This window comes from Abramis brama (genome assembly GCF_963993115.1).
Source record: "Abramis brama genome assembly, chromosome: 4".
In the NCBI taxonomy this organism is placed as follows: domain Eukaryota; kingdom Metazoa; phylum Chordata; class Actinopteri; order Cypriniformes; family Leuciscidae; genus Abramis; species Abramis brama.
The window spans coordinates 25,331,338-25,403,426 of NC_139966.1; the positions used below are offsets into that span (position 1 = coordinate 25,331,338).

A 72,089-nucleotide genomic window follows, 5' to 3' on the forward strand; every position below is an offset into this window, starting at 1 on the left:
ATGAGAATAATAGAGGAGATAATATAGTTCTCTGAGGCACTCCTGTGTTTAAAACAATTGTTTTTGAAACTTTACCATTAACGATAACTCTTTGTGGACGATTTAAAAGAAAGTCTCTAATCCACCAGATAAGGCCACCATTCACCTCTAAATTAAGTAATCTCTGTAAAAGAACATATCTTAATTGAATTAAACGCTGAACTAAAATCTATCAATTAAATTCTAGCATAATTTGTGGTCTGTTGAATATGTTTGGACACTAAATTGCATAGGGTTAAAGTGGTGTCATCAGTGCCCCAGCTCTCTTATAAGCAAACTGCAGGGGTCTAAATATTGATTAATGTCAGTCTTAATATGTGTAGTTAAAGTGTAAATTGCAGGTTACATTTTTCACAAAGATAATGCAATGTGCTTATTAAACATAAAGATAAGAACTGCCCACCATTGTTTTGTATGTTTTTTATACCAAAATGCTGTATATAATATGAAAAGTTGGTACTTTTTACAGTGGTTTTAAGCACTCCCTCTCCCTTCCACTAGGCTGGGCTTGACGTCATAAGAGGGACTCCAAGCCTAGAGTTACCGTTAACTTAGTCTAACGGCAAGTAGGCTAGCAGTTATATTGGAGACCTCACCTAGCTAGCAAAAATGGTTAACTATTGTGTTTGTGTGGGATGTACGAATACATCAAAATTCACCTCCACGGCATTCAGAGTTCGGTTGCTCCGAACTTGGTGGTTTTTGTTCATCTTTCGCTAACTGGACCCCGCCGCAGAAACACACTTGCCCTCCCGCGGGCTGCGCTCATCCGCCTTGAGCTCGGTCCGTCCAAAACGGCTATTCTCGGCTTAATCCAGTTAAAGGCGCGTATATCGTGACAGCTCCGTGTCGTTGCGTTTTAGCACTGACAATATTGCGTTCTGTCAGCAGATGATTGTAAAGCGCTTTGGGTGTACAGTAGTACATATGAAAGCGCTATATAAATGCCTCATTCTATTCTATTCTATTCTAATTGATTTTCATTTCCTTACAAAAAATTCTTGCTGACAAATGTTATGGTTTAAAGGATATTGGCGAAGTATAATATATTATATAAATGTCAATCGGTGGCGTTAGTGTACATTTTTTTCTTTTTAGTTATATATTTTTTATTTTAAACAAATTTCGTTTTCTTTTTTCATAGTTGTTAATTATTTGGATCATAAAACTGACAGAGTGAGTAAAGGGTCAAACGAACGCTCATCAGAAGAATTCTGCATGCATTATATTTTTTTAAAAAGAAGTGGATTTACTGGGTGTCGATAAAAATCATGAATGAAACTGTACATTTAATACCGAATTATAAGTTTTAGGCGGCCAGACGTCATCGCAAGTTTATGAACTGCTCGATATATTAACTGTTAGCCCATTTTTTCCCCTCCCGCCTCTTCTGCATGCAGTACACATTGATAAAATGCGTATTATATGCTTATTTAAAATACAGACAATACAGACAAAACATGAGATAATAAGCTAACTTACTTGCTCAATGAAAAAATGCAGGTTAGCAAAAAGGCAAAAAAAAAGCAAAAAGGCAACAACAACAAAAACACAGCAAAAAGGCAAAAAATAATCAGTGTACAGAAAATTGTGGCGTTTTAAAAAAAAAAAACGTTTGTGTTTAATGTTGTGTTAAATCGAGTAAAACAGGAAGGGAGCATTATTTCGGGGTAATTCGTGATTCTGACAAGAGTGAATGACGTCCGAAGCGACAGCTGTGCTGGCGCCCAGGCCTCAGCCAATGGGAGCCGAGGCGGGCTCTCGGCCAATGGAAGCAACGAGCGCCTCTGAAACAATTCGTCGGCCGGCCAATGAGGCGAGGGGAGCAGATGCGGGGCGTGGTGAAACAATTCGTCCGTCGGCCAATCCGTGATATATATGTACTTATCTGTATCTAAACGTCAGACAGAAACATAAGATAAACTATATGGTTGAAAACACTGAAAAGTTATGATATATGATGAGCGCTGAGCTTGTCACGTGCCCCCTCGGTTTGAATGGGCAATGACGCCTCTGGCTGTAGTGAAAACTGGACATCCACCTGCAGCGCTAGCATTTTTTTTTTTTATGCTAATAGCAATACCACATATTGTCGGATATATGCAAACTATAAATAAGTGTAGTACAGTGTCTTACCCTGGACAACATAGTGATGAGCACGTCGCCGAATGACATACTTTTCTGCTTTCGATAATTTCTCGGGGTATTTTCCACTAATTTGGTAGTTTACTATTTCTTCGTATTGTGTCGGATCCATTCTGAAAAATAAAAAAGGTCTAAATTTAATCTTACTTAAAGTGTTTAGTCTTCTTGTAATGTAGAATTATTAAAGTTAGCTACACATTCTGAATAGTTAGTATAGGAAACAATCACTATAACACGTTACTTTAAAATAATGGTAGTAATGTCATTAATCATGACAGAAAATTCATCGTATTATTTAATACAAATATTATTTGGTATTGTATAAAAATACAACAGCAAAACGTACCTCTTAAATATGGGGTGCCGTTTGTAAAGCGGCTCTCACTGAAAATAACAGCAACATTTTGTCACATTAAGCTTCAAACAATGTTTAAAAAAACTGGTATGAATTTTTGACGGTCACTTTTTAGCACATTTACAACAATATTTGTCAACTTAGAGATATTTTAAATAGTTAAATCTAAATATTAAATGTTACACCTAAATGTTAAATCTAAATCTAAATGTTAAATCTAAATATTAAATCTAAATGTTAAATCTAAATCTAAATGTTAAATCTAAATGTTAAATCTAAATCTAGAACAATTAAGTTTTATTCGCCTTTATATTTTTGTTTATTATAAAAAGAAAAGTAACCAATTAAAAGAAATTTAATTGATTACAAAATCTGCCTACTGAGACTTAGATTTATGATGCTGGAAGACTTTTAATGAGAACATACCACAGGGGAGTCTTTGAATGCTTATGGTTTAGGTCAGATTTGACTTTCTTTACCTTACCTGAGAATAATTATTAAATAGGTAAAAGGTGTTAAGAGTAAAGTACACACCGTAAAACAAAAGGTAATATACAGGGGGGAACCACTTTTTCTTGGCCTCCAGGTAGACGAGTATCATAAAATATCGTAAATGAAAATAACAACACAGAGTACTGATTGTGCAGTGCAATATAGTTTATTTATGTGTGCAGCAAAACTGACAAAAACAACACACACACACAGTAATAATAATAATAATAATAACTTAGAACTAGAATTAGCAAATACGATGTACATCTGATTGAGGAATTAAAACTTTTGAAAACAATACATTCTATACTTTAAAACCTGTATAATTGCAAATTATCTTACAAACAACATAAAATGTACATTACTGTGATGGAGAGTAGGTAAATGTACATAACTGCGATGGAGAGCAAGTGACACCATGTAAGTAAATAATGTCTTCATGACGGCAAGATTTTGAAAAGACTTTGGCTTGTTCCCTAATGTTATCCGGGTTAGCACCAGGCTAACCTAGGCTAGCTCTAGCACCTGGCCAACCCTCCACTCATTTTCCTCACACCAAACATTTATAACTCTTTGAGGGCCATGATTTCTGGCAATTTCCTCCCCTCTCTCACGCCTGACTGGTTCAAAATTGTAGGGCTGTGGTCCATCAAGAATTTGATGGTTTCCCACCTCCTCAGTCTCCCAATCGTTCTCCATAGTCAAGCCACAAACAGTAGGAATCTAGCAGTTACATCACCCTGTTACTGTAAAAAACATGCTACCTTTGAAGAAACCCCAATAAATGTTATTTTAACGTATTTTAAGACAAATATGTTTAAATATATACATATTGAGCACTTTAATTTACACATTAATTGGTTGTGGTGGTTAACCTGCAATTTACACTTTAATACTCTTTCCATACATTTACCCAAAATAGATGTAAGAGCTATAGGGCTCAAATCCTTTAACTGAGTAGCATTAAGGCGAGCATACACTGTGCGATTTTCGTCCGATTTTGAGCCGAATTCTGACTCTTTTTCGGGTCGGGCCGATTTTCAGCTTTGTCGTGCATCGCTTGTCGTGCAGTGTTCGTGCAGTGTACAGGGGGAAAGGAGAGGTGATTAACCTCTCCCGACCGGCAATCGGATGGTCGGATGAATTTCTGGCATGTTAGAAATTTTGGTCGCTCCTCGTGACTATATCGTACAGTTGAAGCAGAGATATGAACCGATTGCTCTAAACTCAGTGTTTTTTCCCTTACTGCGCCTGCGCGAAAACAGAAGTTTCATCTGTAGCAAAAAAAAAAAAAAAAGAACGAAAAAGGGGAGATCTTTAAGTTCTGTAGTTCAGACTAGCTACAAATTACTGTTGCTTACCTCCAGTTCCTGTTGCAAAATGGATTAAACATTACCACGTCTTCCAAGGCACCTGCGATGTACACTTTGCCTCTTTTATTCATTTGTTAAACGATGTTTTTGAAATAAAGTTGTTTTTAATTTTCATTGATGAATTATTAGTGTTTGGACATATTATAGACTGTTGATAATTAATTATATGCCTATAATTCATTGTAATCTACCTAAATGTTTTAGACAATTTTTAATGAGGAGGAGTAGCTAAGCTTCTATGTAATATTTTTTGTTATCCTCAAAGCGCGTTGGTTATGCGGTGATGCGCTATTAAATTATCGCGTGGCAATTTAATTTTAATAGCCTATCAGTTTAATAATAAAAGTAGCCTAGGCCTTCCCTAATGATAATTACAATAATACAATAATACTAATAAAAATTGAATACATAAATTGGAAATGCTAAATCATCTTGATATTGATAGCTGATGCTTGTTTTGACAATATCTCTTGATACATGATATCTTCTATAGGCGCTACCTGGCACTGATTCGCGCATATTTCACACGTATAGTGTGAGCAGTGAAGTCGCAGCTCGACGTTCAGACCGTATAGTGTGAGCACATAAATCCTGAGCTTTGGCTTTACATCGCATGCGATCTACTCGTTCTGTGTGAGTAGATACCTTGCTGAAATCGCACAGACATCGCACAGTGTATGCCCGCCTTTAGATATTTTCGGCACCGGAACAATATTTGATAATTTACGTGAACTAGGAACCACCTTATTATTTAACAAAAGCTGAATCAGTTGTGTAAAAACACCAGTCAATTGAAATGCACAATCCTTTAGCACTCTACCCTTTAATCCATCTGAACCAGGTGCTTTATTTGGCTTAGCCGCAATTTCATACTCTTTAAGTATAATAGGCTCATATTTAGGAATGTTAAGACATATTCTATCACAATCAATATAACACGTTCCACTATCAAAACTACAAAGATAAACATTGTGAAGAATACATTGGTTTTCTTGTTTCTTATTTAAAGGAGCCGTATGTAAGATTGTGGCCAAAACTGGTACTGCAATCACTTTCAAATTACTGTAGAGCGGTGTACTTTATTATTACTATTACATCTAGTTAATCTACCCCACTACATCATAAAGCTAATCTATTCTAAATAGGGTTTAACTGCCTACAATGAACACCACATGTGTAAAGAAAAGTTATGTTTAGTTTATGTAAATTACAGGCAACAAGCATTAATTGTAGGATTATTTGAATAATTAATTTTAATTTTTAAACCATTAATTAATGAACCATTTTTAATGAACACCGTTAATTCTAGTTAATTGTACACGGTTGATTACACACACACACACGTATAAATAATTAATTACAAACAGATTTCCAGGCTTTCTTTTCTTTAATTCCATAGCTGATGGGTGTCTGTCTGATCTGTCTGATAGTGAGGGCATGAAGCAGATCATATATGCATATTCAAAGAACAGAGAAGTCAGTGCTCAGGAGGCAGTCGCTCGCACATGCAGTCTATAATTAAAATCATCATCACGTGCTGTCATATTCATACCTACTGATGACAACACTGTAAAGATGAGTTTACCAATGAGGTGCTTGCAGACCATGGATGATAACAGTAGGCGCGTTTCTATCACAGATTTGCTCAAAACTTGTGTGATTTTTTTTCTAAATGTCGACAAAAAACTATTGCGAAATGACGGCATTTCCATTAACCGGATGTTATGCGACTACGTCATTTTTTCCTCTCGTTAGAAGATCATTCCAAAAATCATAGCAATGGACGTTGGTAGGTTTATGTATATCTCAGCTACTGCACTGGCCATTATTATTAATCAAAGGAGACGTATGTGTGTTATCCAATCATTAATGGCAAGGAAAGACCCTTATACTTGTGAGCGGCACATATGAGATTTTTCTGGGCATTTCTCACTCATATCTGCTTCAAGGTCTTGATTGTGGCATTTATTTCATTATTCCTGTAATTCTTCTGTCTTTTATGAATTTAATAAAGAACTCTGTCTCGTATTCTATCCAAACACGCCGCGTCATCTATGTCAGGTGACCTGTAAATGCCCAAAAACTGTTTCCATTGCAGTTTTGCGAAATATTTTTTTTTTTCGAATTGCTTTAAAAACCACCTCATGCGAGCGTAAAAACTTTTTTGCAATAAATGGGATTTTTTTTTTAATTGACGCGTTTCCATTGGGCGTATTTTCAATTCGCAATTTTAATTTGCGCAATTTGAAGGGTAATGGAAACACGGCTATAGAGGACATGTGGATGACAGGATTGCCAGACAAGTACAAGGCCAGACCAAACAGACCTGAATTTGAGAACATGTGCATGGCTGAATTTGCAAGTGAATACTGCATTGTTCATGCAGGACAGACAAAAGATAATGTTTTACCACTCATGGGACACATACAGAAAAGAACAAGGGGAAAACCTGCTGTCCTCAGATTTGGCAGTTTCTCACATCAAAAACATCCAGAAAAATTCTATGGAACTTTTTTAAAGGGGTCATAGAATGATCATTCAAAAATGTTCCTTGATCCTTTGACAGTTACTATAAAAATACCCTGCAAGTTTCAAAACTCAAAACTTTTTTTGTTATTCCAAAAACTGCTTTTATTGAAACCAAGGCCAGCAAACGACAGGATCTAAAATGTGCAGACTTGTGATGTCACACTTCAGCTTTGGCCCCGCCCACAGGAGTGTTAGTGAACAGTGACATGAGAACGAGAAAAGATCGATACAGGTTCAATACCATTATCTTCCAAACGATCCTAATGCTAGGATAGTGGGGTTTATTCAAGCAATATGAATATAATTTTTGGACATTTATAGAGCTTTTTAAAATACGCAACAATAAAAAGAAGTGTCCCAGCTAGAAATGTTACGTTCCCAGGATGTTCTCAGAACGTCCCCACTGGTGTCAAGGACGTCGCCTAGTAACGTTCCGGGAACGTTAGGAGATGGTCATGATGTGGAGTTCTTTAAAGGGTCGGGGACGTTATTTTGCGGACCTTCACAGAGCGTTCGTGACATTATCGGAACTTTTAGGGGACCATGTTTTATTTGGAAATGTGATGTTCCCAGAACGTTCTCAGAACGTCCCACTGGTGTCAAGGACCTGTAGGGAACCAAACTAGAATGTTACTGCAGAAACTCTTTCACACTTGTTCTTGCAGAACCTTAATCAGGAATAAGCATGCACGTTTAACACATTCAAAGATAAAATACAAAGCAGGGATCTGTCATTTATTTATTTATTTTGTGTGAACAAAAACAGATTATAAATTAATATTAATGTGGTCATGCAAGTTTTTCCAAATATTAGGAAACAGTAATAACAACAAGAACAAAGATTTATATTCATTTTATGTTCAGTAAATGCTGAACAACAAGTAACAATAACAATTAATTAAATATATACTGTGTGTGTGTGTGTGTGTGTGTGTGTGTGTGTGTGTGTGTGTGTGTGTCAGTCACTGTCTCCATCCTCAGGAGGTGCCCGAAGTTCTTCTTCCGCTGCCTGAAAAAATCAAACATTATATTTACCAATCACTTCAACGACTTTTTAATTACTTTTAACTTCACTTTGGTGTATAAGTACTAAGTAAATAAATCAAAAGTTATGTTATTCTAGAGAATATATGTGTCTATATATATATATATATATATATATAGAGAGAGAGAGGGAGAGAGAGAGAGAGAGAGAGAGAGAGAGAGAGAGAGAGATCTCATTGAATAAAATTGGCGCAGTGAGGTGCATATGTTTGAGGGTTTCCCCTATACATGTATAAATTTCCTTTTCCGTGTGTTTCGTGGACCACATACATAGGCTCCATAGATCATTGAGTCCCATGGCTCGTAAAGGTATGACGTTAAGTGCGAGAAGACTCTACATAAGAGCTTTCCGGAGTTGGTCCTCTCCAGAACTTCACAGCAGGATGTTGGGCTAACAATGTAAACGTTATTTGGATGTTTCAATTGTATTGGTCTCTCTTCACTTGTTTGTATAGGAATCTGTGAACGTTCTTGGAGCCGTTTTGCTGCTTGGACTAGAACATGGTTTCCTGATCTAACCATCTTCTTCAGCTGGAGCAGGTATAGCTCTCAAACGCAAAGGCACTGCATTTGTCTAATGATCCATATGTGGTGGCATCAGCAGTAAGATGAAGCAGTGAGTGAACATTTTGTACACTAGGAATTCTTTCCCATATATGTGCCGGCCTTGTTCTACATAATATGTGAGGAGCTCATGGGCATACACATTGTGGGTTTGTGTTAAATGTGGAGACACTAGTATACACAAAGCCACACTAAAGGCCATGAAATGACTGCAAAAATATGGGGTATGTCACTTCTCAAATTCCTTAGCCTCTGATTGACCTCCCTCGGCTGAGCCGGCGATAGCTGATGCCCCGACTTGCACCAGTGCTGCCTGGGAGTGATGAGAAAAATGCTCCTACTATGGTCACGGGGCATGTCAGCAGGGAAAGACTTGATCATGTCAATTTGGAGATTGCTGAAAGGGGACACAGCATTTTCATGATGATGTTCTGGCTGGTGTTGCTCTCTAAATGAGTCATCATCTCTCAAAGTGAGGTCATGCACTTGTTGGTACGTGATGCGCCCCTCCCAGTTGCCTTTTTGGGTGCATTTGTCACAGCCATAGTAACCTGAGAGCTGTTTGATGCTTTTCAGCATGGCTTTTGCTGGTACATCACAGGTAATGCATCTCAATCTTACATTGAGTGTTGTTTCTCCACCATGCAAAGCCATTCATTAGAATCATGTTCAGTTCATCTGATATGACTTTAATGAAGTCCAGTGATTTGGGCTTGGCCTCAGTAAGGGCAATGGTCAAAGGAAATGTGCTTGCTGGTTTTAGATGTACTGTGCAGAGTACAGGCCAGAAAGATTCACCAGTGCTCTTAAAGAGTGGCAGTCCATCTACATTGAGGGAAGTCTCAAGCTCATTGATGTCTTTTGCATTCAAGCACATGATTAACTGTTCAGTCACTCCTAATGTAATGCATTCCACACCAGACACCATTTGGCTTTCAACAGGATCTGTTTTTAATAATGTTTTAGTAGTAGATGGCAGGTGTTTATGCCCTTGATTTTTGAGCAGTTTGTCTGCAGCATTGTGCTTGATATTATATTCATTGATCCACTTCTTTAACTCCTCTGCTAAATTTTCAGTGGGCATATCAATGTTGGCAGTATTCTCAAAAAACTCTCCATCCATTTCACTGCCGGAATATTCAAGAACCATATTCTCTGTGTCTTCAGCCATTGTATGTTGTAGCGATGTGACTGCATTGATGTCAGTATTGACAAACGACATTTCATCGCTGTCACTATTAGATTCTCCAGTCATTGCATTTTTTAGGCCTGGGTTCCAGATTGGCATAGTGTCCCTGGGATTGTGTGTTTCACTGTCTGGCACAGTACGAGGACCAGCTGCGTTAATGTGCACATTTCTCAGTTTCCTTTGCACCCTCTGCCATAGTCGTTTGTATTCTCTTTTCCTAGCTTCTGCAGGCATCCAGTTGTGTGACACAGCCAGGGGCGTAGTTTGTGGGGGGGTTGGGGGGGAGATAACCCCCCCAATATTTATACCATGATCACATAAAAAATATGCAGACCCAAACTTCAACCCCCCCAATGTTCAAACCAAATCTACGCCCTTGGACACAGCTATGTGTTTTTTCCTCTGCAAATGGGTACACACATGTAATTTAAGTAGAAAACCTAAAGATAATTAATTTTGAGGCAAATACAGCGATCTTTCACGCCACATTATAAGGTGAAAAACATCTTGTTATAACAATAAACTTATCACATTGCTGTGAAATCTATCCCTTTTTCTGGCATGTCAGCAAGGGTCTGGAAAGCACAGAAAAGAGGCATAAAGTGAATGGAAATCACATATACGTTGACGTGGAAGAATTTTATTTACACTGTTACTTAAAAGGATATAGATGATACTAGATCCATGCCTGAATTGCGACTTGCCTACCCTGTTGTGCATTAAAGTGTAATTTCTATAATAATAATAATTATTATTATTTATTTATTTAATTAGTTTTTATTTTATTTTGTTTGTGTGTTTTGTATACAGTGTATTTATGTATTTATTGTTTGTTCTGGTTTTGTTATGTAGGTTATAGAAAAAAAACAATAACAATTTAATTTCATAAACATTATTAAACATGGACCTTTATTTTCACCAAAAAGGCTTATTTCTGCTATTGTAGGCTCATTTTTTTAATGTAAGCGCAAAATGGGTGCTGGCTGTTCGGCCAGAATAAGCTCGAGGTCGTGCACCTCTGGAAGCGGAGTTTCGCGCAAAGTTACAAAAACTGCCGTGCACACATCCACGTGAAATGGGGTCTCGCGCCCACACTGTGATGACGGCACCGTCGCGCTCGTGCGGACGCTGCAAGAGGGGCGCACGTGCGTACGTTAATTTTCAAATAAAGTATAACTTAAAATATTGATAATAATTGCATTCATAATTTATTTTAAAGTTGCTAATGTTAACATGACAGACATAACCCTAAAAAATGAATGCGCTTATCTGAAAAGGATAGATAGGCTACTCCTTTAGACCAAATGACGTCACGTAAACATAACGGTATTTAACGACAATTATAGCCTATAACGGCGTTTAACAGTGCGGACGAGTGGCATAAAGTTAAAGAAAAAGACGGAAAAGCAGTTTGTGTGAGTACATGTGGTACATTTACTACTGGAAAAGACAGTCCGTCAATTTTATGACAGTTTAAACAAGTTAAAAGACAATATTCTAAAGATAGCGGCGGCCTCGTTTCTCTGGCGCATAAGGTCTATAGGTGAGTTAGGTGTGAGTCATGTCAAGTCAAAGAGTTGGGCTGTGTGTGTTCTGTAAAGGTTCGGAACTTTCGTTACCTTTAGAGAACTTTTAGGGAACGTTGCACAAGGTCGCAAGAACGTCCCCTCCTACGTGGGAGTTAACTACAGTTTTACTATAGTAAAACCATGGTTCATTTTCGTAAGGGTAGCTTGCAATGCTTTGCCAGTGATAAACACAGCTAAACGTATTACGAAAATGTCTTACCTTCTCATGGTCCACTGAATGTTTCCTGACCTAAATGTGACATATCTATCTTTCCCTAGAACCAAGATATTGCCTTCCCACCCATCAACGCATGCCAGTTAACTGCACTGGTACGTCTGGTCACATCTTTCTCTTGATGTTGGTAAACTGCTCTTTTTAGGATAAGTTTAATAATGGAATTTTTTGCTGTATTTCTAACAGCAGTTGAAAGGATTGTCCTAGAACAACTAGGGGAACTTCACCTCAAGCTGGACCATTTGACAACAATTGTGCAGTCCCTCAGTCAAAACAGGGCTTCACAACAAGAAAGCCATGATGACTATCAAAACGTACTTCTAATTTCCACATTGGAAGAACTAAACAGTTTTGATGAAAGGCTTCGGCAAGATGCTGATTTTAAGAAATGCATGGTATGTCCTCTAATACTTTGAAGTGAATATACAGTGGGCAACATCAAAATGGGGAGTTGATTAGTTGAGTTAGTTGTTTGTTGGCCTGCACAAATCCAAGCTGGAGGGTTGAACTAACAAGACAAGTGACAGAAAATAGGATTTTGATTGCCTGTAGTAACAATTGCTTTAATTCTGTATTTTATTACAGATCACAAAGCTGTCCATAGCTGGAGGAATCAACATAAAAAAACAGTGTGGCGAGTCTGCAGGAAAGTGTTCACTCCTGAACTTGCCACCCAACTAAATTGGTGTGGGAGAGGACAGAAGACTGGCATCAAGTCACGACCAGTGCGTGAAATTCTACTGCGTAAGTTTTACTAGGTTAGCAGTAACAATCCCATCAAGGGAGACTTCATCAATATTCCTGTTGCATATACAACTGCTTAAAAGCTTGCATACAACGGCAGCAGATGTTGTTAAATACTGCCATTTATTTGCAAAATATAACTGATCTTGCAAAATACTTTTAAGGATATTGGTCACATAATTTGTAATTTTCCCGTTGTCTCTTAGCGCGCTACGAAAAGGAAACTTAACTAAAGGTATACCATTTCATACCTTCTTACGTACGACGTAACCTGTCCGTGCCTCCGTGGCGATGGTGCTGAATTGGTTGATATCGAGCTATAGATTCGATAATTCACTCATGCAGGGGCTGCAAAATAAACTGACCCGGTCCTTAAACTGGTAAACACAAATTGCTACGCTTCACGGATGACCGGGGCGAGCAGTGCTGCATATACTACAGCGTACGATGCAGACATCAAAAGACTAAAGCCCATGATCTGGCTAAAGAAAAACAGTTAAAACTTATTTATTGATGTAGTAGGCTACAAGTTCTAACTGCTTTTCCCTATGTTTTTTTCACTCTGTTACAGACTGCCAGGAAGAACCTGTTTATATCGAGGGGCTACATTGTTCCTGTTCCTTTTTAATCCCTTCTCCTGGAGTTATTTTTTGTTTTATTAAAGCGTCTTAACTTTGAATCGTGTCTGTTCATTATACTAGAGACAGTTACACACACAAAAATAAGAAGATAATTTTTTCGATGTCACTATAGCCTAACCTACTTTTTTTCATATTGATTTTCATGTTGGATAGTCAAGTAGCCCCAGGGCTGTATACCATATAGGCTACATTGAGGGGGACAAGTCTTGTATGTAAATAATAATAACAATAATAAGTCAACAATTAGAAATGGCCAAATTGGAAATGCCCAAATGAATTTTTTCAAATGAATATGGCCATTTTGAGGGATGAAAGTTAATAGGGAAATTTGTACTGGACTCCATAGCCAGCATTTCGCCAAAACCTGATAGCCTACATTCAAAAATAACACAAGATATTCACATCATACACATAAAAATAAATAAACTTCACTAATTCATGTTCAGCAGTCTAATTGATACCGCTACAAAGAGTTTTTGAACCTGTTCCGTATACCGGAACAGGTTTATAACGGAGGGTTCTGAGTTCATAAGTGCGGTAGAGTACATGAGATGGGTCGCTTAAAATCCTTTTTGCCTCATTTAATGTGTATTGTTCATATAGAGTCTGAATACTAGGATAGACTTTCAGTCCAATCATTTTCATCGAAGTTCGAATAATATGTGACCCTAGATCACAAAACCAGTCACAAGTCGCACGGGTATATTTGTGGCAATAGCCAACAAAATATTGTATGGGTCAAAATTATCGATTTTTCTTTTATACCAAAAATCATTAGGATATTAAGTAAAGATCACTTTCCAATGAAGATATTTTGTACATTTCCTACCATAAATATATAAAACATTTATTTATGTGAGTGAATGCAGCACAATCGCGAACATATATGGACAACTTTAAAGGCGATTTTCTCAATGTTTCGATTTTTTTGCACCCTCAGATTCCAGATTTTTTCAAATAGTTGTATTTTGACCTTAATATTCTCCTATCAAACCATACATATTTATTCTTTCCAGCTTATTTATTCAGCTTTCATATTATGTATAAATCTCAATTTAAAAAAATTGAACCATGTGACTGGTTTTGTGGTTCAGGGTCACATATATAGTATCTTTGATTTTGAGTTTACAGAAAGATCACCGTACCATGGCTACGTTTCCCGATAACATTGTCTCTTAGCGCGCTACGAAGACTCTTAAGGTTTAACTTAATGGTGAACTATGCAGTTTTCTGAACAGCTTCGTAGTCATTGGAATGGTTATATGACTTTTTTCATGTTGAATGGTGGTCTTCTCGCACCCCCCTGGTGCCTGTGAGCGGAAAAACCACCCTTGCAACTTTGGGCTGGCGAGTATCGTGTGATATCAGGTCTCGCGATGTAACGAATTGCTTTACGGCACTGCACACATACACTATCTAAACATTTATATGCTGGCCTTCTGTGTATCATACATACCTCAGTGGACATGGCTCTGTGCGTTCACCGGCTTCTTTGAAAACAAATACACATGACCAGCGGGAGGAGATGGGAGGGAGGAGAGTCGCCAACGAGTTTTGACGACAGTGTTGTCAAATATCTATTCCGAAGCTGTAGGGGGAGCTCTATAGAGAAACCCGCGAGCAAAAAGCGAGAAAACAGCAAAGAAATTGCCAAAACTGCATAGCGCTGCTTTAACTAAAAGTTATACCATTTCTAGGCGTGTTCCCCGAACCATACCATAGAAAGTTGCTTAAGATACACCTTCTTACGTGCGACGTTTCCCAATGCTGTCCGTGGCGATGGTGCTGAATTGGTTGATATCGACGGCTCGAGAATCAATTATTCTCTTGTGCAAGGGCTGCTTCACTGCATTATGTGAGAAAGCGGTGTTCTTGTAAATACTTTCCAGCATTTCAGTATTAAAAGTGTAGGCTATATCTTACGCACGGTGCTCGGCAGTGATCAAAAAGGATTTAAACAGTGAATTTTTAATCTCTTGTTGTAAACTCAGAGATGTGGATTCAAACGGCAATTAAATCACCACACGACCTGTTTGTCAAAAAACAGTAGGTAATTTGGCCAGGGATTTTTACGCGGGTGGATTCGGACGGCAATAAAATCACCGACTTACCCCTGTAAATGTTTAAAATACTATAGCCATGAGAAACAATTAACGTCCGAATAGGACTTAACTGACAGTATGCTTTCACTGGCCTTTGAAAGCGCTCCACGGACGGCGCCGTCTTTTAGAACAACTATTCGCTGTTTTGCTGCCATAGTTTGAGCAAACTCCCCACCACAATCATTCCCTTTAAATAGACTATTAAGTCTTTAATGGTTTGCTAGCTGATGTACCTTTGGATAATATAATTAAAAATCTAACAAAAATCAGTGTAATGACAATTTTATTCTTTGCATGTAAACACTTGAATTCGCCTCATTGAACACTGTCTGGTGTATTAAAACTTCAATTATATTTGGATAGAGCTGCAACAGTGATATGATAAAGTTAAGAGTAATCCAGACCAACCTTCCAAACGTTTGATTTACAGAAGGTATACTTAAAGGTGCTCTAAGCGATGTCACGCATTTTTTAGGGCAATTTTTTTTTTGTCACATACAGCAAACATCTCACCATCCACTAGCTGCCTGGCACGTCCTGATTTTGCCAAGTGGGAGTTGACCTGAGACCAATACCTGTATGATGACCCTGGGACAACAACTGCCTCAGCCAATCAACGTTTATGATGTCATCACCGTGTGCCCCCGTCGAGTCCGCCAAATTTAAAAAAAAAAAAAAAAAAAAAAAAACACACACACACACCTCTTCCAATAACAAGCGCACAATTTACATGGTAAGACCAACGGCTTTTTACATTCTATTAATTCTATTAATTAACATGTGCCTTCTACCATGGCTGATGATGTTAAAATTCATATTTGTTTTTAGATTATGATTTGTCCACCATCGAAGTATAATTATTAGCTTGGATTGGCGAGTTAAGTTAATTGGCAGTTGCCAGCCAAAATTGATCAGCATCGCTTGACTCAAAAAAGAAGATGAAAATACTGTTTATATGTATATATTTATTATAGTGTGCATAGCTACACCTTATGCGAGCTCATTTTCTGCTGGTGCGACAGTTTGTTAGCGCTTGCACTGGTGCCCCAGAATAGTACGTTAACTTATCATTTGCGCGTCGCACTGACCATTCAGTGCGCGATTCGCTGCGAGATCCAGGGAGAAACGTTTGAATTAGCTTATTTATTCTGTTACATTATGTTACATATATGCTGACCTCAAGTCATCACTGATTTATCCTGTTACATGATGTTGTCCTCAGACCATCATATTAATATGTTGACCTCAAGTCGTCACTGATTTATTCTGTTACATGATGTTGTCCTCAGACCATCATATTAATATGTTGACCTCAAGTCGTCACTGATTTATTCTGTTACATGATGTTGTCCTCAGACCATCATATTAATATGTTGACCTCAAGTCATCACTGATTTATTCTGTTACATGACGTTGTCCTCAGACCATCATATTAATATGTTGACCTCAAGTCATCACTGATTTATTCTGTTACATGATGTTGTCCTCAGACCATCATATGAATATGTTGACCTCAAGTCGTCACTGATTTATTCTGTTACATGATGTTGTCCTCAGACCATCATATTAATATGTTGACCTCAAGTCATCACTGATTTATTCTGTTACATGATGTTGTCCTCAGACCATCATATTAATATGTTGACCTCAAGTCATCACTGATTTATTCTGTTACATGATGTTGTCCTCAGACCATCATATGAATATGTTGACCTCAAGTCGTCACTGATTTATTCTGTGTGCTGATGTTGTCCTCAGACCATCATATGAATATGTTGACCTCAAGTCATCACTGATTTATTCTGTTACATGATGTTGTCCTCAGACCATCATATGAATATGTTGACCTCAAGTCATCACTGATTTATTCTGTTACATGACGTTGTCCTCAGACCATCATATGAATATGTTGACCTCAAGTCATCACTGATTTATTCTGTTACATGACGTTGTCCTCAGACCATCATATTAATATGTTGACCTCAAGTCATCACTGATTTATTCTGTTACATGATGTTGTCCTCAGACCATCATATGAATATGTTGACCTCAAGTCGTCACTGATTTATTCTGTTACATGATGTTGTCCTCAGACCATCATATTAATATGTTGACCTCAAGTCATCACTGATTTATTCTGTTACATGATGTTGTCCTCAGACCATCATATTAATATGTTGACCTCAAGTCATCACTGATTTATTCTGTTACATGATGTTGTCCTCAGACCATCATATGAATATGTTGACCTCAAGTCGTCACTGATTTATTCTGTGTGCTGATGTTGTCCTCAGACCATCATATGAATATGTTGACCTCAAGTCATCACTGATTTATTCTGTTACATGATGTTGTCCTCAGACCATCATATGAATATGTTGACCTCAAGTCATCACTGATTTATTCTGTTACATGATGTTGTCCTCAGACCATCATATTAATGTTGACCTCAAGTCCTCACTGATTTATTATGTTACATGATGTTGTCCTCAGACCATCATATTAATGTTGACCTCAAGTCATCACTGATTTATTCTGTTACATGATGTTGTCCTCAGACCATCATATGAATATGTTGACCTCAAGTCGTCACTGATTTATCCTGTTACATGATGTTGTCCTCAGACCATCATATGAATATGTTGACCTCAAGTCATCACTGATTTATCCTGTTACATGATGTTATCCTCAGACCATCATATGAATATGTTGACCTCAAGCATCACTGATTTATTCTGTGCTGATGTTGTCCTCAGACCATCATATTAATATGTTGACCTCAAGTCGTCACTGATTTATTCTGTAACATGATGTTGTCCTCAGACCATCATATTAATATGTTGACCTCAAGTCCTCACTGATTTATTATGTTACATGATGTTGTCCTCAGACCATCATATTAATATGTTGACCTCAAGTCCTCACTGATTTATGTTACATGATGTTGTCCTCAGACCATCATATTAATATGTTGACCTCAAGTCGTCACTGATTTATTATGTTACATGATGTTGTTCTCAGACAATATAGTAAAATGTGTTCCAAAAATTGCTTTCCTGATGGTATAAAAAAGTAGCTTACAGTATGCATTGAATTGCTTTCATGAGATTATCGTGGGTTTTTAGGTCTTTACATTGATGTTTTTAGCCTTATTTTTGTCTTTTCTTTTTTAGGGTTTGTATATCAAATATGGAGGAATTTATAAAGACATCTGTATACAAAGAGGAGAGATTTAAAGGAAACAAAAAAGAGACAGATATAACAGTCCATGTTTTAGAAAAAGATTTGGATGCTTGTGAATTTATTCAAGAAAGGCTCTCTACCATAAACGCATCCAAAGATGGCAAATTCAGGAGTGTGAATTCTGCAAGTCTGCAAAATCAGAAAAATGGATATTTCTTGTTCACATGCAAACGTTCTGGAACATACACACCCCAAAGTCGAAGGGCCAAAGGATGTAAGGCCTATGTTTCCTTTAAAAAGAGGACAGACTGGCTCAACAAACTTGTTATAGTTGAAAGGACTTACAGCATTCATTCAGGACATGACCCAACAAGTTCTTCTGAGGGACACTCAGAAAAAATTAATCAAGAGTTAGTCAAGAATATTCAAGATTTAATATCTCTAGGTGTTAAGCCAGATACAATTCTTTTAAAATCACATGAATGGTCAAAGGAACAAGGGCATACTGATCTCAACAACCGAGCATATTTTGTTACCCCAAAAGACATTGAAAATATTCGGACATGTATGATGCGAAAAAATCAGCAACACAAAGATGATGCCAATAGTACAGCACAACTTCTTGAGGGCGCTTTTAGAGACTCTGTTATTTTTTATCAGCCTTACAGTCCACAAACAGATCTTGTCATAGTTTTACAAACACCATCAATGAGAGACAGTCTTCAAGAATATGGAAGAGATATTGTTTTTATGGATGCAACACATGGCGTCAACCAGTATGGCTTTCCTTTATTTACATTAGTTGTCAGGGACAGTCATGGTCATGGCATACCCATTGCCTATATCATCTTGGGAAATGAAAAGCAGGCCATGCTTCAGCTGGCACTGGAAAAGCTGAAACCAACATTTTCTGTACCTCCAAGGTAATGCAAACATATATAAACAAATTCAATTGCAATTATTACATAATGTTTTGGTACACAGTTCCTTAAAATTAAACTTTTTATGCATGACTTTATTTCAGGTTCATTATTCAATTTATGAATTCAACTTAATCAATTATTTTTTTTCCCTATGAACCAGAACCAGCTTGCATTTATTTCTTAACAGCATTATATGACTAGCCTACAGTAGGTGTTATCTCTGTTAACTAATGAACCTTATTGTAAAGTGTTACCTTATTTTCATTAGGTGCTTTATGGTTGATAAAGACCAGGCTGAAATCAATGCTGTCCGTAAGGTGTTCAACGAGTCAGATGTTCTCCTTTGTTGGTACCATGTAACCCAAGTAAGTACTAAGTTAAGATTGAATGGAGACTGCTTTGATTTTTGCTCATTTTGCAATATAAATCTATTATTGTTGTGCTAAAATTTCAATCAAAAACAACAGTTTAAATGTTTGGTTACTGGATGACACATAAGGTTTAGTGAAAATATATGAATGGCCTAAAAATGAAGTTAATTTTGTTGTACATCTTACAGTCGTTTGTAACTTAGAATAGAAGAATAGAATAGAATGAGACATTTATATAGCGCTTTCATATGTACTACTGTACACCCAAAGCGCTTTACAATCATATCAAGGAGAGATCCTCAACCACCACCAGTGTGCAGCATCCACTTGGATGATGTGACGGCAGCCACAGTACAACAGCGCCAGTGCGCTCACCACACACCAGCTATAGGTGGAGAGAGGAGAGAGTGATAGAGCCAATTCAATGTAAGGGGATTATTAGGAGCCCATGATTGGTAAGGGCCAATGGGTGGAATGGTGCAAGACTTCTTGTCATCCGCTTCCAGTTATTTGTTGGCCAATTTGCCATCAATTGATTACAATAATACTAGCCAAATGCATTGATTAGATTAATTGAAGGTCTCACCAGTTTAAATAAATAATTTTATATTTCCCCACCATTTATTACACACAGGCAGTAACACGTTGGCTGTCAAGATCTGAATCTGGTGTGAGTGGACCTGAAAAGGCAGATTCGAGAGCGCACATTATGCAGTTAATGTCGGAGCTGAAATCCTGTTCCACGGTGTGTTGCTTTTCATTTGTTTTATAGAGCAATTATAGCTTGTAGTGTGACTCTTTTTTTTTTAATGGTAGCAAGCTATGTATATGTGGTCATGTACCTTGCAGTATCTACAAAATGTTATTATTTTAACAGAATAAGAGGGAAAAGGAATGAATGGAAAAGCACAGCGCCAAACAGTAGTCAACAAACAGATAAATAAACAACTTGCAGTGCGTTGATCCAAGAAAACAAAAAAAAAGGATAAAAGATTTGCCACACTTTATTTGTGACCTCTGGACCATGAAATCCTGTAAGCTTTTTGGCCAGTTTTCGTGCAAGGTGCGCAAAACGTTTTCGGATTCAACCCTTCATCAGTGCATTGTGTATCCAAGCCTATACCTGCAGTCATTTATAAGCTTATTATGTAATCAATGTAATATACTGGAATCTGACTCTAACAATAAAAATACACACGTCACATGATTGGACATTCAAGTATAAAGGTTACATGATTCTCATTATGTATCTCACTGTATAAATTAACAGATAAACATAGATAAAACATCACAATCACTCAACATTTATAGAAAACAATTAAATAGTTAATTCCTCATTCATGCCCAGAGGATATAGATATTTCCATTTGCACTACCTCTGTAAAAGTTTCCGTTCCATATTACCAGCCCTGCGTGACCCTGTGTTATGTGCACTATAACTACGAAATTTAATTCCGAGATTGAATGGGATATCGTATATAACAAAATAAGATTCTTTATGAATAATAAAAAAATATATTTTTATTTTAGTTCTGTCCTGAATAAGATATTTCACATAACAGATCTTTACATAGTCCTCAACTCAAAATAATAGCTACATTTATAATCATTTATAATAATAACCCTGTTCAAAAGTTTACATAAGTACCCTTGCATTTTTTATGTTATAATATACAAACATTAATTATTACCTTTCATATAGGCCTAAATGGATTTAGTATAATCAATCACAAACATGACATTCCCAGCACACTAAGTGCACACACTAGGGTTGAGGTCTATGTCGAGGATTACCTTTATGACCTATAAATTCAGTTCTTATACTAATAACACAAAACAACATGATTTTGCTTGTCCATTTTTACAGGAACATGAATTCAAGAAAAAAGCTGAGATGTTTCACTGCCAGTTTAAGAACTTAAAAGAAGTCTGCAAGTACTTTAGGAACCACTGGGAGCCAATTGGTCCTCTGTGGTCTAACTTCGGAAGATGTTATAAGCATGGAGACTCTGAAACAAACAATCTAATAGAACGGTATACATTTTTATGCATGTTCACTTAATGATAATCATCATAACTGAAAGTTAGCATGGTGTTTTGAGTATCTTTTAGTTTGTTAAAGAGTACATTGTAATTGTTCCAACCTGTTGCTGCTCCTCATTCAACAAACTGATCTCTCTGCTTTTATTTCCTTGTAGCTTCTTCCACCGTTTAAAATACCAATTCCTCTGTGGCATCCGGAATCGTAGATTGGATAATTTGATTGATGTGCTATTGAACAAGACTGACAAGTACTTCAACATAATACAGGATTTGCAGTCTGCTGGGAGAGTCTTTAACCCTCTGGAATGTAAAATGGAAGAAATAAAGAAGTCTGCTCAGAGGATGCTAGACAACGGTTGGGCCACAGCAGTTACTGCAGCTTCAACAGAAACATACATATACGATGTTCCATCTGAAAATAATCCACATGTAGTTTACTGTGTATGCCCTGCAGAGCAGTTCTGCAGTTGTCTTGCTGGTACAAGGGGACGTACATGTAAGCATCTCATTTTATTAAGTCTTCTCACTTGTGGTGATGGTGAAACCTTTCCAGATATGGACACACAACTGCAAGCCCATGCCAAGAACTTGATTCAAAATAATAAGTATAGCATTTCTACAGAGCCTAAAAAAACACTAGAGGTTGAAAGCTTATTTGGAAGAGCAGTATCAAAACCATGTATAGTGGCGAATGTATGTGACTGCTGTACTTTCTCATATCATACAAAATGTGCTTGTCTACTACTTGCAAAGGGACTTTTAAATGAGATGAGTGAGACAACATCAAAAAATGCAATTAACATTTCAGTGGAGCCTATACAGGATAAAATTGCAGATGAAGATAGGCGTAGTATAACTATCAGGAAACTGGAAAGCATACTGAAGACTCTACAGACATGGGAGAAAATTCCTGAGGACATTGCCCATAAAGTCAATGAACTAGAAGTGCAAACAAAGGAAGAAAATATAAACTTTAAAAGATTTGTGCGACTTTGTGATGAGGACAAGTCACGGAAAATACGGCCACTATTTGCAAACAGAAAAAGAAAGACTGACAGAAACACTGCCTCAGAGACGATGACAGATGTCACATCAAGTTTTCCTATTAAATCAAGAAGAAAATGCAGAGCAATCAGTGGTCCAAAAAGATAATACAAATAAGGTTTGAAAAGTACTTTTTATTCAAATGCAGTTTTGCCATTTTAACAAACGTTGTACTTGTTCTCCACTATATGAGTCCTTTATACGAGTCCACCAGTAAAAGTTACTATAAAACAATTGACTATGAAAATAAAAGCCTTGTCAAATATCAGATAAAGAAATTGAACTTTCCTTTTTTGTTTAGAAATAGTCTGATAGCAGCCACGTGTGCAGGAACATGGGTACTGTTCATTTCAAAGAGTCCTCTAAAAAGGAAAAGAAAACCTCAGCCGCTGTAGGCCCAAAGCGGTGGGTGGCCAAATCCAGCTCAGATTCAGGACCAAGGTTTTCCACATTACTTTTCATTTGTTCAATGGTCCTCCTGCAAATCAATTAAAATGTTCATGTTACTACCTGGGATTGTTACTTTGTTGCATCATAGCCAAAGATCCACATTGTTAAAAGCCCTATATAAATGAAGGAAGGTGACCTAGACTTGATCATATGGAATTGCAATACGCATGACATCATTCTCTTGTTGATTAATTGGCCTCTTGATACAGGGACTAAACAGCAGGCTGAAAAAGTTTGTACAATGGTAATATTAGAAATAAAATGCACATTAGGCCAATTAAGTTTAACAAAGGGCAAAAACATTGCATTTTCTGTCAACAGAACAAACAGTTCTAGAACGTCAATGCACCCTACATTTGTACTTTAAGATGAAAAAAAAAAAAAAAAAATCTGTCCTGATCCACGCTGCTAACCTATTTTCCTAATATGACCTCAGAGGCAATCCTAGACACTACACTGTGATATAGAGTCAGTGTAGCATAAAATTGCATACAGTCAGAGACCAGCAAGTAGTGATTCGGGGTGTATAAATAAAAAGAAGGTGTATACATTAAGATATTCTAAGACAAGACACCACATACAGAGAGGGGACTTATACAGACACACTTACAGTGTTGCTGGGATGTCCTCTTCAGGTATACCAGCAAGTAGTTTCTCTTTCGGCACATGTTTGGCCAGTGCCATCCCAAACCCGTTTGCTAGGTCTTCCGCCTCTCCCTCGGTTAAAGTGCTGAATATTGTCAGCTTTGACTTTGCCTTTCTAGGCTGCTGCAGCACATTGGGTGGAACATCTTTTTTGCCAACCTATGAACAAGTACAGTGTCACAGATGCAAAGCATGAGAGCAGGGCTTTCTAAATATCAGTCATGTACTGTACCATGCCTATCAATAGCCATGAGGGGGAGAGTGGTAAACTCCATATTACTTTCCATCTTCTTTTATACTTAAATGTATGCATATAATAAAAATACAAACCCTTATCAACATTCGGAACATGTTTGTGGACATGTTTTCTCCTTTGACCCTCCTCCTCAACTCATCTTCATCTACCTGGTAGCTCTTTCCTTGCGCTGTTAGCCTTCCTAAAACTTTGTACACTTTCCTTTCTGTTTCCTCTACTCCCTCATCTTCCCTATGTCTTTCTTCACTGTGTTGCTCATGCATCTCTTCCTCCTCGTCCTCCTCCTCCATTTCTTCCTCACTGCAAATGGCCATAGGTTTTCCTATGGCCTCCAACATGGACATAACGGTCTTTTCTGTTCAAAAATATGTCAGAACTCATGTCAACATCACAGGTTTACAATGTGGGACAATCAACAAAAATGTAATTACTAGCTAAACCTTTCTATCAATTAAAGTGGAATGTCACTCCTTTATAAGAATTGACATGTTTGTTCTTTCTTTGTCCCAGGGCAGAGAAAGTAAACTATACTTGTTTCTAACATATACTTTGGCTTTGCTTTGATCTGCTTTCTCTTGGCTTTAGAGTGCACTGACCAGTATCATTTATGAATGGAATACTTGGGGGGAAAAATTGTCTGTCCCAGGTGAAGTGACTGTAGTAGTGTAAATGAGATACAGCCAAAGTTCAGTTAAGTCAGAAAGCATGCAAACATTTGAATTTGTTACCCTGTTGTAGTACAAAGCCTTCTGCAGATCTAGAGGGTTGGGCTAACAGGTCTGGGTCAGCTGCGTAAAAAAAACAAGATATAAAAGTGTGAGATTATCTAAAAGATATATTTGTATGGCTTGTGCAAGAAATCCAACCAGTCAATAACAAAACAGTTACCCGAGTGTAGTGCAGTGCCTAGTGCAGGCAAAGAGATTTGGGGCAATGAGTTGCTGTCATCTGTAAAAAAAAAAAAAAAAAAAAAAAAAAGTCACAATACACAATTCAAAATCTACAAAAAACTGTGAGTGAATGTGTGTGTGTGTGTGTGTGTATATATATAGAGTGATTGATTGAGTGAAAGTGTGAGTATGTGTGTGTGTGTGTGAGAATGATTGAAAAGTGTGTGTGTGAGTCTAATCATTTATTTATATAGCGCTTTTTACAATACAGATTGTTTCAAAGCAGCTTTACAGAGACAACAGGAAAATAATGCAAAAATTTCCAGAAGAAATTAGCATCACAATCCACCTTAAATAAATTTAGTAATGTTTCATTTTTGTTATAAAAAAGTTATTTAGTTAATTTATATAGTCGCTCTGGAGTAAACGACGAGTGAGGGAGTGAAAGTGTGTGTGTGTGTGTGTGTGTGTGTGTGTGTGAGTGAGAGAGTAAGTGAGTGTTTGAGTGAGTGAGTGTTTGAGTGAGTGAGTGTTTGAGTGAGTGAGAGTTTGAGCGAGTGAGTGTTTGAGTGAGTGAGTGTTTGAGCGAGTGAGTGTTTGAGTGAGTGAGTGTTTGAGCGAGTGAATTAGCGAGTGTTTGAGTGAGTGAGTGAGTGAGTGTTTGAGTGAGTGTTTCAGTGAGTGAGTGAATGAGTGAGTGTTTGAGTGAGTGAGTGAATGAATGAGAGTGTTTTTGTTTGAGTAAGTGAGTGTTTGAGCGAGTGAGTGAATGAGCGAGTGAGTGACTGAGTGTTTGAGTGAGTGAGTGTTTGAGCGAGTGAATGAGCAAGTGTTTGAGCGAGTGAGTGAATGAGCGAGTGAGTGAGTGAGTGTTTGAGTGAGTGAGTGTTTGAGCGAGTGAATGAGCAAGTGTTTGAGTGAGTGAGTGAATGAGCGAGTGAGTGAATGAGCGAGTGAGTGAGTGTTTGAGTGAGTGAGTGAGTGTTTGAGCGAGTGAATGAGCAAGTGTTTGAGTGAGTGAGTGTTTGAGCGAGTGAATAAGCAAGTGTTTGAGTGAGTGAGCGAGTGAGTGTTTGAGTGAGTGAGTGTTTGAGTGAGTGAGTGTTTGAGTGAGTGTTTGAGTGAGTGTTTGAGTGAGTGTTTGAGCGAGTGAATGAGCAAGTGTTTGAGTGAGTGAGTGTTTGAGCGAGTGAGTGTTTGAGCGAGTGAATGAGCAAGTGTTTGAGTGAGTGAGTGTTTGAGTGAGTGAATGAGCAAGTGTTTGAGTGAGTGAGTGTTTGAGCGAGTGAATGAGCAAGTGTTTGAGTGAGTGAGTGTTTGAGCGAGTGAATGAGCAAGTGTTTGAGTGAGTGTTTGAGTGAGTGTTTGAGTGAGTGTTTGAGTGAGTGAATGAGCAAGTGTTTGAGTGAGTGAGTGTTTGAGTGAGTGAGTGAATGAATGAGTGAGTGTGTTTGTTTGAGTAAGTGAATGAGTGAGTGAGCGAGCGAGTGTTTGAGTGAGTGAGCGAGTGAGTGAATGAGTGAGTGTTTGAGTGAGTGAGTGTTTGAGCGAGTGAATGAGCAAGTGTTTGAGTGAGTGAGTGAATGAGCGAGTGAGTGAGTGAGTGAGTGAATGAGCGAGTGAGTGAGTGTTTGAGTGAGTGAGTGTTTGAGCGAGTGAATGAGCAAGTGTTTGAGTGAGTGAGTGTTTGAGTGAGTGAGTGAGTGTTTGAGCGAGTGAATAAGCAAGTGTTTGAGTAAGTGTTTGAGTGAGTGTTTGAGTGAGTGTTTGAGTGAGTGTTTGAGTGAGTGAGTGTTTGATTGAGTGTTTGAGCGAGTGAATGAGCAAGTGTTTGAGTGAGTGAGTGTTTGAGCGAGTGAGTGTTTGAGCGAGTGAATGAGCAAGTGTTTGAGTGAGTGAGCGAGTGAGTGAGTGAGTGTTTGAGCGAGTGAATGAGCAAGTGTTTGAGTGAGTGAGCGAGTGAGTGAGCGAGTGTTTGAGCGAGTGAGTGTTTGAGCGAGTGTTTGAGCAAGTGAGTGAGTGAGTGAGTGTTTGAGTGAGTGAGCGAGTGAGTGAGTGAGTGTTTGAGCGAGTGAATGAGCAAGTGTTTGAGTGAGTGAGCGAGTGAGTGAGCGAGTGTTTGAGCGAGTGAGTGTTTGAGCGAGTGTTTGAGCAAGTGAGTGAGTGAGTGAGTGTTTGAGCGAGTGAATGAGCAAGTGTTTGAGTGAGTGAGTGTTTGAGCGAGTGAGTGTTTGAGCGAGTGAATGAGCAAGTGTTTGAGTGAGTGAGCGAGTGAGTGAGCGAGTGAGTGAGCGAGTGTTTGAGCGAGTGAGTGTTTGAGCGAGTGTTTGAGCAAGTGAGTGAATGAGTGAGTGAGTGAGTGTTTGAGCGAGTGAATGAGCAAGTGTTTGAGTGAGTTTTTGTTTTTGCTGTTTTTTATTCAGGATACTCCGTCTGGCACGTGCAATGATGACGCAGTGAATAGTGACGATTCTCTCTGACCAATCAGCAATCTGCTGTGTTTTCACGTCACATTTTAGTATCGCCTCAGCTCGCTTAGAACCTCGCCGGAGGTGGTATGAAAAGAAAAGTACCTGGAAGCAGGTACAGGTACAACTTTTACACAGTGGAAAACCAAACAAAGCAGAGTCGAGTCGAGCTGGCACTGTGTAGTGGAAAAGCGCCAATAGACATTTGTACAGAGTCAGGCAGTAGAGTCCAATTTGTTTTTATATGACTTCTGCGATTTTCTCCTTTACCTTGACATATGTAGCACATGAGTGTGCCTGCACACTCTAGATGCATCACTGCCCCACAGGTACATGCCTTCTGTTAAAAATAAAAAAATTAAAAAATCACATATACAATAGGGGTGTGAACCATATATACATGACAGGTCGGTAAAGTATTATATGCATGTCAGGTACAGAGATTATGTATACTATATATGAAAAGTTTCCATTCCTAATATGAGTTCTCATAGACATGCATGTGAGTGTATGGTCTGTATATGCATTTTATGTGTGTATTGACATTTTATAATGACAAATTATAATGATTATGCTTGAATAAGACATGCAGAATATCACTTTCATGTGAAAACCGCACTTACTGTCTTTTTCCCTGAAACATTTTTGGCACAAATTCCACATTTTTTTGTTCGATCTGTAAATACAGGATATATATATATATTATATTTATAAATATATTCTTGTCTCTTTTTTGTTGTTGCTTATAATATTAGAATTTTTGAAGGTCTGCTTTCATGGACTGATGAAAATAAAAAAATGGTAAAGATTTTTTTCTATGAACAATTAATGCTGTTCTACATCCACATTTCTGACTAACATGATTTGACTTTTCAAGCCTGTACAAAAAGCTAACAAAGGAGACGCTGATTATCTCCAGCATCATTCAACAACATTGTTGATGATTAAGAAATATGGCAAGGGCCCAAAATATTTAAATTTAAATTTATATTTATACCTATTGATAACATTTCAATCAATAAGCCACATACCTAAAGACTGAAACAAAAGTGAGGCCAGGCGCATTCTCTCTTTTTGTATTGCAGGGCACTGGAAAGAGGTAATGTAGCCACCAGACTTCATAAATTCAGTGGCAAACTTGAAGGAAGGCAAAAGTTTTTTGACAAGAGAGAAAAAATACAGAAACATAATTACATTTGTCACTAAATAAATAATCAGACAAGTATTGGCGCTTTAATATATCAATGTACAAGGGTAGATTATATATGATAATAGGTTTAAATTAAAATGGTTGACACATGCCTGCAGTGATTTACGCTGGGTAACAGAAATTAACTTACTGCAAGTGTGTGGATACCACATGACACGGAATCGGATTGCAAATTGTGTTTTGTGGTTTTAATGTCCCACTCTCCTTTCACCCCCCTTGAAGCTGCAAATGTACTGTAATCAACAAAATCATAATCACGGCTAACATCCAACTCCAGTTAACAGTTAATTTTAAAATAAATATTTTGTCATCTACTCATATCCATGTCAGTCAAAACTGTTGCGTCCTCGTAGCAAATCTAATCTACAGAGAGGGGTACTTATGCTAGTCATGTGAGCATGCCTGTGCAAGAGTGGGTCTGTATAATGTAAATAGTGGGAGTTGTGAGGAAGTTGTGAGGAAGTTGGTTGGAAATTGATCAGCTCTAAAATGACTTAGAGGTAACAGTGTTAATGAAGGGCAGGTACTGCCATTTTACACAATTTAGCCCTTATAGTAGATTTTAGCCCATTAGATGACGGATATCATTATAGTAAACAAAACAATAAATACCTACCACCAGTGTTGAGCAACTGCTTGGCACTGCCACTCTGTCTCTCCAAGGGAGTTGAAGTAGGTGATGCACCTTCTGTCAAAATTGCAATGCTAAAACAGAAATATTTGAAGTTATAATAATACCATTAGACACTTATTGCAATATTCACTCTGCCTTCTGGCCCTGACATGTTCCAAGTTCCATGGTCCAACACAGGAAATTGCACCAGAATAAATGATACTGACTCTTTGAAGTTTGGAGTACTTACTAGGCGTTCCAGGAACATGAAACAAACTAATGTGAGATGCAGCTCATCACAGTGACAATCTTTTTAATTCATAATTTGAGCATGTAATAAAAATAATTTTTTGGTATTTTTCCTTGAAAGTTGTAATATGTTAATCTTAACATACTTAAGATGCTAGCATAACATTTTAGTCAGATTTGTTAACTTTCATGGGTTTTGTGGTGTTTAAGACACATTGTTACATAAAATAGAAACATTTGGAAGAGGTGATTTGACAGATAACTAAGATTTTTGTATAAAGACAGAAATAAAATAGAATCCACATGTGAAAATGATTTATCCTTAAAAAGGTTTGACTCACAAAAAAGCTCCAGTGATTGCCACCCTCGAGATAAGCGCCAAACATCTCTGTTGCCCCTTTCAAAATGTTATTCTGTAATTCAGAGAAATAGAATAGAAATCAAAGGAATAAAATATAATCTGAATGCTGTTTAATTAAGTTCCCTGAAACCTAGCAGCAGCTATTCATTAACATAATACCTAACAAAAAAAATGCAGGTCAGTGACAAAATATTTAATCTTCCGGTAACACTTTATTTTACAGTGTCCTTGTTACATATGTTACATGTACTTACCATAGTAATAACAGTAAATTATGCATAATTACATGCAACTAACCCTCAAACAAAACCTAATCCTACCCTAACCTTATAGTAAGTACATGTAGTTACTTAATATTACTCAGTACTTAAATATATAATTACACTGTAACAATGACACCTTAAAATAAAGTGTAACCAATCTTCCTTACCTTGAGAAAATAGTGGCTCTTTGCCCTTTTTGATCCTTCCAGAATTTTTGTGAGTGCCTGAGAATTTACATGCACAACACCTGGCCGATCCTGATTTAAGGTAGAGGGATACAATATTTTCCTTTTTAATAGAGTTGAAGAAATAAACATGTATCAAATCAATTATATATACTGTATAATAGAATTCAAATTATTGCTGGTAAAATTACACTTACCCTGCTAAGGACATTACATATGGAATCCATGACCTGAAAATTTCAAGGAAAAATGTGAGGTAAACAAATTGAACTGCTCTATATTTTAAGTAAAATAGAAATATATAAGTCATTTATCATCAGTCCTGTTCTAGACTGGACCTTTAAGGTACAAAATGCCCAGATGTTGGAGGCATGTTTTGGTGCTAGACAAGAGCCAACACACAAAGCATGTTATTTATTTTTATGCATTCTGGGCTTAATTTCCCAGTTTGTTTGTATTTCATTGTTTTTCAGCATCTGACTAGCAAAGAAATGTCTTCGTGAACACCTTGCAGAACTTCAAAATAAATTTCTAAGGCTAAATGCAAGTCAGAGGCCATTGTTGTTTGTTTTGGTGGTAGTGTAAGAATTTACATAGCTTACTATAAGGACATTAAGTTACCTCGTCAGAAACCTCGTTGTCCTCCATTAAAGTTTTGAAACTTTCGACTTGTATATTATATGGCCCCACACTTCCTATTGTGAACTTTGGCCTTTTACTTTGGAGACACCTTAATGCCTTAACATCTACAAAGATGAAGAATAATTAATAGATTACACATTTTGCAAGTACATTGGGTTTTAAAATGGTCAATAAATAAATAAACAAATGTTTTATTTTTAAATCAATAAAATTTAAAATGCCCATCTGATAACATTGCAAATGTATGTTTATAAAAAGATGCTGTGAGAAGTTGCTTCTCTTGTAGCTTACAAAGAATCAGCCTCTCCCCCAACCGCCAGTAAGGTGAAGGTATACATTGTGTTAGATTTTAAAACATGTTAAAAATGAAACATGGTTAAATTACATTAAATAAAGTAAAAAATCATACCTTCCATTGTGTGCTCTTATTGCCACTTGGTGTCCTTTAGCCTAAATACAGAAGCAATGATAAATAGCCTACTTATTATAAATATGATTATTTTACAGATAGGTCTACTGTGAGGTTATACCATCAGGAAAGCCATTTTTGGTACACATTTTACTATATTTACTGAGGACAACATCATGTAACAGAATAAATCAGTGATGACTTGAGGTCAACATATTCATATGATGGTCTGAGGACAACATCAGCACAGAATAAATCAGTGATGACTTGAGGTCAACATATTAATATGATGGTCTGAGGACAACATCATGTAACATAATAAATCAGTGATGACTTGAGGTCAACATATTCATATGATGGTCTGAGGACAACATCAGCACAGAATAAATCAGTGATGACTTGAGGTCAACATATTCATATGATGGTCTGAGGACAACATCAGCACACAGAATAAATCAGTGACGACTTGAGGTCAACATATTAATATGATGCCATGGTCTGAGGACAACATCATGTAACAGAATAAATCAGTGATGACTTGAGGTCAACATATTCATATGATGGTCTGAGGACAACATCATGTAACAGGATAAATCAGTGACGACTTGAGGTCAACATATTCATATGATGGTCTGAGGACAACATCATGTAACAGGATAAATCAGTGACGACTTGAGGTCAACATATTAATATGATGGTCTGAGGACAACATCAGCACAGAATAAATCAGTGATGACTTGAGGTCAACATATTAATATGATGGTCTGAGGACAACATCATGTAACAGGATAAATCAGTGATGACTTGAGGTCAACATATTCATATGATGGTCTGAGGACAACATCATGTAACAGAATAAATCAGTGACGACTTGAGGTCAACATATTCATATGATGGTCTGAGGACAACATCAGCACAGAATAAATCAGTGATGACTTGAGGTCAACATATTAATATGATGGTCTGAGGACAACATCATGTAACAGGATAAATCAGTGATGACTTGAGGTCAACATATTAATATGATGGTCTGAGGACAACATCATGTAACAGGATAAATCAGTGACGACTTGAGGTCAACATATTCATATGATGGTCTGAGGACAACATCATGTAACAGAATAAATCAGTGACGACTTGAGGTCAACATATTCATATGATGGTCTGAGGACAACATCAGCACAGAATAAATCAGTGACGACTTGAGGTCAACATATTAATATGATGGTCTGAGGACAACATCATGTAACAGAATAAATCAGTGACGACTTGAGGTCAACATATTAATATGATGGTCTGAGGACAACATCATGTAACAGAATAAATCAGTGACGACTTGAGGTCAACATATTAATATGATGGTCTGAGGACAACATCATGTAACAAATCAGTGATGACTTGAGGTCAACATATTAATATGATGGTCTGAGGACAACATCATGTAACAGAATAGATCAGTGATGACTTGAGGTCAACATATTAATATGATGGTCTGAGGACAACATCATGTAACAGAATAAATCAGTGATGACTTGAGGTCAACATATTAATATGATGGTCTGAGGACAACATCATGTAACAGGATAAATCAGTGATGACTTGAGGTCAACATATTCATATGATGGTCTGAGGACAACATCATGTAACAGAATAAATCAGTGACGACTTGAGGTCAACATATTAATATGATGGTCTGAGGACAACATCATGTAACAGAATAAATCAGTGACGACTTGAGGTCAACATATTAATATGATGGTCTGAGGACAACATCATGTAACAGGATAAATCAGTGACGACTTGAGGTCAACATATTCATATGATGGTCTGAGGACAACATCATGTAACAGAATAAATCAGTGACGACTTGAGGTCAACATATTCATATGATGGTCTGAGGACAACATCAGCACAGAATAAATCAGTGATGACTTGAGGTCAACATATTCATATGATGGTCTGAGGACAACATCAGCACACAGAATAAATCAGTGACGACTTGAGGTCAACATATTAATATGATGGTCTGAGGACAACATCATGTAACAGAATAAATCAGTGACGACTTGAGGTCAACATATTAATATGATGGTCTGAGGACAACATCATGTAACAGAATAAATCAGTGACGACTTGAGGTCAACATATTCATATGATGGTCTGAGGACAACATCAGCACAGAATAAATCAGTGATGACTTGAGGTCAACATATTCATATGATGGTCTGAGGACAACATCATGTAACAGGATAAATCAGTGACGACTTGAGGTCAACATATTCATATGATGGTCTGAGGACAACATCATGTAACAGAATAAATCAGTGACGACTTGAGGTCAACATATTCATATGATGGTCTGAGGACAACATCAGCACAGAATAAATCAGTGATGACTTGAGGTCAACATATTAATATGATGGTCTGAGGACAACATCATGTAACAGGATAAATCAGTGATGACTTGAGGTCAACATATTCATATGATGGTCTGAGGACAACATCATGTAACAGAATAAATCAGTGACGACTTGAGGTCAACATATTAATATGATGGTCTGAGGACAACATCATGTAACAGAATAAATCAGTGACGACTTGAGGTCAACATATTAATATGATGGTCTGAGGACAACATCATGTAACAGGATAAATCAGTGACGACTTGAGGTCAACATATTCATATGATGGTCTGAGGACAACATCATGTAACAGAATAAATCAGTGACGACTTGAGGTCAACATATTCATATGATGGTCTGAGGACAACATCAGCACAGAATAAATCAGTGATGACTTGAGGTCAACATATTCATATGATGGTCTGAGGACAACATCAGCACACAGAATAAATCAGTGACGACTTGAGGTCAACATATTAATATGATGGTCTGAGGACAACATCATGTAACAGAATAAATCAGTGACGACTTGAGGTCAACATATTAATATGATGGTCTGAGGACAACATCATGTAACAGAATAAATCAGTGACGACTTGAGGTCAACATATTCATATGATGGTCTGAGGACAACATCAGCACAGAATAAATCAGTGATGACTTGAGGTCAACATATTCATATGATGGTCTGAGGACAACATCATGTAACAGGATAAATCAGTGACGACTTGAGGTCAACATATTCATATGATGGTCTGAGGACAACATCATGTAACAGAATAAATCAGTGACGACTTGAGGTCAACATATTCATATGATGGTCTGAGGACAACATCAGCACAGAATAAATCAGTGATGACTTGAGGTCAACATATTCATATGATGGTCTGAGGACAACATCATGTAACAGGATAAATCAGTGACGACTTGAGGTCAACATATTCATATGATGGTCTGAGGACAACATCATGTAACAGAATAAATCAGTGACGACTTGAGGTCAACATATTCATATGATGGTCTGAGGACAACATCATGTAACAGAATAAATCAGTGACGACTTGAGGTCAACATATTAATATGATGGTCTGAGGACAATGTCATGTAACAGAATAAATCAGTGATGACTTGAGGTCAACATATTAATATGATGGTCTGAGGACATCATGTTACAGGATAAATCAGTGACGACTTGAGGTCAACATATTAATATGATGGTCTGAGGACAACATCATGTAACAGAATAAATCAGTGACGACTTGAGGTCAACATATTAATATGATGGTCTGAGGACAACATCATGTAACAGAATAAATCAGTGATGACTTGAGGTCAACATATTAATATGATGGTCTGAGGACAACATCATGTAACAGGATAAATCAGTGATGACTTGAGGTCAACATATTAATATGATGGTCTGAGGACAACATCATGTAACAGAATAAATCAGTGATGACTTGAGGTCAACATATTAATATGATGGTCTGAGGACAACATCATGTAACAGAATAAATCAGTGACGACTTGAGGTCAACATATTAATATGATGGTCTGAGGACAACATCATGTAACAGGATAAATCAGTGATGACTTGAGGTCAACATATTAATATGATGGTCTGAGGACAACATCATGTAACAGGATAAATCAGTGATGACTTGAGGTCAGCATATATGTAACATAATGTAACAGAATAAATAAGCTAATTCAAACGTTTCTCCCTGGATCTCGCAGCGAATCGCGCACTGAATGGTCAGTGCGACGCGCAAATGATAAGTTAACGTACTATTCTGGGGCACCAGTGCAAGCGCTAACAAACTGTCGCACCAGCAGAAAATGAGCTCGCATAAGGTGTAGCTATGCACACTATAATAAATATATACATCTAAACAGTATTTTCATCTTCTTTTTTGAGTCAAGCGATGCTGATCAATTTTGGCTGGCAACTGCCAATTAACTTAACTCGCCAATCCAAGCTAATAATTATACTTCGATGGTGGACAAATCATAATCTAAAAACAAATATGAATTTTAACATCATCAGCCATGGTAGAAGGCACATGTTAATTAATAGAATTAATAGAATGTAAAAAGCCGTTGGTCTTACCTTGTAAATTGTGCGCTTGTTATTGGAAGAGGTGTGTGTGTGTGTGTGGGTGTGTGTGGGTGTGGGTGTGTTTTTTTTTTTTTGTTGTTTTTTTTTTTAAATTTGGCGGACTCGACGGGGGCACACGGTGATGACATCATAAACGTTGATTGGCTGAGGCAGTTGTTGTCCCAGGGTCATCATACAGGTATTGGTCTCAGGTCAACTCCCACTTGGCAAAATCAGGACGTGCAGCTGCCTGTCCCCTGAACACACTGTAAAAAAAACGCGGTCTCTGTAGACACCCCAGGCTCCACAGACGGCAAGAAAAACAAACTGGGCTAACCCGCACCACAAAACATAACAAACTGTTCCAGCCAATAACCGACAAGAAGGATTTGGGGTGGGGTTTGGGGGGTTAGTGCGCGGATGAGGAGGAGGGAGGGTCTAGCTAGCTTCTGTTTTGTTTGACAATACTTTAAACATCAACAAGAAGTGACGTCACCCAACATCACTTAGAGCACCTTTTACTAAGAACGTTTCGGGAAACACGTATTAACGATAAGGTACAGCTTAAGGTGTAACCTAAGAACGACATAGCATTAAGAAGGTTTCGGGAAACCCAGCCCATATATAATCACACTTTCTAGTACAGACTGATAAAAAAAAGGGAACATAATTTTTCTATCAACTCCATTTTCTTGGTATTCACTATTAGAAAATTTGCATCACACCAATCTACAAATGAATTAATCTCAGAATAAAAAATAGAATCTTGTTTTTTCAGCAGACTTAAAATTACTGTATCATCTGAGTACTTCAGAATGTAGTTCTGTGAGTGCCGACTTGAGCACTCATTAGTGTACAGCGTAAGAAGAGCTGAAGAACGCCAGTGCTACAGTATTTTACTTTTATTTTAAACTATTATTTACTTTGACTCTCTGAGTTCTATTTGCTAAAAATGAGTGATACCACTGTATAATTGTAGGATTTACATTTAACTGCTTTAATTTTTTAATTAAGACATGTGGTTGAACAGCATTGAAAGCTGAACTAAAATCAATAAAAAGGCACTCGTGCATAAGCATCGGAATACTCCAAGTGCATCAAACTATTGATAGCATCACCTGTTCCTTTTCCTTTCCTATAATAAGTAAATTGGAGTGGACCTAAGTGACTGTTAACATTTTCTCTTAACATTGACACCATACACTTCTCAATACACTTCATCACCACTGATGTCAGGACAATTGGTCTAAGCTCATTGTTCTCTGTAGGACGGGTCATTTTTGGCACAGCAATTATAATAGACTTTTTCCAAATGGCTGGAACTACTTTGGATATAGAATTCAGTTCCTTACTACATTCTTGATCAAAATTTTGATTCTCAAACCTTAGGAAGAAACAGCTCAGATCATCAGCTTTTTGTGTGTCGTCACTCGTAAGGAGAGTCTTTCTAGCCGGTTGCATATTAATTATGTTCTTCATCGAATTCCATATACTTTGAGTGTTAGATTGATTAAAAAAAAAAAAATCCTTGCAGCTCTTAATAACTGGTTCAGTTCTTTCTGCACAGATTTAAATTCCACACGATCGCAATTTCTCAAGGCAGCTTTTTTCCTATTAATACAATGCTTTATCTCTTTAGTAATATAAACTTTGCGTTGGAATATACAATGACTTGCTTTTTAGTGACCACATTGTCCGTACAGAATTTTACATAATCAGTTATTACTTCAGTGGTTTCATCTAGGTTTGCACTATTAAAAACATCCCAATCAGTGCATAAAAGACAGCCCAGCTTCAGGGATTCAGTGTTATTTTCAGACCACACAAGAACCTCTTTAGTAACTTTAGTTTTTAAAACTGTCCTGTACGTTGGAATTAAATGCACTGTATTGTGGTCTGAACTCGCTAATGGGGGCCTTGATTTTGCAGTATAAGCCCTTTTAACATTCCCATAGCATTTATCTAAGATTCTGTTGTTTTTATTGTATTACTGCATCAGTATTGTATTTCCGTTCTTTTAAGTTTATAATCTTAATAGAGATAAGGCAGTAAAGAGAGAATTTTACAATGCAGTTAAAATAATTATAATAATACATTTGCACGTTTACTTAAGATGAGCATTATTGACTTCCAGCGCTGTCTCTTGTTTTCACTTTCTCGATCGCTGTTATGATCATTCACTGCTAACGTCACTCATATTACGTATTCATAACCTGCTCAGTCTCTTCCAGTGATGCAGCTCCATTACACTTCCACAAACAATAAACATACACTGGTAATGATTTCCTTGTATTTTTACAGTAAGTTACTGGCAGCACGGTTGTAATATTCATATTAATACATTACTAAACATTCTAAACATTTTGGTAGTGCTTGTAAATATCTTCATTTGTGTTCTGAAGATGGACAAAAGTCTCACGGGCTTTCAGAACGACATGAGGATGAGTAAATGATGACAGAATTTTAACTTGGGTCATTTTAACTTTAAGAAATAAAATTGTGTGGAATAATAATTTATCCTGCATGTTTTTAAAAATTCTAAAGTATCTTCTCTCAGGAAGTTCACGTAGCACATTGGGACGTCTTGTGTGGATGTCATGTTGATCCTATTATTACATATTCAATACAGAGTTAAATACTGAACATATTGAAAAAGGCATCTAGACCAAACATTTATGAATGATATGAATTTACACACATAAATACCCAAATTCTGAGTTTTTGTAACCTTAATATTGTTCTGAAAAAAGGAGTGCTATATAATCTAATTTACTGTAAACATGGTGTCACATTTGATGAGAACACGTTCCCAAAAAATAATAAGACACATGGATACTGAGATTTATTTCTAAACTTGGGCATTAAACGTTGAACATTGCTCTTCAGATCACAAAATAATCATAATGGAAAATCATTACATTTTTTCATATGAAGCTTCTGCTTGTAGGGTTTCTGTTAAACCACTCAACAGCCTTGAACGACCAAGACTAAAATACCATTATATCATGAATCAGAAAAATCCTATAAAGTGCATCAGAAGTTTTTCCAGTCTTTGGTGGTCGAGTTCTGTGTAGAAGATGTTCTGGAAGATTCTGGTTCATAATGCATTAAAATTCAGCGTACACCCGAAACAGAGGAAAATATAGATTTATTCACATTAAAAGCAGTCAGACAACAACTATACTAAAAACAAGAGGGAAAATCAATTAATTCAATTAATTCTAATGCGTACCATAGTTTATTAGAAATAAAATAAATGACTTTTATAAAATTGGTTACATTTCTAATTGTTTCTTACTAAAACAAGTAATAACATCCAATTTGTTTAAAAATGAAAAGAAAAATTAAGTCCTAATAGCATGGACAAAAAAAAACTAATTTAATTTCAGCAGTTTATTAACACTTGTCAAAACTTGTAACTGGTTAAAACTGTGTAATCTAAACATTCACTTGCTTATATATACATACATTTATTTATTTATTTGAGGGAAAATGTGTGCTTAAATACCAGCATTCAATAAAGCTTGGTTTCCTTGACCGTTAAAAAAACGATTTTTTTTTTAATAATCGCGTCATATTACGTCACGAGGAGGAGTCATTTGGCGGGCTGGGCTGTTCAGTTCGCTCAGTGCAGACTCAGACTCGGTTGGTGTTCAGCGAGAGCGGTCGTGATTCAGTGTGTTTACTGTAGTTATTGTATTTCGATTTATCATCGTCATGGTAAATAATTATGTTTGTGGAGATTGCACAAACTCTAGCTTGTCAGGACATCGAGTCCACAGTTTAACGAGCAAGAAAAAGGACGGTGCTATGATATCTTACGCGTCTGGGTGTGTTTTGTGCGGATGAAGAGACGGACTTCACTTCTTTTTCTGCTTCAAACACGCGGTGGTGTGTGTGTGTATATATCTATTTAATGAGATAAAGCTCGACGTGAACATGAACTGTGCACTGTAAAAAATAATAATTGTGAAATAAAATAAAATATCAGGGCTGGTTTGGCAGCAAAAGCAGGACCAACTCAATATTAGGAATGTGGTAATAATATTCCTGATCGGTGTGTATTTTAACCGTGGCAATGTTGTGTTTTGAGTTACAGTCAAACCAAAAGGTTTTCAAACACCAGATATATTTTTTTTTACTAGTGGGTGCCGGACACTAGTTAATTTATATAAGTGAGGATAACAAAATAAAGTAAACTCTGACGTTATACCCAAAAATTCCAGAATACCCAGAAAATGAAGCATTGCTTGGTATTTTGTTGACCTAAATTGGTAATATCTAATTGTGTAGTTCAATTTAACAGATGACAGATATTCAACATAATTAATTAGAGAGACAGTCTAACAGAAGGATGGACAAAACCAGTGAAATATCAACTGATCTGGGGCCTCATTTATAAACGTGGCGTATATGCACAAAACAGGCCCTGAAAGAGGCGTACGCCACTTCCGACGCATAAGTTGTGATTTATAAAAACAAAGTTGACGGGAAAATTTGCGCACCTGCACGCAAACTCTGACCCATGCGTACGAACGTTTTGGAGATGGAGCAGTTTGGCGACACCGATGGTGAGCTGGAGATTAGTGTCTTTTTAGACAGAAAATGTAAAGAAAATTAAACATCTACAGAAAGATAATACAAATATAATTTCACTCACCAAGCCTGTCACTTGAAGCAAATATCCATCCCTTCTTAAATGTCCGCGCCAGTTTATGTCCTGAGGCAGTTTAAATGAATAAAATAATGATTTAAACTATGTTTTACTTCTGATATAAACATTTAGATTAAATATGCCATTCAAATTATGGAGTTAAACACTTAAACATGAAATCATTACTGGGAAGTTACAACATTTTTTATATTCAATCAATAGAAATATTTGTTGTGCATGGATGCAATGTTTTTTTTAACACTTTTACTGTGGCGTGATGTGTTTTAATGTTTTAACCACAGAGATAATTGCTTATCATGATAATACCAGATTGTTTGAGAAAATAGTTTCGTGCAAATAATGCCCAAGGTCTATCCGTTTCCATTAAAAATAGAAATCAATTAAAAATACAATTCGGCCAGTGGAAAAGATAGAGAAAAAACTTTCTCTGAAATGTTTCAAATGTTTACACTATTTGATTTATGTATTCAAAAACAAGGCAAGGATAGGCAACTACTTGATTTTTATTAATGTAATGTGTCTTGTACCGTTAAACGTTATCACGTGGATGAATAATTATATGCAAATTATATGCAGATGAGGATACCCATAAGAAATTTTACCATGGTATTTGTACCAAAGGTAGTACCATGATACAAATACCATGGTACTAGTACCCCGGTATTTTTGACAGTACCATGGTACATGTACCATGGTATATTGATGGCACCATGGTACATAAACCATGGTATTTTTAATAGTACAATGGGACGTGTACCATGGTATGTACCATGGTATTTGTACCATATCTACAACTGTCAAATGTACATGAATTTAAATATTTAGCTCAGGCAAATAAAAAGACAGTAAACTAAAAAATGTTTTTCCCATTTTATTTTATTTTTTCCATAGATTTAGCATGATTGTCTTTTTATGATCTTGGCCGCATTTGACAACTTCTGGCAAATGAATCCCTTAATTTCAGCATCCGACTTTTCTGGGAGGACAGATTTAACTTCACCTAAAGAGAGAAAAGAAGGAAAGGAAAGGAGAACAGACACGTTACAGATAGATACATAGACATTAAGTACAAATAGGTACATATACATACACAGATATTACAGATACAATGACAAACTATTGAGATTGAAAGAGTAACAGTAAGGGCAACACATACCCACGCCTGCTTTGCAAAATACCTGGTTACCTTAATTGCTTAAGTCTGTATGGCTCACTCAATGTTTTCTAATGTTGTGAAATGATACAACACTACACTACACAGTGCGGCAGGCATTTGTCACTCTTTACGGACGGTACATTACTGACTGTCACTGAAGAACAAATACTTACCAACAATCTTTTAAACATCTTCAGTGGGGAGTGATGGTCGTGTCTCCCCCTTGCATGATGACCCAAGCCCAGTCACACTGTGAGATGCCATGAATGCAGTGGTGTACAGGCCATGCATCAGATCGTTTGTATATTTGGCTGCTGTGACCTTGTTGCAGCGGTCCCTGATTGCCTGTGGAATATCCTAAGAACATAAATTGGTATCACATTGGGTCATATTACCAAAAGCTTGTTATGAAATAGTCGTGTTGGGGTTCAAAGGGGACAACTAAAATAATTTTGTTATCTTCCTATTTATCTCAGATTTCTATTTGCAGAAGTTCCCTGGTCCCACTTTATAGTATACTTCTGTTATTAGTGAATATAACTTACCAGACAGACAGAACGGTCATCCACAGGCAGCTGTGTTCTGGAAGACTGCATACAGCATTTAAAAAGCACAGAAGAATGTATGTTAGCCTACTCACAAGAAACCAACAAGAAGACAGACAGACAAAACAGTAGGGCTGTAATCAACAAAAGAAAATCTTGGTCGACTGAAGTCCTGAAATTTCTGACAGCGTTGCATCACGTGCACCTGCACAATATCATATCAAATATAAATTTGCATTTGACTTTTTCCCCGTTTACTATTTTAAAAAAATGCTGCCACGCTGTCGATGTCTTTGTTGGCATGATAGAAGAGGACTGATTATAAATTAAACGCTCTGACAATTAAATAAATAGTATACAGTGTGTGATTCAAAACATAGCTTACTATCAATTATTGTGCCAAGGTACTTGTATTCTTGTACTATCTCAATAGGTTGGCCATCAATGATAGTGAGGGAAAGAGGGGTGCTCTGTTTCCTAAAATCAATAATTAATTCTTTAGTTTTGGATTTCTTACCAGTATTTCCTACTTCTACAGCAGCAGCTTTCTTCAGAAATGTTGAAGTCGTGGAGCTTTCCCTCTGTTATGGGTTATTTTGTTGCTGCTGAAATCACAGAACATTGTTTTATCAATATTTGTTTACCACTGAGCTAACGTAGTTTCAACCAATTTTCTCACTAAATGTAAATGACGTCACCGATTACATACGTTATGTTTAAAGTTACTTTGTGTAAAATAAATTAGCTCACTTCCAAGGAAAACATATACACATAAGAGGTGATTAAAAGCCCAAACTTTCATAAACAAAAGCTCAACCGAGTTAACGTTAGTTTACCTCTTCTGAAAACAGTTGAGATGCTAACGGACTTTTTCCGAAGACACAAAACCATGTCTATAAAAGTAAATATTCAACAGAAGCGTATCAATTACTGTACAAGTAAGAGAACTGTCAAGAACAGTTGTGTGTATTATTCTTGTGATTTTAGAGACTAATATCACCTGAAAGTAGTGAAAACAACAGCGAGAGAGGGAGTTTTCCTGCTTACCAGTCGCAGTGGTCCAGCGCCGTTTCCATGGCAACTCTGAGCCGCGGCCGTTCCAGTTGAAAGCGACATGATCAGTTCAAAGTTCACGTGCACGGCCATTGATTAAACCACAACAAAATCATGCAGCATTTACAAACATCTAGAATTAGAACATTACTTAAATAAGAATCTCATTAATATTAAATTATGAATTTAAAACTGATTTTGGAGATCCAGGAATCCTCTTACCCCGGGCTTAAAGTAAAAAGATGTCTGTACCATGCGACCATGCAAAGTACCATGCAATATTTGAGGTACCATGGTTATATCTGAGGTACTAGGGCATGTACCATGGTAAATCTGAGGTACCATACTATGTACCATAGTAACATACTGTACAGTATATACAGTACAGTACTGTAGATGTTACTATGGTACATAGTATGGTACCATGATAATATCTGAAGTACTATAAAGTATGTACCATGGTTATATCTGAGGTACTATGGTATGTACCATGGTAGGTACCATGGTAAATCTGAGGTACCATACTATGTACCATAGTAACATCTACAGTACCATGCAATGTACCATGGTACCATGATAATATCTGAAGTACTATATAGTATGTACCATGGTTATATGTAAGGTACCATGGTACTACCATAGTACTACTATGGTATACCATGGTATGTACTATAGTACATCATGGTAAAATTTCTAATGGGTATGCATAGTAAAACTAGGCGTTGTAAGCTCCATATATGGTTATTTCGGGGTGGAGACGCATGTGCACACAATCTTCCGCTGACTGGGATTTATAAAGTGAATTCAGCGCAGGTTCTGGCGTACGAACGGTTTTATAAGTCTGAATATTTTTTTGCGTACGCCATTTTTGGCTTTCGGGCGCACGTACACTTTTAGTAAGGATCCTACGCACAGTTTTATAAATGAGGCCCCTGATAACTCTGAGATCTTCTCATATTTTATTACCATTTTCTTATACTATAGCGTGATGATGTGAGAAATGTTGAAGGTGTCATATTTTATTACCACAAATTATAGTGAATAAACTCTGATAATGTAAGAAATGTTGAAGGTGTCTCAATAAAGTTTGGTTTGACTTCTCCTAAAACTTTTAATTTAATGCATTTATGTGTTTGTTATTAGTCTGCAGCCTTATTATTATTATTATTATTATCATAAACAGTTCTATAATTAATGTTCAATCTGTACAAAACCCACTTTAACTTTTCAGTTTTCTGTTGGCTGTTTCTACATATAAGGTTTTATAATTATTTATAAACATTTTTTATTTGTGACTTGTAATTGTTGACTTAGAATTAAGCCCTTTCCCCGTTATTATTTGATTCACAGGACCGGACACTAATTATCTTGCCAAGAAAAATCTTTCTTATGTCAGGAGAGAAACTCTGAGAAGATGTTATATTCATGTTAGGTCTATGCGTTTCCGTGTTTCTCTGCTGTAGTACAGTAAGATTGAGCTTAAATACACAACTGAGCGACTTTCGACTTAATTGTAAGGTTGAAAAACATATAGCTTATGTTTAAAAATGGAATAATGTATACCTGTGTATACACATGGTGCAGTCCACCTTCCACATTAAGAAACTATTTCTCAGTGCATACATTAGTGATATACAAATAGTACATTTGGATCAGTTGAAACATTTCTTTTCTTGCAAAGAGCATGCCAACTGTACACATTTGAAGTATCATCATTTGAACTCTGCTAAGTGAACATCGCATTTTACACATTCCTTTAAGCAGAATATATAATCCTCCCAGCTACCCTCCTTGTGTCTAAAATATGTTCCGTCGAACCATGCTGAACACAGCCAAGCAGTGGTGATCTTTCCGCCATTCAATTAGCTGCAATAGCTGGGTTTCAGTCACGTGATTATGATGACGCGCAGTAAGTAAACGTGGAGAATAAGCATGTGGCCATTCCTCTTTCAAATATGGTTTCCACAAGAGGTCTTGCAGTAAACCTTTGGAGAGAGCAGATAGAAGTTATTTTCCTCTGACAATGATCAATTATATTGAGAAATATTCTTGTTTAATGAGCAATGAATGATCCTCTACCTGTAAACCATTTCATTTGTTGCGCTGTCATCAAAGGCATAATCGAAGCGGAATGTTTGTTTCTCTAAGTATGGAGTCAGGTCCACCTTTTGTTTTGGTTCATGAACCATGACAAAATATTTACTTTGGATAGTGATCACATCTAACTCTACAACACAAATGAGAAATAAGTTACAAAATACAAAAGTCAATTTAAAAAAAAAAATTAAAGTACACCAATTGTCCTTTCTGAGGCATTACCTTTTTTATTGAGGGGTCTTTTCCTTACACAAACACACATTCTGTGCTGAAGATGACAATCACCAGGACTTCCATGATTATATTCCCTACCAATATAAGACATGGATGTTGTTGAGCTCAAATCAAATACAATCGCACACATTACGAATAACTAAACAAACACCACCCGGTTTAGCAGGTGGCTAACGTCAACTGACAGTTGCACTGTTGATTGACACAAGCTCGTTAACTACCCGGCAACCAGCAGCAACAGACCAAACTCAGCGCCATATATCGATTTATACCAGGCTCAATCACCTAAACTGTAGTTTCTGCCATGTGTATTTGTGAGGTAACGTTATCATTCGTTAGCCGAACCGGGGCAACGACTTTAACACGGACGGTTACAAGTAGGGGTGGAACGGTACACAGAAGTCACGGTTCGGTTCAGATATCACGGTTTGCTACGAGTTTGGTACAATGGAGGGAAAAGCAAAACAAAAATGCAGAAGGCAATTTTTTTTTTATTGTGCATGTCTCAGGCTGTACCACCAAAAGACAAATGTCTTAAGCCTTGTATTTTTTAAATAGGTTGTATTAATAAAGGCATAGAACCAGTTTATTTGTAGTGCATTGACAATTGTTTTATATAATTACTAGTTTATTCATTAAATTAATAAAAAGACCTTGAGATATGTTTGGTAATTGTACCTGAATGAATTTAAAATTAATTTGCTATATTTCAGATCAATATATTTGTTTTCCTTAAAATTTGAATTAACACCAACTTTATTCTCGTCTTAATTATAAATAATTTATTTCTGTATAAAATAACCTCCTAAGACCTGAGCTTTGGTTTGCCGTGCATTTTAGATTTCTTCTAGCTTTTTGGGGTTAGGAGGGACCAATACATATATAATAACCAGATATTATCTTTGAACGTGAAGCACTTTTTGAAAAAAATTATGTCCACATATGTGGACACTGGGTCTGTATTCACAGAAAACAATCAAGACACCATTGTGTAACATAGTGCAAATCTCTTTTATTTACAGCCTGAGCACTGTGCCTGAACATTTTTCGTTGTTACTCTTGCATGTATAACTTCTGAACATTGATATGGAAAAACAAAATTTATATCCAAATAAAAAACATCCAAAAAAAACTTGAAAATGTGCTTTTTCTTGTCTCTGCTCCCAGAGTCTACCTCCTCTGCCATCCCAGGTGATCTCACAGCGCAGATCAAGGTTCGATGAGAGAGGCAAATGTTTCTGTGGTGAACCTTGATATATTTTGCATTTTTTTTTTAAATGTTTATTGTACGTTACCAAGTTTATTTTTTATTCATATTTTCAATTAAGGCTACTTTAATTGTTGACCAATACTTTAGGTTAACTTATTCAATCAAAAGCCTATACAAATAGGCTCAATTTTAACGTAATCATTGAAATAGTTGGGCTAATGGCGCTGCTTTTTAACTATTTAAATTTGCTGGCTATTATGTTATGATAAATGTTTTAAGTATATAAATCATAAATCTAACCTCTGCGAAATTAAACTGAAAGTCTATAGGCTGCTACAGAATAATAATAATTAAAAAAACAATTTACATCAGACACAAACTCATTTATTAACTTACCAAACAACTAATTGGCAACTTAAAAAAAAATACAGATCGAAAGACTAGTAGGCCTAGCCTACAAATGACAACCATGAATCGCAGAAACCACTAACGTTTAATCAATGTTGTTTTAAATTTTAGATTCAGATTAAAATAGAGGGGGAAAAATAGAACAAAGCAACAAGTAGGCTACAGAGAACATACATAGAATAGGCTAAATTACAATATAACAATATACAATGCAATATAACAATAAACGTTTACCAGAAATAGGCCTATACATTGTTAAACTAGCCTTATGTTTTAAAAAAAAAAAATTACATTAGCTACTCGACTCAACTATTAGTTACTGCCGTCCTGAATGCGCCGCGCCACGCCACCTTCAGCACCTTCACCAGCCACGCCACCGTCTCCAACCCCTTCACCAGCCACCCCACCATCACCATCCATTGCAATCAATTCAAGATCATCTTCCCATAGTTCTTCATTCTGCTGATTTGTAGTTGGGTGGATTATGCAAGTGATGAGGGAGTCGTCGTTGATGGTCATTTCAAGTTTAGGCACATTAAGGAAATGTTCCTTAATGGACTCCAAGTCGTTGGGTGAATGGTTTATGCCGTACCTGTCCAAGTAAGTTGTCAGGCATAAGTCGGTCAGAGTGAGCAAGTTATCTCCCTGGTCTGTAGTAAGAACAATAATTCCTCCGTAGGTTGAAGTGTAGGTAGTTTGCACACTTCACATCTGTGCGTAATTGACTTGAGAAGAACATTATTCTGCAGGCTGTGGCACTTCAGACAGCGATGTCTGGTGTAAGAAATTATGTTCTGTTCCCAAAACCTTCCACTCCTATGTATATCAAAATGTTCCTTCACTTAAAAGAGTTTAATTATCATATAGAGAAAATTACATTCAATCTCAGTAATCAGTAAATAGTATCACAGAGGGCAACCAACCACCATCTTGATTACAGGGACTTCAAATAGCTTGTCACCTTAAACCTTTGACCGTTCTGTTTTAACAGAAGATCAAAGGTGATCACTTCAGATAGATTGTATTACCTAAACCTTTTGCTGTTCTGATTTCATTTACATTAAGAGTTGACCATTTGGGTTGATCACATCCTGAACAAATGGTAATCAATTGTAGAATGGGAATGGGTGTGGGACACAGAATCTTCTCAGACAATGGGGTGTCTCAACTTCATTAACATACAGACCACAGCTGTTACAATAAGAGCAACTTCATTGACATTAAGAGTTGTAAAATGTAACAGGATAAAAGGTTTGAGATTTGGATGTTCTGGGTTCATTCTGATGCCGGTGAACCCAAGGTGCTTTGTGTACCTTGCCACTGCTATGCTGTAATAAACTTCATTTTTGAGATCTTCGACGTCCACATCATTTTTTCTTACACTGGCTTTAATTTGAACACCGGAGACGACACCGCACAAGGTCGCTGAGGAAGCGCTGTCGTCAGGGTCATCATCTTTATCAGATACATCCCGTGGCGGGATTTCTGTAACTTTGGTAGATGGAGTTGTTGTCAAACGAATGTCTCCATTTAGCTCTCTCGTCCACACATTAAAAAACGAATATGATTTTGAGTTCTGAACTTGCGAAATTAGGCTGTCCCAGAGTGTAAACTTTATTTCTCCGGTCCCGTCGCTGACCCATATTTATTTTAGTTCGCACTCCTCCTTGTTGACCAGCACGATTTTTCTAAGTGCTGCACGGGACACAACTTTGGCTTCCAGTTTGCTTACCTGCAAGTATAAAAAAAATGCTTTAGGTCTCTTTGTCAATAGCCTACAAATTCCTTTAAGACATGATACAGCATAGGTTATTTACATTTTGTCTGGGTCCCAGAGCTTTGACATCGGCTACACTCAGCCTTGTACTGCTCGGAGGGTAGATGTGGGAGAACGTGGTTTTACTGCAGATCACATCGAATCCATTTGGATCGGAGTAGCCTGCAGGAAAACAACAAAAAATATATTTGGTAAGTTGTAGCCTAATATCAATCCCATTTGCGCTCAATAATGCACTGTAAAAAAAAAGGAAACTGGTAATTTTCGGCCAAATTAATTTAGTGTAATTAAAATGTATACGACAAAAACATCCAAGTTGAAATGCAGCAAAAATATTTTTTACAGTGTATTCGTTTTAAGGACATTTTCCATGAACTCAAAAACACAATGTAAATTATAAAATACAGAAAAAGCACTGAAAAAAAAAAAAAGGCCAACGGAAAATTCCTCAAAATGGATATTGTGTCCTATTTTTAGGTTACTAATTTGTTTTAGACTTTAATTTGTAACACTTACTGAGGGAGCGGCGCACGTTCTTCAGCTTCACTGCCGTCCTGGTCTTCGAAGCGTGGGAAAACGGAGAAATATTAGTGATGAATCCATGTACCACGTCATCTGTGTTTAATGCTTGTGAGCATGGCATGCAAGTGACCTTCTGCTTCATCTTCTTCACAATGAAGCCTGCAATGTATGATGACAGACTGTCAACATCAGGAAGGTGAGAGAGTGTCATCCTCTGGCACAAGAACTTTTACAGGCTCCACATCCACTCTGCGTACGATATTCATGGCTGCAGGTGGTGTTGTCACGGAGGAGACAGTTGCCTGTGCCCTTCTTCACCTGATGCCTGACAAGGAGTCGCTTGTATGCTCCACGAAACTGTCTTACATTGGGGTTGTTGTTGTGACCACCACACGATCTGATCGCTGAGATGAACAGCTCCAAGTGGTCCTGACTGAGTTTGTATGTCAGGAGGTATCTGCATGGGGCAGCTGGCTGCTCAACCAGGTCTTCATATACACCCATCACACTTCTACAACAAGCAATGAAACCATAGACGGGTGTTTTTTTCTGTGTACGATGTAAATGTACAAGGATTCCTTTTTGTTGCACTTGAAGCCCACGGAGAAGTGATTCCGCTTCTTCTAACATACCCTTGGCTCGATGTTTCGTTGCAGGCTTAATTTGTGCTTTGCACCAATTGCGGCTGTTTAGGACATCAAAGGCTGCATCAATTGTGCACAGGAAGTGAACCGTGGCTGCACATCCGATGAACTGGGGATACTTCAGCTCCTGCTCACAATACTCAAGGGCATCAGCCACACTGCTGCTGAAGAGCTGGGCTGCAAGATTGACCTTCATCTTCTGATTCCGCCACTCAATATGCGCCATTCTGAGCTTGTTCCCAAGACGCAAGCCCTCCTTCTCTTGAAGCTTGTGAAGCTCCTCAATGTACTGCCATTTGATCTGCTGACCATCTTCTCTTACTAGTACCTCTGCTGTTGAGTAGACATTCAGAAGAAGCTTGAGCATGTGACATGGATCCAAGAGCACATGGATTTTTTGTGTGCTATCCTCGGGATGGAAAAAGTAGGGTCCCATGTCCATGATGTCAAGACTGGCACCAAGCTCCTTGATCATCGCAAAGTTTTGAGAGGGTCCATCGCTGGTCAATGAAACCACCCTAACTCCGATCGCATGAAGTCTAATGAGACTCTCTCGGATGATGTTTGCTCTCTCTGCACCGGTCTTGCTGTTGATGAGAAAGTAAGCAACAGGGAACTTCCAAGACTCGTTGATAGCAACTACCATGAGGACCAATGCTTGTGTTGCCACAACATTCTCCATCTCCCCAGCACCGATGTCAACATAGCCGTGCACTTGGTCACCCCCAAACTCAGTTTGCTTATGAATGTACATTTCATCCATCGTCAACACGCAAACTGTGTCTTTCCCTGCTTTCTTCTGCTCAACAACATGGCTTCTTAGAGTTGTGAATGAAGCAACAGTGAATCCAGGATCTGCAGAGATGCTACTGTACCAGTTCCTGATGGTTTGAGGATGCGGCAAAGCTAAGTGCAACCTCTCCCTGACGTAATCATAAGCCTTGGCAGAGTAAAAGTGCAGTGTTGTGGCAAATTGCTTCATGCTTTCAGAAAACACTGACTTTTTCTTCATCTGTAATCTTCCAAAGATCTCTCTAGGAACATCTTCAAGACTGCCAAGGAGGGAGGCACAGTCTGTTGAAATAAGAAGTTTCTTCTGAAGCACAATTAGTGTGCTCTTCAAAGAAGAAACTCTTGCCTTCAGTCTCCTTGTCTGCGGGGCTTTCAACCTCAGTTTCTTACGAGCTGCACCTAGCTGTTGTTGTGCAGCAGAGGCCTTTCTTTTTAGCGCTCTAGAGCCCCTTTCACACAGCGCTTTGAACCCGGGAAATTGCCAGAGTGCCTTCTGTGTGAACGCAAACACGACCCGGGATTTATTCCGGGATCGATGCCGGGTTGGGGACCTAGTAACATTGCCGGGTTGGGGACCTAGTAACATTGCCGTGTTCAGTCCCGGAACGCGCGCTGTGTGAACAAAAGCCGTAATAATGCCGTGTCGTAGTGTCGATGCTGAAGCGCGGGATCATTCGCCAACTGTGAAACGGTACGTAATGCGCAAGTTTATGATCGAATCAGAGAAAAAAAATGCACAAGTGTGGTTTCTCGAGAGAGAAATCGCAGCTCATAAGCAAACTTAAGACGCTGCTGAGACATTAAAGCAGTGGTTCTCAATTCCAGTCCTCGTGACCCACTGCTCTGCACATTTTGTATGTCTCCCTTATTTAACACACCTGAACCAGATCATCAGCTCATTAGGAGAGACTCCATGAACTGAACTGAGTGTGTCAGATAAGAGAGACATACAAAATGTGCAGAGCAGTGGGTCACGAGGATTGGAATTGAGAACCACTGCATTAAAGGGACACCAGGCAAGTCTGAGTGTTTTTTCTCTACGAAGCTCCCCCTAGTGTCTGGTAGTAAATGCTTTCAAACACTCTGTCGTAAAAACGAACTGTTGTCCCTCGCCACGAGCAACCCAGCTGATTAGCTGTCAACCAAGCTGAGCAGAGGAACCGGCTATTTCAAAACCAGTTATGTCTACCGAGGCAAGTAAAGCAATATTTTCTTTCCAACTGATGGCGATTTTTATTTTTATTTATTTTTATTGTGTTGTCATGCATACTAGTATTTTTACCGGGAACGAATGATATGAACGAGGCGAATTACTGCTTTCGTGTTTGTTTGTTTTTGGGAGAGTGGGCATGAGCATAAAAAAAATATATCGGAGGCTAATATTTGTCTAAAGTTATATTAGCAAGGTCTATAAGTTCATCTGGTAGAATGACGGTTTACCTTTGCTTGTCTAAGAAAACAAAGTTTTTTCTAGCTCGATCATGATATGTGCAACATGTTTATTGCCTATTATCAGACGCGTTGACTTAGTGACAAAATAAAAGTGTAAGTTACACAAATAAAACCGACAGAGGAACGGCCAAACAACTAAGTTACAGAAATCAAACGTGTTTGCTAATGACAATGCTAACATCAAAGTTATAGTATCTAGCGTACTAGTTAGCCCGTAACAGACAGCGATCATAATAAAAACCTTTACAGACAATAGCAAACATCCTGAGGTCACAATTACTTGAAATTTAAATATTAAACACAGTTAATTCCAAAGATACTTGCAACAGCAGCCAGGTCAGCATCCGTTTTGCAGGCTTCTGTTTCTCTTAGTTCTCGCCATTCTGAAAAAGCCGGCCCGATATTTACTCGAGTCTGACTTCTTGCTCGGTCAGTCTCCCGTTTCCTCTTTCGTTGGTCCTCCGACAAAGATTTCCTAGCTTTCTGCTTCTTTTTTACAGGCTCAGCCATAACTCAATCTATCGTTGCCCTTTGCTTATAGCCAGCCGGTGCTTGAATGGGGGCGTGTACGTGTGCAGTGCCGTCAAGCAATTCGTTACATCGCGAGACCTGATATCACGCGATACTTCCTGACGGCGAGGCCAAGCCGGCCCAAAGTTGCAAGTGAGTTTTTTTCCGCTCTCGGGCACCAGGGGGGTGCGAAACCACCACCATTCAACCCGAAATAAGTAATATAACCATTCCACTGACTCCGAAGCTGTTCAGTTAAGGTTAAAAAGTTACCTAGAGCACCTTTGAAATCACATCAATGTCACGTGTCTTTACGGGATTTTTACGGGTTGTGTGTGAACGCACTCTGTGATTTCGGAAAATCACTGGCAGTGTGAATGAACCAAAATCAAAAGAACCCGGGTCAAATCCCGGGTCACTTTATCCGTGTATTTTCCGGAATCTCTGTGTGAAAGGGGCTTAGGAGACATGTACTGGTGATCACCGAGAGAGGAGTAAGAGTGGTCTGTTGCCTGCCACACACATTTGCTGTCAGAGCAATGACATCCTGAACAGCAAAATCCTGTTCAGATGTATCTTCCATCATGACATTGTTCTTATCGGCAGCAAAACAACTGTCTACCTCTTCATCGCTACTTGCACCTTCCACTATGCCACTGCTATTTTCAACACAAGCAAGACTTACCTCCTCGTAAGCACTTGCCCAGTCTCCTTCTTCTGGCTGTTCTTCTGCGGAGAACGAGAAAATGGTTAGGGGAAATGAAGATCCAAGCCCCAGACCTGAGGTCTGAGTCTGGTTATGCACGGGCCCTACGTCAACTGACCACTTTAGGTCTGTCCAAGTCGGACCCCGGTCCCAGGCGCGCACCCATACTCGTCCTGCATCTCATTTTGAATTTTACTTTGATTTTTAATCTCCTTTTGAGCCTCATCCCACATTAGTGTAACTAAATAACCCACTACCATCTCATAATCTTCTCAAATACGCAACCACTTAGGGCACAAAACATTTAAATGTGTACAATATCTAAAACTAAAGCTCCATAGGCCTGGGCTGGTTTCCTAAAGGGGCTGTAAGGTCCAGGGTTTTTTTCCTGGAGGGTTACATCAGCCCAGGGTACATTCTTTAGGGTTCGAACGGGTAGGTGTTAGTGCCGTAGCTGAGTGTACCTCCTGGAGTGACGCTACAGGGCCTATAAAAGGGCTACAAGGTCCAGGGTTCTCCCCTGGAGGGTTACATCAGCCCGGGGTACATTCTTTAGGGTTCGAACGGGTAGGTGTTAGTGCCGTAGCTGAGTGTACCTCCTGGAGTGACGCTACAGGGCCTATAAAAGGGCTACAAGGTCCAGGGTTCTCCCCTGGAGGGTTACATCAGCCCGGGGTACATTCATTAGGGTTCGAATGGGTAGGTGTTAGTGCCGTAGCTGAGTGTACCTCCTGGAGTGATACTACAGGGCCTATAAAAGGGCTACAAGGTCCAGGGTTCTTCCCTGGAGGGTTACATTCGTCCGGGTTCAAATGGGTAGGTGTTAGTGCCGTAGCTGAGTGTACCTCCTGGGGTAATGTCACAGGGTTTATTGATGGTAGAATTAGGGTTAGAATGTGTGTGGCTCTAAAAGAGAAGTATCCATTCAGAAAAATGGCTAAGAGGGTAGCAAAGAGTAGAAAAAGGGTGGAAAGGATAGTAGAAAAAAATCTCAAGTCTAAGTCTCATTTAGGCCTCTCGGATATTGGGTGTCCAAACGTTTTAATCCACTTACTCTCAGCCCTCAAGCGTTCTTTGAGGGACCATAGTGGATTAGTTTGGAGTCCCGTGATCCGGAAGGAGTCGAGGCCGTGCACCAAAAAATGCTGAACCAGGTGCCTACGTTTCTCTATTTTGTGCATTATATTATGTGCATGTTGGTAGGCCCTAACTCTAAGCTCATTTTTGGTTTGGCCTACATACTGTTTCCGGCATTTTAGACAATAGACGAGATAGATGCAATTCACACACTCGTGTGACAGAGAATGAGGCAATTTGAAAATCTGGCCGCTGAATCTGTTCTTGACCCACAGCAATGGTGTATAGTATTTGCATTTACCCAAGCGGCCCTTACAGAGAGGTTTAGAGAGTTTGCTCCGTACCAGAAAATCTGAGATGTTTTTGTTTCTTCTGTAGGCTGCAATGGGTTTATGTTGTTGCAGATACTTTGTGGGTGTCATGAACTGTAGAAAATTGGATTTTACGGCCAGATTGAGCTGTGTGCTGAAACTCGAGAAATGCGACACCAAGGGGATAATTTTGTTTCTATTCAACGCGTCCGTGTCAACCAAAGGTTTTGAGTATGTGCCTTAGAAATGAGCGTGAGTATCCACGTTTTCTGAGTGCTTGAAAAAGAGTGTTTGTTGCAGAAAGGAAAGAGCTCTGTTCCGTACAAATACGTTTGAACCTGAGTAGTTGAGATTTTACAATTCCCTTAAAAGTGTATTTAGGATGAAAACTGTGTTTGTGTAAGAGTGAGTACAGTGTGTCAGTCTCTTTGAAATACACTTTGAAGTCTAATTTCCCAGAAGAAAGAAAATTAGGGCCCTTATAGGATACCACATCAAGGAAATTGACCTCTGACTCGTGGACCGTGAATTTAATTTTAATGGATGCTTGGTGTGCATTCAAGAATTCAGTGAACGCGAAAAAATCCTCCATTGTGTGAGTCCAGACACCCCAAATGTCATCCAAAAACCTATAATAGGCAAACGGCTTTTTTTCTGCCGAAGCCAGTGCAGTCTCCTCCCAGTCTGCCATGAAGATATTGGCATAAGATGGGGCGAATTTTTTGCCCATAGCGGTGCCCTTAACTTGTAAATAGAATTTAGAATCGAATTCAAAGTCATTTTTAGTCAAATTAATTTCGAGTAATTTTAAAATGTAATCATCTGGTCTTTTGGAATCTGGAAATTTTTTCATGAATTTTTTAACCGCTTCTAGGCCTACTGTTGTCTCAATATTTGTGTATAAACTGTCAATGTCAATTGTGAACAAGAGGGCGTCCGAGGGAATTTTTAAACTGCCAATTTTAGAAATGAAGTCATAGGTGTCTTTTAGATAACTGGGGTGTCTGACCGAGAGAGGGTGAAGAAAATACTCAAGATACTCTGCAATGTAATAGGTCTCACTATTGCAGTCCGAGACGATTGGTCTCCCCGGGGGCACTTGATAAGGAATGCTCCAATTCTTGGGCTCCTTGTGAATTTTAGGGAGTAAGTAAAACCTTCTGGGTCTAGGTAGGCCGTCTCCTGCCAAATACTCTTTGTGCTCCACTAATTGTTTTCTTCAGACACATCTCTTCTAAAATTTCTCTAACCTCACCAATGGTCTCTGTAAATATCGGTTCTTCTAAAGTCCGATAATGTTCACTCACAGCTAATTGTCTGTTGGCCTCAAAAATGTACTGTTCTCTGTCCATAATCACCGTAGAGCTTCCCTTATCTGCTGGTTTCAAGACAATGACCCTGTTTTTTTGTAAGCTTAATAATGCTTTTCTTTCTCCTTCCGACATATTAGTCTTTTCTTTTAAACCCCAATTAATGTGTTTGTAAGCGTATGAATCAGTTGTAATAAGCTTAGAAATTTATTTGGGCAGACTGGACAGAGCAGGTGTCCAGTCTGAGGGATGAGTAAAAGGAATTTTGTTTTTTGAGCTTTTCTTCCCTTCAAAAAAAGTCTCTAATTTGATTCTACAATGGTATTCTTGTAGGTCTTTTAATAACTCAATTCTTTGTGTCTTGAAACCTAGTGGGGTGGGAATAAATGAGAGTCCCTTCAAAAGTGCTGAGTTTTGTTCTCTGCTGAGAACTAGCGACCGCGAAAGGTTGATGATGAGTTTATTTGAGCCCCTTACTGGGTTTGTGCTGGATGACAGTTTAGAGATGTCATCCAGAGGTCAAGAACCGCCTTCGCTGTCGCTGGTCTCCAATGAACCCCATCGTTCTCAACGTGAAAAAGTGCTGAGGGAAGTAAAGGTATGAAGCTTAAGTGATTTTTGATGTGTGTGTTAAGGTGCTCTAAAATACTCTGTTCGTTCTGGGGGAGGGTCCTCGAAAAATTAATCAGCGGGAAGAGGATCTCTGTCCCGGGCATTCTCTTTTTGATGATGGTGTAGACCTTTTGCAACTCTGTTGTGGCCGACATGCGGTACCTTTGCTGTCTATTGTTCAATCCAAATGCCACAATCATCTTGTCTGGCATGGTTTCAAGGACAGCTTTCTCAATTAAGGTGCCTGCATGGTGGATTTTGGCCCCCGGGTAGCTCTCAATTTGCAAGTCGGGGCAATTGGAGGCCGGGAATCTCGCTAGGTTTGAGTCTCCGATTATAACGAATTTTTTATTAATTTTCAGACTCCAATCAGTTAATTTACGCCTTGTGTTAATGTGTCGATTAGGTAACCCTAATGGAGAAGAAGGCAGCCTAGGAGTTCTACTTGCGGCACCCAGTGTTTTTGGTGCTGTGGGCCTAAATATAGGCGCTAGTCTAGGTAGTTCAGGTGACGAATTATCTGAGTCTGTTTCCTGGTTGTCCGATTCCCCGACTTGCTCGATTCCTTTTTTTGCTCGGTCTTTGATCCAGAGGGAGAGTCTCTGTCAAATGGATGAGAGGGAGCTCTGGTACCTGTGTGGGTTGAGGCTCCACCTCTCGCACACCCCCCACCTCCTGGACTAGAGGGGGTACAAAGGCCTGTAGGGCGTGAGGCTCGACAACCGGCGTGGGTTGGAGCATTTCTCGAGAGTCTGCTCGAGGGACTTCTCATCAAGCGCCCAATCCCCTCTAGTTAAAAGACCCGGAGAAGTCTAAATCTCAGTACTGTTCAATATCATGGGAGGTCGAATCAGTGAGTCAGTGGTTACCCTTGGTGGTGTTTGTGTTACCCGTGGTGGTGTTTTTGAGATGTTAGTGATCTGTGTGGGGGTATGTCCACCTCTTGTCACTACCTCTGCATAGGTCGGAGCACGCATTATCTCTGTTCTGAGTGCAGAAGGAGGACCTGGCGTCTCCGCCATGATGAGGGCTTCCGCCTGCTGGATCGACTCAGCAGTGATTCGAGTATGAAAATTTCTCCTCGCCCAGCCAGCAGCTATCTCGAATGCTTTTGGCCACTCGTGGTGGTTACTCTGTGTACGAATGTTTTGTAACGCTTCATCGATCAAGGTCTCATAATGTTGCTCTAGGATGAGTTGTGTTTTGAATGCCCAATTTTTGGCATTATCCCCGAGTTTAGTTTTGACCTCCTCACCAGGAAACGCTGGTCTAATCGTACTGGTGAGTAACCGCACGAGTCGCTGGAAAGTAACTGGCTGATTGTCTGTAACCTTAGTTGTTACATTGTTCAAGTGGTGTACGAGTCTAATAATGTCGTAAAAGCATTTCATTGTGTTTTTTAGTGCTGGCTGGGCTGGTATGTAGTCATTCTTTTGTGTAGATTCTCTTCTCCCCTCGGTTCGGTCGTTTCTATGAGTAAAATACCGTGGGGTTCTATCTCTTTTCCTTTTTTGAGTAGTAGTATGTCTATCGATCGAGATGTCAATATCTCCAAAATACCCCCCACGATTTACAAATGAGACTCTTTTGTTGTTGTTCTGTTGTTTCGAGTTAGAACGTGGAGGAAAACTATAAGCAGAACTTCTTTGAAATTGTACTGAGGGTCTCGAATCTTGACGAGAGTAACGAGTCTGTTGTTGAGGAGGAGAACGGGCGGGGATGGGGGGGGGATTGGGGGGGATGAAAAAAAATTATTGCATCACAATAAGTGTATTGTGATTGTCAAAACATTTTAGTAACTAAACTGAATTTTATTAGGCTTAGTGACAACATTTTACAATGTTTAGGCTACATGGTACAATTTCTGGTTTTCAATTCAATTCAATTATTGTGATTGATTTAATATTGAAATAAATATTAGGTAGGCTACACAAGATAAGAGTTCAAAGGTACAGCACGCACATCCAAAACAATAAAACTGGGTGCTGGGCAGACAAGTAGTTGCAAAGGTAAACAATGAGTCCGCACACCAGAAAATGCTCCTTAGCGATTTTAATGATTGCTCACCACGTACGTGTACCTAGGCTACACAAGATAGGCATTAATTTTTCTTAAGAAAAAACAACTCCCCTAATGCTGTAAACATACATTGAGATATATAATGCGTTTTTTTTATTATAATAACTTTATTTAATGATATAAGTAAAAATATAATAAATATGTAATATCATACACATATTTAGCAAAATACTCTCTATAGCTCTTTTTTTCTAGTCAACTAATGTGCTATAGCCTATATTATGGTCATCAAATGGCTTTCCTGAGGTAAATGTTATGTGACATAATTGTTCTCCAGCTGTTTTATTGACCCATTTGTTTGATTGATTGGTCGATATTATGTATGAGGAATATACATTTCGGTATGTTGTACTGTATCTTTCAACATTGTTCATTCGTGTTTATTTACTAGCTAGAGATGATCGGTTCACCTGCCGCTATGGGATCTGTCGTGTCACATTTACAAGCGCCAAAACGGTATTTATATTGTTTGAATTTCGTAATAAAATTGACAGAATCTGAGAGCTGAGATTTTTTTATATCATAACTAACCTGCTCTGTCTAGTCTGTCGGTCTCCGTGTCCTCTTTGCTTCGCGATTTTTTGGAGAAAAGTGTCAATTCGCGCGCTCATAATGGAAGCGACGCGGTCGCGGAGGGACGCGCACGTTTTTTCCAAGCGCGTCCACGCCGAAAGTGCCTCCGACTGTAACGTTAATATACAGCCTGATAAATAAATTTTGCCTGCACCAAGGCCGGACCTGCCCTCAAGCCGGAAATCCGGCCCCCGGCCGGAATACTTTAAGCCCTGAGAACAGGAGAACTGCTGGAGAGTCTGATCTTATAGCGTGGAGTATCTCTCTGTCTCACACGGCCACTAAAGACATTCATCCTCGCAGTATCACATTCAATCCAAAAATAAAAATAATTAATATAAATCATAAAATTAAAAGAGAAAAAAGTGAAAAAAGATCAAGCCTTCCCGACGTTTCGATATATGTTATATCTTCTTCAGGCAGGCTTGAGTGAAAAAAAAACAAAATGAAAAAAATATATCATACATATATATATACAATAGGGAGATATCATATAATATGTACGATATATTTTATAATAAAGTTGTTTTGAGTAGTTTTCCTTTTGGAAATCGACGTTTAAGAGAGAGCGAAATCGTGTCTGCACAATCACAAAGTGAAGTGAGAGAAGTGTGCGCGCGCATATGCGCGCCGCCCCATATAGATTCCTGTTTGAAAAAAATATAACGTTCACGAGCCGGCTAATTAAGCTTTAAATAAACAAAAACAGAAATCCAAATCGGCGAATTAGTAGAAAGTAAGTGTAAGAACAGTTGTAGAAAAAGATTTTTGTGAAAGGAGTTAATATAAGAGAGTTATGTCGAATTTAATGAAACTAGGTCACTCTCTCCTCTGCACACGGTCGAGCAAGAGCGAAACTCAACGTTCCAGCAAGACAAATGGTGATATAAAATCAAATATTAATTTTAATATTTCAAAAAAGGTATGTGGATATAGCTGAAGTTATACTCGATCGTGTGGATGTAAAAATATTCTTGTATATGTGTTGTGTATGTTGTAAATAATTTTTAAAGTGCTCGACCGTGGGACGACATCGGATGACGTCATCAACATCGTTCGTCCCTTGGAATGTGGCTGTTTCTCACCAAAAGAAATATTAATTTTTACCCCAAAATCACATTTTTATATTCTTATATTCCCAAATCATGTTTGACATAATCCCAAGATCTCAATCGATTGTCATTTTGGTATTTTGGATCATGTAAAATAATTTTAGTAGCCAAATGAATTTGTGTGTATATGGTAAATATCTTATTTGACTGGTTTTCATTTTTATATCATGTTATACTCAATCCCAAGATCTCAATCGATTGTCATTAAGGTATTTAGGATTATGTAAAATAATTTTAGTATCCAAATGAATTTGTGTGTATATGGCAAATATATTATTTAACTGGTTTTCAGCTGGAATGAGTTATTTTTAACTTAAAATCTGTCTTTTTTAACTTAAAATCTGTATTTTTTAACTTTAAATGTGCTTTTTAATTTTTAAAGAAATGGGATATGTGTGACTTAGATGGGAATACACTCTTCTCACAAAAATCTAACCTTTCCTTCCTATATGGAAATCCTACTCAAGAACAGTATGGAAAATTTTAGAAAAAACAGGGATGTATAGGAGAAATAAAGGAGGGAATAAGCAGAGAGGAAAGGGAATCTCTGTATTTCTGTCAGTCAAGGGGGCTCAGCATAATAGAAAGGGCGTTCGGCATGATGAAGACCAGGTGGAGGTCAACACTTTTCAGAGCTTTGGAGGTGAAGCCCACGTTTGCACCCCAGGTAATTGCTTCATGTGCCTTTGTATGGACAATGGTGACACACTGGTTCCAGATGAAGACATCTTAAGGGATAGGCATGACCCCCAACCACCCCGTGAACCCATGGCAAACAACGAAACCTCTAGGAATGACACACGAAACAGACTGGCTGTCCTAGTTTCAGGCAATGTGCAAGCCCCATGAACATGACAACAGTGTCATATGCATTTATATATTTTATACTTCTTTTGTTCACTTTGGTGTTGGTTATAAATGCAGATGTTCTTATCTGTGTAATACTTGCGTCTGTTTGCAATAAATATTTTATACACACTGCATGGTGTTTTGTATATCTGTATTAGTTATCACTGTTTTGAATGTCACTGATGTTCAGAAACACTTTCTTTGTTAACAAAAATCTGTCTTTATTGCCCAATAAAGTAAACATAACAGGCAAAAAAATTTGATACAAATATATTTTATTACAGAACCAATAAAGTAAGCATAAAAAACACAAAAAAACTACAGCTTATCCACCATCTTTTCAAAAAGGACCAAAAACCTCTCTGTCTTGGCCTCGCTCTCCTCATGGCGCCTCTGCTCTTTTTTTGGATTCCTCAGTGAGGAAATCCAGGATGGGGTTATTTTTTTATAAAATTTTTTTTGGGTCAGGGAGTTGAGGGGCTTGCCATGGCAGAGGTAGAGGGTTCTGAACTGCTGGCTGCAGAGGTGCTGGCTGGGGATGAGGGCTCAACTATCTCCTAAATAGTCCGTGAGGCAGACCTCCACATTTCAGAAATTAGTCTCCTCTTATGGGCAGAAAACAACCTGCGCTCGCTGAGAGCAACGCATGTGCCGGGCAAACTGAACTAGGGAGCAGATATGCTTTTCGGGAGGGCAGAGGTCAAACTCTTCGCCTCCAAAGACAACATGTCATGTGAAAATTGTGTTATAATATATATATATATATATATATATATACATACAGTACTGTGCAAAAGTCTTAGGCATGTTAATATCCCCCACCCCCCGTCCCCCCCGTCCCCCCCAAAAAATGGTTTTAAGTAAGTTATTTATATCTTTTGCTGTAGTGTGTCAGTAGGAAATATCAGTTTACATTTCCAAACATTCCTTTTGCCATTAATTATAATAATCCAGTGAGATTTGTGTATGCACAAGGAGTCTGACAGCAGCCAGGATGATCTGATCTCACCATCATCGAGTCCGTCTGTGATTACATGAAGAAACAGAAAAAACTGTGACAGACTAAATCCAGAAGAACTGCGGGGAACGTCTCCAAGATGCTTGAAGAATCCTTCCTGCAAAGCTACTGTACCTGAAAAACTATGCGCAAGTTTACCTGGACAAAAGCCGTTTTAAACGCAAAGGTCGTTACACTATATATTGATTTGAATTAGTTAATAGAAGTTAAATCATAAATTTAATTTGTGATTTTATTTTTGAAAGCATTCTCATTTTACAGCATTTTAACACAAGTGCCAGTACTTTTCACAGTACTGTAGCTTTGCAGGAAGGTTTCTTCAAGCATCTTGGAGACGTTCCCACAGTTCTTCTGGATTTATCTTTGCTTAAGATTTTCCCACTTCTTTGATGCCTGTTGGCCAGAAACCCTTCCCTCCAACCCCATTTCTTTCATCAGTGTCCTGTATCATAACCAACAACAATGTACAGGTGTATGAACAGTGGGGTATTCCAGAAAGCAGGTTATGTGACATACCCGGGTATGTTTAAGAGTAAGCGGATAACCTCAACTTTCGGTTCCAAAAACTGAGGTAACTTTCAGGGTATCTTAAATCTTAAACATACCCGTATTTCTTTTCTTTTCTTTAATCTTTGTCTTTATTTTCGTCTTCGGACTTTTCCTACGTTCAAGGAAGTGATTTCTTGTTGTCTCTCAAAGGTTACCTTGTCTGTGATTTTGCCATACTGTGATCATTCTGTGATCTCTCCCTATTCCTCTCTCTCTCTCTTTCTCTCTCTCTCTCTCTCTCACACTCTTATTCGTTATTCGTTTGTCTTGTATTGTTTTACTGGTCGTACTCTGTATATACATTTATTCCGTGTGTAATTGTAGGTTGTAGTTTCATTTATTAAAACCATATATACCTAATTGTTTCTGTTTGTTCAACATTTCACAGTCCCTGAAGCGTTACGATCTAAAGCTACAAAGCTTTACAATTTGTTACTATTTCAGTAACCTAAATTTTATAAGGACAGGAAGGTATTTTCGTGGCCAGAAAATAGCCTTCCCCGAATTATAAGAAAGAGATAATTTTTGGTGAGAAATTGATGGGTTAATCTTACGGCCGTTTGCTGGACGAACAACTGTTTGATAATTACATTAATTTCCATTAAAGGTTATTCTGATAATTGATCTGAAGAATGGACCATTGATATATTAATGAGTAAATTATAATTCATTGTGATGGGTTATTGATATATACAATTGATCTATTCTTCAGCTTCAATAATTTTATTAACTCTGTACACGAAGTGAATGAATCATAACCCCGATTCATCATTATTGATTCCCTATATCATTTGAGCTAAATTCGTTACACATAGCAAACATAACACATCGCGGATTAGCGCTTAACACGGAGCACATTTTGTGCATTGCCCTTCGCTTTTTTGCGACGGGGAGTTTTTTGTATACAATAGGCGATGCAGAGCATGTGGGAAAGGCAACTGTGTGTAGGGCTGTTCGTACAGTATGCATTGCACTCAAATGGTTCCTACACACTTTTGTGCAGTTCCCTGGCCATAAACCACTGAGGGTCATTAAAGAGGAATTCCACAGAAGGGCGGGTTTGTCCGTTCTATGTGTCACATTCACCGTCTGTCATCGTCTTGTCAGCACTACACGACCCAGAATCCTCTGCCTTCATCACTTTCACCTGCACATCATCATCACCATCACCTGTGTTCCATTATCATCTCCAGCACCTGTTGTCTTGTCATTATCCTTGTGTATTTAAGTTCCTTGTATTCACTCCTCTGGGTCGGTCAGTATTGGTGTTTATAGCACTCTGTTCCGAGTTCTCTCATTTTTGAAACTTCTGTAAATAAACTATTGAGTTTAAGTATCTTCGCCTGCAGCTTCTTCCTCTACATTCAGCCCGTCTCGTTACAGATTGACCGACCCGAAGAAATGGAGGAAGATGCAACGGATGCCTTTATTTTCAACCAGAACGGCCGTACGCTGGAGGAATTCGTTGAGGTATATCTGCATCTTCATCAGGATGTTTATTGGGAGGAAGAGTATTTGAAGCAGCGTTTCTGGAGCGGTTTGGATGATCCCCTCGCCCAGTTACTGCTGCTCAAGGACTTAAATCTACCCTTTGTTGAGTTTTTGAACAGAGCTCTTTGGGTTTGTGGGTCCTCCCTCACTGTTACGTCAGCCGATCCAGAGTCAACCGATCCAGTGCCCGAGCTCTCAGGCTTTATGGTTTCTCCCTCACAGTGGGAATGCCAGAGCCCGATTCAGTGCCCGAGCCCGAGACCCTCATCACCGCCGGTCTTGCCCAGCACAAAGCCCTCATCGCTGGCGCTGCCCAGCACAGAGCCCTCTTCATCGCTGGTCCTGTCCAGCTCAGAGCCCTCTTCGCCGCTGGTCCTGTCCAGCTCAGAGCCCTCTCCGCCGCTGGTCCTGTCCAGCTCAGAGCCCTCTTCGCCGCTGGTCCTGTCCAGTTCAGTGCCCTCTTCGCCGCAGGTCCTGTCCAGCACAGAGCCCTCATCGCTGCCCAGCACAGAGTCCTCTTCATCGCTGGTCCTGTCCAGCTCAGAGCCCTCTCCGCCGCTGGTCCTGTTCAGCTCAGAGCCCTCTCCGCCGCTGGTCCTGTCCAGCTCAGAGCCCTCTTCGCCGCTGGTCCTGCCCAGCTCAGAGCCCTCTTCATCGCTGGTCCTGCCCAGCTCAACGCCCTCTTCATCGCTGGTCCTGTCCAGCTCAGAGCCCTCTTTGCCGCTGGTCCTGCCCAGCTCAAAGCCCCCTTCATCTTTGGTCCTGTCCAGTCCAGAATCGCCTTCGCCGCGGGTCTCATCCTGTCCCGAACCGTCTTCAAAGCAGACTGCCTCCAATCCTGTGAACTTCCCCAAGAAATTTTTTGGGGGGGCAATAAGTCCTCTGGGGGGACCGTGGAGGCCCTACCGACCCTCCTGGACCGCCCGAGGGGTGGTTTCCTTCTCCGCCATGGCCTCCGGACCAGCCCACTCCGCTAGGACCGCTGGTCTCCTGCTCCGCCGTGGCCGCCCGAAGGGTCGTCTCCGCCATGGCCGCCTGAAGGGTCGTCTCCGCCAGGGCCACCGCCACAACCTTCTCCGCCTGGACCGCCCGAGGGGTGGTCTCCTACTCCGCCATGGCCGTCTGGACCATCCTGGAGTCCGTCCATCTTCACCCGGTCCACCTCCCCGTCACGGACTCCAGGATGCCTGGAATCCTAAGCCGTGGGCGAAGTAAGGGGTGTATTAAAATGTATGAAATAATCCCCAAAAAAGACAAAACACTGCAGAGATGGCAAGTTCAGCAGCTAACATTTGCTGAGGTGAAGTGACAGCTAGTAACAGCAGCAGACAAATGGCTAGCATTGACATCAGCGGCAATCCACCTGTCACTCAAGTGGCCACACCCTTAATTATGCAGAACTTTAAATATGAATCAACTAAACGGATGAGTTATAAAAAAATTCACCCCCCTCACAGTTGTTATAAAGGGCAAAATTAACTGTATAGACCAAAGCCACATAGAGATCCAGGCTGTAAATATGTTTTTTTCCGCTGTAAATTTGGTAATTTTAACATGGGGGAGATACAGATTTGACTCCCTTCTGCAGCCAGCCTCAAGCGGCCAGTCGATGAATTGCAGTTTAACTCACTTCCGTGTTGGTTTCAAGAGAGAGACGGGGAGGTTGCCGTTTGATCCATCCCAGCAAATTTTAGCATAACCCGTTCGCCCAACTCTGTCAGTTCGTGGTATAGTTTCCCACGGTTCACGGCCTCATCCAACACTGAATACTGCACAAAATAACACACCAGCATTTACTTAAAAAAAATTCCAAATACATAATCTTGCACCAGTATTAAAAACTAAACCGATTTGTTTAACAACATACAAAGTACATAACGTTACTACTTACCGCTAGTAAGCGAAACTGGTCTCTTATTTTGACGAACTCCTCTCCTTTCACACAGGTAATTTTTGATGGACTTTTGAGTGCCATTTTTTCTGCAAGAACATTTTATCAATGTGGGGCAGATAGCGGCCGCTCTTTGAAATGTAATACAAACGAGTCAACTAAGTATTCACGCTTGTACTTGATCTATAAATGTACAAAAATAATACTTATCTTAGCGAAATTAAAAACACAGTTTACCTCGATAACGTAATCTCCGATCTGACAAGTGGTTTAAATTTGAAAATTATAAAACGATTGGCTGTATGTCTCAGCCAATCACACTTGAAATAACAAATATTTTAAAAGTAATTATATTTAAAGAATTACAAATTGCGCAATTGGATCACACCAGAATAACAACTTACTATTAAAAATGTGGGCATTGATTGTGCATGGTGCTAGCCTACAGTACGAATCAATGTTGTTGATTGCATAATAATAATAATAATAATAATAATAATAAAAATAAGATATGAATTTCTTTGCAAAGGTAACATTATTTTTCTGTAATATTATTATCAATAATTATTGGTAATTGAGAAATTAAGAAATAATGTAATTGCAACAACTATTATCATAAAGAGTGTCAAAATATTGAGATAAAATAATAACTGAAGCAGAGTTTATAAGATTAACTTGAAATAGGGGTGAAAGGTCAGATTTAGGTTCTAAATCTGACCTAAATCTAAATTAAAGGTCCTACTGTAGCCTACTTGCTTTAGACTATAAACCTTTGGGTTTTAAATCATTAATGATTGTTTTAATAATATAATTGTCTTTCATTCATTCATTCAATCATTGAAACAATTCTAAAACCAGTTAGTGGAAAAAATGGGAGCTTATGTGGAAGAAACAAAAAAAATGTGTCACAGGAGACAGAAATGGGAGTTTTAGGGTATAAAACAAGATTAACCCCCTGAGGTCGGCAAACGCGCGGGCGCAATTTGCTCGATTTTTTTTCCACATAGCAGCAAAATAATCCGTCATTTATGGTCATACAGACTTAAGAAATATGAAAAATGTCTGATAAATGTCTACTTTTTATGTGTCCACTTGCAGGCAAAAAAAAACCATTGTGTTTTTGTAAAATAAAGAAAATAAACAGGGTGTGCTTTCTGCCTCTCCATCTCGGTGAACTTTTTTTTTGGAGCACGTCTCTAAACTTCAACAAAACTCAGCGAATACTATTCACCCAGGCATGAGCAATATATCTTTATAATCATTCAAGTGTGTACTTTTAAATTATCTAATTCAAAACTAAATCAAATATTCTCTGTTTATGTAATCTGTATGAAAAGAGAGAGATGTCAGTCGTTCTCATCTCAGCTCATTATTTTTAATGTGATCCCGCTCACGGAGAGCGCGTGCTATTCAAACGCAAATGACTGAGGCAATCCATGCAAACTGTGAACGCCCCCATATCAGCTCGAGAAAACACATCAAGTTTAATCAGATCATTGTAGCCTACTTGTTTACACCGTCTCGCAGCGCTGTGAGGAATAATAATAATGGAAAATGTACCTCATGGAAAGTGCTGGTATTTCGAGGAGCAACGGATCCTGAGCTATGGAATACTGTAGTAAGTTTTTTTCATTCTCAAGTGAATCACATTTCTATGTGGGAATGAATGAACGGCAGAGATGCGCGCTGTTTACCACAACTCGCAAAAAGACGGTTTAAATTTGAATCGCGTTTCTGTGTGTGAATGAATGATCCGCTTTTAGCAAACTATATTGCTATACTGAGATGAGTAAAAATCGACTGAAATATGTTGAAATAAAATGTATTTGTATAAGCAACGTATTAAACTGCAAATTAACATTTATATTCCCTATAATAAAAACGATATAATAAATATGTTACACACATATGAAAGACAACATTTCGTTGACTAGTTTTGGATAGATTATAAATTTTTACTGTAAAATATCTGCCACCTCAAATAAGCTTTTGTTTGCCAATTTTTGCTCATACAGATGTGGCCTTTAAAAATGCGCGTCTCAGAGAGAAGAATGCCGCGAGCACTTCCGAAATTCTGCGGGATCGTGCAGAAGGGGGATTAGGTGTTGGAAGCAGGAAATACTAAAACCTGTAGATGGCAGTCGTGTTTCATGTGGCCATACTGAGTTGACGAAGTATGACGAAGACAATGTTTTCTTTTGCCAGTTACATAAACAGTCACATATTCTTCATAAAAATCCGACTCAAACGCGCATCATTTGTCTAATTTTTTTTTTCTGTGTACTTACAGTAGAAGAGACATGATGTATGATAACTGAGTCTTATAACACAATAATTTGCGAAGACCTTTGAAGAGACCGAGAGCATTTGCGCAATATCATTATCTTTAGTTCCTTTTTGCATCTTAACGTTTTAAATAGCTTTAACATGGTTGTAATGCGCTTTTCTGCATTACTGTACAGTACTTTTTATATTATCATGTTTCCTATAGGCGTCGATTTCGGTGGGGACGCACCCACCAGATTTCGTCACGAGTCATTTTGTACCCACCACTTTTAACTTCCGTCCATATTAATTTGACTTTTGGTTCGATTTTTTTGACCGTTTTCAGTGGTTATGAGGAGCAATATGAGAGAGAAATTTGGTAATCATTGTCTGACCCAACAAAAAAAAAACATTATAATATTAATTTTATTTTATTTTTCGTGTTCGCATTTATGAGGGAAAAATCAACGTGTCAGTTTACGGTTATGGACGTGAGCGCTCTGAAAGCGGCACTAAAATACTGCTTTAAAACTTTTACAGAGACCTCAAACAGAACAGCTGCCTTTCTTTAAATTGAATTTTGTTTTGTATTGATTATATCTTCATTTTAATCAATGTTTCATAAACCAATTGCCTGGATTTAAGAAGTAAATATAGCAGACAATCACGACATTGGAGGCGCCGGCGAGTGAACTGGATATGAGAGAATAAATTGGTAATCATTGTCTGACACAACAAAAAAACATTATAATATTCATTTTATTTAAATTTTCGTGTTCGCATTTATGAGGGAAAAAACAACGTGTCAGTTTACGGTTATGGACGTGAGCGCACTGAAAGCGGCACTAAAAGACTGCTTTAAAACTTTCACAGAGACCTCAAACAGAACAGCTGCCTTTCTTTAAATTGAATTTCGTTTTGTATTGATTATATCTTAATTTTAATCAATGTTTCGTGAACCAATTGCCTGGATTTAAGAAGTAAATATAGCAGACAATCACGACATTTGAGGCGCCGGCGAGTGAACTGGAGTTCGTCTCATAAATGAACCGAAACTCGGCGTATAATATACATTTACAGCGTATTTAGACGCATTCATAATCATTACTTTTACCGGATCTTTGTGGCAAGCTTTATGCGTGCGGCCGTGCGCTTGAGTGCTATATTACGTAAACGCTCATTATCCTGTAGGCTATATAAGTAGGCTAATTAAATTAATATAAAGGGGCGATTTGTCCACGAATTACTTAAATGAACAACTAGCCTACTAGTCGACTAGAAAAAAAATGTTAGTCGGAAGCAGCCCTTATTCCACATATTTTCGAACCAGGCAACAGGACATCTGTGTTGAGCGAGGGACCCTGCGGAATGAACGAGCGGAGCGGAATATTCAGAAATGCGCTCTCCACTCACGAGCTCTGATCGGAACAAACCCGAACCTCACTGTCTGCTGAACTTGCAGAATCATCAAATTATAATATTTTCTAAAGAAGAATTTTAAAACTTTATTGGTGGTAGTTGAGAAGAATTCCTCTTTCCATATCTAAATCATTTTGAGCGCAATATAAATGTATCATATTGTTATTCTTATATATGAGTGTGTATATGTGTATGTACATATATATAATATGAATATATCTTTGCATATTTATTTTACTGAGTTTATGCATTTAATTTATATTCCTAGATATTCTTAGATACCTCATAATATTAATATATTCTTCTTGATTTGTCAATTCAATATACTGATGTCTGTCTTGTTTTGAAATAACAAATGTGATTATTTAATGAGCTCATATTCCCTAAAAGTCACATGTTGGAATATTCAAGGACTGAGGTCCTCTGTTTTTGGTATTAAGAGCCAACATTCAGACTTCAAAAAAGAAATTCAGAATTCTGACATCATAATACTACAAGAAACATGGAATGTAAGAAATTTGTTCACTGGCTGCCCAATTGGATTTAGGGAAGTAGTTCTACCATCAACGAAACTAAGAGGGGTGACTCAGGGCAGAGAGTCAGGGGGAATGCTGATATGGTATAGACTATAGAGCACAACTCATAGACTCAATCAAAACTATACAAATTTAAAAAATTTTACATTTGGTTAAAAATCCAAAAAGACATCGTCTCCACAGACCATCACATATTCTTGTGTGCTATATACCTACCCCCAGCTGAGTCTCCCTATTACAGTGAAGAAACCTTCTCCATCCTGCAAGATGAAATTAGCCATTTCCAGACCAAAGAGAATGTGTAAATGTGTGGCGATTTAAATGCCAGAACTGGAAATGAACCAGACTTTGTCAGCACACAAGGAGACAAATGACAAATTCACAAACAGAAGTGGGAAAAGTCTACTTGAGCTCTGTCGATCACTGGGCCTGTATATAGTGAACGGTCGCATACGGGGAGACTCTTTTGGTTGTTATACCTTAAATTCTTTCCTGGGCAACAGTACTGTAGATTATTTCATCACAGACATTGACCCAGTGCATCTCAGAGCATTCACAGTCAGTCCTCAAACACCTCTTTCAGACCACTGTAAAATTACACTATATTTAAGACAAACTCATAACAATGAATCACACAGACAGCCCTCTCATTTACTGAAGCTGCAACAACCCTACAAGTGGACAAAAAACAGCACAGAAAATGATCAAAATGCAATAGAAAGCCAAACGATCAAATTATTATTAGACAAATTTATAATTAACACAAATTCACAAAATAAATTAGGCATAAATATGGCACTAAGTGACATTACCAACATATTCCACCAAACAGCATCCATGTGCAATTTGAAAAAGAAATCATCAAAAGGAAAACCAAAAAAAACACCAACGAAATGTGGTTTGACATTGAGTGCAAACATATCCGAACAACAGTACGAAATCTTTCAAATCAAAAACACAGATCCTGACAATGAAGAACTCTTAGACTGTACAAACAAACTCTAGGAGGAAAAAAGGAATAACACACAGAATAATTATTTCAAGCAATGGAGGAGTCAATAAATACCAGTAACTTCTGGAACAATTGGAACACTCTCTATAGACCACGACAGGAAGAACTGGCCATTCAAAACAGGAACATTTGGAGGACACACTTTGAAAATCTGTACAAAATAACTGAAACAAATCCTGCTCGAAATGAATTAAAAACCAAATTAGAAATCCTGAAAGAAAAAATTAAAGACATTCAGAACCCCCTAGATTTCCCAATCACAGTGAATGAGCTTACAGATAGACTACATGCTTTAAAACCCAACAAGGCATGTGGCATTGATGGAATATTAAACGAAATGATCAAATACACCAACGACAAATTCAAAACCGCAATAATCAAATTATTCAGCATTGTTTTGAGTGTAGGATATTTCCCCAACACCTGGAACCAAGGCCTGATTACGAATCTGATTACCAATCTTTAAACAAGGAAACAAA

At 38.3% G+C, this 72,089-nt stretch overlaps 2 protein-coding genes across 2 annotated transcripts; one reads left to right on the forward strand and one right to left on the reverse strand.

The window, feature by feature from the left end:
• Positions 1-19,062: 19,062 nt before the first annotated feature.
• Positions 19,063-22,040, forward strand: LOC311082117 (uncharacterized protein; the record flags this gene model as incomplete). The annotated part of the gene is made up of 5 exons (XM_084112860.1): positions 19,063-19,126; positions 19,395-19,491; positions 20,132-20,242; positions 21,365-21,531; positions 21,995-22,040. Exons 1-5 carry the CDS (start codon positions 19,074-19,076, stop codon positions 22,038-22,040), a joined length of 474 nt encoding a protein of 157 aa, XP_083968986.1. The 5' UTR covers positions 19,063-19,073.
• A 719-nt stretch (positions 22,041-22,759) lies between these two features.
• Positions 22,760-31,377, reverse strand: LOC311081878 (uncharacterized protein). Its single transcript, XM_084112577.1, has 14 exons — positions 31,226-31,377; positions 30,796-30,920; positions 30,372-30,404; positions 30,157-30,246; positions 29,707-29,778; positions 29,120-29,208; positions 28,634-28,736; positions 28,325-28,430; positions 27,917-27,969; positions 27,564-27,633; positions 24,824-24,883; positions 24,664-24,723; positions 23,645-23,838; positions 22,760-23,062 (listed from the first exon to the last, which is right to left on the reverse strand). The coding sequence occupies exons 1-13, from the start codon at positions 31,230-31,232 to the stop codon at positions 23,795-23,797; spliced, it is 912 nt and encodes a 303-aa protein (XP_083968703.1). The 5' UTR covers positions 31,233-31,377; the 3' UTR covers positions 22,760-23,062; positions 23,645-23,794.
• Positions 31,378-72,089: the final 40,712 nt, after the last annotated feature.

Bases quoted from the DNA above. Each gene is read 5' to 3' on its own strand.
- LOC311081878 (XM_084112577.1), bottom strand. The intron at 30,247-30,371 runs GTAAGTGTAATT...ACCTTAAATCAG, and splicing joins TATGTAATGTCCTTAGCAGG to GATCGGCCAGGTGTTGTGCA. The intron at 29,779-30,156 runs GTAAGGAAGATT...TCTGAATTACAG, and splicing joins AGAGCCACTATTTTCTCAAG to AATAACATTTTGAAAGGGGC.